Source organism: Seriola aureovittata, chromosome 20 (assembly GCF_021018895.1).
Source record: "Seriola aureovittata isolate HTS-2021-v1 ecotype China chromosome 20, ASM2101889v1, whole genome shotgun sequence".
In the NCBI taxonomy this organism is placed as follows: Eukaryota; Metazoa; Chordata; class Actinopteri; order Carangiformes; family Carangidae; genus Seriola; species Seriola aureovittata.
In genome coordinates this window covers 2767033-2832851 of record NC_079383.1, presented here as the reverse complement: position 1 = coordinate 2832851, position 65819 = coordinate 2767033, and the positions used below count along the sequence as shown (strand labels likewise).

At 39.0% G+C, this 65819-nt stretch overlaps 1 protein-coding gene across 1 annotated transcript; it reads left to right on the top strand.

Moving 5' to 3' along the window:
- The first annotated feature begins 8580 nt into the window (after positions 1-8580).
- On the top strand, positions 8581-65050 carry si:dkey-225n22.4 (collagen alpha-1(XXI) chain). Its single transcript, XM_056365052.1, has 31 exons — positions 8581-8680; positions 8836-8972; positions 9143-9262; positions 10003-10119; positions 10272-10458; positions 12590-12755; positions 12857-13079; positions 14223-14396; positions 15195-15272; positions 15396-15407; positions 15622-15714; positions 17170-17223; positions 17345-17398; positions 17583-17636; positions 17726-17779; positions 18468-18521; positions 18739-18792; positions 30953-30997; positions 37556-37600; positions 37694-37738; positions 41553-41606; positions 44532-44585; positions 46949-47020; positions 47537-47572; positions 49890-49934; positions 54637-54669; positions 55643-55789; positions 56071-56125; positions 56631-56825; positions 58624-58701; positions 59171-65050. Exons 1-31 carry the CDS (start codon positions 8602-8604, stop codon positions 59356-59358), a joined length of 2802 nt encoding a protein of 933 aa, XP_056221027.1. The 5' UTR covers positions 8581-8601; the 3' UTR covers positions 59359-65050.
- Positions 65051-65819: the final 769 nt, after the last annotated feature.

The following is a 65819-nucleotide window of genomic DNA, read 5'->3' as shown; positions in this document are numbered from 1 at the left end:
CCCAATAGCAGTTGATAAAAGAGATGTACTGGAGGCGGACCTTTAAACACTATACGTTTTAACCTTTCCTTCCAGTGTTTCTATTTTCAGTGTTTTTCATAATCACCACATTCTGTTTCCTGTTTTCATAAAGTATAGTCCGGTATTCTTGAGACTTTTCAGACTCACCTTTTGGCCTTCAGTGACATTTATTTATTTTTAGTATTTAATATGTTGACCCAATTTAATCCCAGAAGTTCCTCCCTTCCCTGCTCTCTTAAAATAGATACATACATCAAGTGTATTCAGTAGAACAGTGAAAGTATTTCAGATGCATGTAAAGGGGAAAACAAAAGTGTCATGCATCATAGACTGAATTGTATTGATGCTTCCCTCCTCTGCAGTAAACAGAGACTTGGAGCTTGTCATAGTCCTCTGTGTTGTCCAGCCTCTTGTGGTCTGGTTGGAGAACATGTAAAGGCACATATTAATTTTTCTAGTGCTATGTTTTTCCTGTTTTTTTTGTTTTTTTCTGTCAGTTGTTTACTTCCTGTGCTCAGAAAGCTCTGGCAACAGCAAAGCTTTTAACTTGCACTGAGGGAGTAGCAACCCTGATCAAAAGGGTCTCTGAGAACAACCTCACTGTGCAGCTCCAACAGGGGGCAACACAGTTCAGAGTTCCTTGTCCTTGAATGAACAGCAGCTGCAGGGTCTCAGTGTGCCAAGATGCCATATCAATGTAACATGTCTTTTAAAGCGTTGTTATACAAGCAGGTTGTTTTAGTTTTATGCTCTTGCCCAGAAACACATTGCTTCATAGTCACACGTTTTCACATATTCACAGTTGGAGAATCCCAGTACAACATGTTCAGTCACTTACAGCTGCTACACAATAGTTATTAAGAGAGTGTTGGTTTTTGTTTATCTCCATCCTTTGTTTATGTGGTGTTGACACAAGCCTGTTACAAACCATGAGACATTTTGTGACAGGATTATTTAAAGGATAAAGCTGATATTCTATAGTTTCCCTCTTGTCACAGAATTGATCCTTGAAGGAACAATAACCAAAGAAGGCCCTTTGAATCTAGCAAGACTACACATCAAAATAACATGTTCACTTCCAACCCGGAAGAAAACACTGGTGTCACAGAGGAATTAAAGTTCACTCAAAGCCAAAATGTGCAGAAAAGACAAAAGACACACAAGATACCTTAAACTTTGTCTTTTGTGTGTAAAACCTCTGGCAGTGTGGGTAAACTTCTACTTAGATTACTTTACTTTACATGATAGAAACTTGAAACATGCATTAATAAAATGCAGTTCAACTCTACACATGCTGTTTTAGCAAACAAACAAAGGAAAACTGTGTTTTTTGGAGACCATTCACAGCTCTTTATTAATCCTAATTTGGTGCCCTAGTATTAAATATACTTGAACAGGACAGTGTGGCATTGACCAAAAATTCATTACAATTCACCTGAAAGATCAGGCTGTAATTGAAAAATCTCCTGCTTTGTATTTTCACAATAAAATGTTAAAGTAAAAGAAATAGTAATACAGTAAATTTTAATCACCTGTGAGTCAGCAACGGCTAAATCATCCCTTCATTACACCTGCTGTTTCATCTCTTGCATCTCACAGAGCTGCAGTTTAATGAAACTCCTGTATAGCTGCAGTAAGAACGTGCTGAACACAGCGCTGCTATGGTTTATGGTATGACTACAGATCGTGGTTACAACTTTTCACAAGAGGCCCTAATTTCAAAATAAGAGCATGTTATTGGATCGGTTGAACTGGATTCATTAGAAGTAAAAGTTGACAACCCTTAAGTCGTAATCCTAGTACTCTAACCTCGCCTGTTGCTGAGTGATTGAAAATCCTATCAAACTGTTGTCTGTATGTTTTCATTTCATGTTTAATACTGAATGAATGGCAGATTTTAGCAGTGATTTAATATACAGTATATAAATACACCCAAACACTAATGCAAGTTCACACTGTGGTCAGTCCACACATCCCATATGAGTGTTTGTGTGTGTAAATCCACGCTGGATCTACATCAGTCTCTGTAGTGTCATATTCTGTGGTGAAGCTATAACCATGATTTGTAAAAGGCTGCCCTGACACTCCCACCACTCCCTCTGCCAACCAGAGGGAGGACTGTCACCGCCAAGGCAGGACTTCACTCTCTTCACTTTCTCTCCAAGCAAAGTGGCAGCCACCACTGGCTTCTTGCAGCTGAAAGAGAAAGGTAAGACCCTGTTATCATCTTTACGGCACGTGTTGTCATGTGGAGGGTAGGCCTCTACTGCACTCAGTGTTTGATGTGTCTTTTCAGACTGAGATCATATTTTGTTCCGTATATATTATACAAATCAGTAGCAAAGTGATGTTAGATAAATGGAGACAATGTTAGAACATTTTTTAAGCGAATGTTCTCTTCGTGTTGGTGGTTGTTTGTTAGTCTGGTGGTTGTAGTTTCAGGTTGTAGGTTGTATATACGGTATCTAAGCATGCATCATCACTGTTTTTTAGTAGTGTTCTCCAAACTTGATGCTACCATGGCATGGGTTTGGTTTGGCCACAAGTGACCAGCCATCAGGACAATGAGAAGACGAAGCTAAATATACAGTATAACTGCATACATCAACCTCTGTGATTATGGGTCAGCGAGGTCCTCTGCTTTAGCGCAAAGGCACCAGCCTCTTTCTCTGTGTGTCTCTTGGCATTTCAGAGTTATGCTGTTAGTTGAGTCTGCAGCCTGAAATAACTTTGTCTTCCATTCTAATTACTGTATGTACGACTACAGAATGAACTGGAAATGATGGAGAAGGTGTGTGGGATGGTTTTCAAGATAGTCGAGGAAAAAAACACCAGTATAGTTTTGTCCTATAAAGATCATTTGTCAGAAAAGTATAGTCTTCAGAAGTAGTCACCAATTATCTGTCATCTACATGCTTTACATGACAGCAAAGATACTATGGTTACTGTAGTTATTTTTGCTTTGAGTTATTCATGCCATTGCTTAACTTAAAGCAAGACTATAGTTGAAAGAAGAAATAGTACAAGTACAATTCATAAGCAATAATACACACATTCCTCAGTTCAGCTACAGCCTTTCTTGGTCTGGTATGATCAGTCGCTAATACCATGCTTTAATACTTAAATTTAAGAACCACATCTGCGTATTTGTTTGCCCCATTTGTTACCTCGGCAAGATTTTTACCAGTGTGAAGCCACTGCAAATAGATTTTCATACCATCGTGTCATGAATGAAAAGTAATGACTTGAAAGTTGTAATATCACATTCAGAATCCAAAGAAAATACAAAACATGCTTTAGAAAGTGGGCAGTAGTTTTGTAGAGTATATGTAAATGACGGTAAACAGGCCTCAATGTGCAAAAGCACTGGTCCTTTAAAACAGTGGTTCTCAAAGGGGGGTCTGGAAAACCCCTTCTGGGGGTTCCTGGGGTTCCCCAGCAAAAAGTGGAATAATTTATTTGCACTATTATTCTATCCATAAGTAACACAATGACAGAATGTAGGACTATTTTTGGTCATAGGTTTCAAACACTCTCTGTAATAAAACATCTAAAAGCAAAGATCTTATCAGTTGGGGGACCCTGGGACAAAATCTTATCAAATGGGGGTCCATGGTGTAATTTGTGTCACTTTAGGTGTCATTGATGGGAAAACATGTGAGAACCATTTCTTTAAAAGGAGAAGGTATTTCATTAAAATTAACTCCAGTACCTAACCACACTGAAAAACTAATATCTAAACCCTACATCTCATCATTTATTGCAGTGACCAAATATTATTCTCAGCCATCAGTCAGAAATGCAGCAGACATGAGCACGTTAGGGATGTTATTTGTTTCACAAACCAAGTAACAGCGCTGAGCAATCCCAACATCTGTGCACAAGGAATGTTCTGTGATGCTGAGGCCAGTGGAGGCGGTTGATGTGGTCGGTATACAGCACTTCCAGTTTGCCAAATGTAGAGTGAGGTTTGGAGGAATTCAGGTTCAGAACCCACCTATCCACACTCTGTCTATAATGACCGATGTGCTTTAAAATGAAAGAATGAGGCAGTAGGGAAAGGATGTATAGATAGAAAAAAATGAAATGTCTGTGCAGTTTATTTGAGGATCCTAGTAGAGACAATTTTAGAAATAGTGAAACACATAAACCATCCTCCCGTGGCATGCTGTCTCTGGGTTATTCACTGTGGCCTCAGCCAGACCAGAACTCCCAGTCCGTCTTGTTTTGAAAATCCTCATGTTCTTCTGTGTTTTATCCTCTGATATGATTTGTCCTAAAACAAACACCTTTTTCTTCTGATTTTGACCATTTGATAATCAAAGTGTTTATTACAAAACATGTCTTTTGCATGGTCTCTTGCATCCTGTCAATGCTGCACAGGCTTAGCTGCAGCTGTTGGAGCTGTTGTGAAGCTGAACACTGGACACATAGATTTTGTCGTATCGTTATCGAAGCTCTGGTCTCCTCCATGAATAGAGCTACTGTAAACTAAAGAGGACCCTTAGAGCTGTGCTTGTTCTCTTTTGTTCTCTAAAGAATTAAACACATCATTTCCTTTGAAAACAGCTGTTTATCTGATCCGTCAGGACAGCAGGGACAGCGTTTCCAAAACCTTTACAAATCACAATCACATCAATGTTTCCTGATCTGTCACCACTCAGGTTAATGTTTGGTGAGCTCAATGCACAGAAACTACCCGGTTAGGTTTAGGGAAACATCGTGGTCATGGTTAAAAGAAACCAAAGCTGAATGTTGGGAAGAAACAGGAAGTGAACAGCAGTTTCCCTTGTCAAAGTGACACTTTGTTGAGCTGTCTATCCTTCTCCTGATGGGGTTTTGTTCACAGAGTACATTGAGTTCTTGCCCTTTAAAGATAAATGCAGCTCATAGTTAGGGATTTATCCAATGACTAACACAAATGTTTTTCTTAGGACAGCATATTTTATTATACAAATCTTTAGCAACAGCAGGTCTAAACTGATGAAATGGATCTTTTTTCCAACAACCTAAAATGAATGGGAGGAGGTGCAACCTTTCTTTGCATTGTGAATTTCTGTGTGTGTGTGTGTGTGACTTCAGTTGTTTTCAGTGACCTGCCACCTCTATGAGATTCCAATACACCTTTTTCACAGCATTTCGTAGCACAGACATTTTGATGTGCTGTAGCAAGAAAAGCACAGGTGTTAGTCTACTACTAATAATAATGATAGCTCTGGTCCATGTAGGCATGCTGTTAAACCATGGCAGTGATCCAGCGTACACAGTGCCAGGTTTTGGCAATAAATGTTGTGCACACTGTAGTACTGACAATAAGCTCTACCTCGAACCTTGAAGCCATCGAAGATGTTATTAGTTGTTGTTTGTCGGTTTGAAATGTCTGCTGAAAGTAAGGTCGATTGAAATGTTTATTTCTTGCAGCTATGTAATTTTCACAGTTATATACTTTTAGGTTAAAAAGCAAACTATATGTATTTGGTGTGCTATATTATTTTGTTTACCCTGGCTAAGCCAAAGCTTCACATTGAGTCTACCTTAAACGTGACAGCATTTCTAATGTTAGTTCAGCAGCCTATTTGTGGATTAAATAGCATTTCTCTGTTAGAATTAGTACTTTGTCAGGGCCAATTTGTGAATATCGGACAACACAAGAAGAGGTTTAAAACCATTCAAGGTTGTTCAGTTAGGGTGGCCAAACTAAAGGTGTAGGTCTATCACCCTAACAGTTCAACAAAATGACTGGGACGATCAGAAAGATGTCAGTCTGATCGGCACACATCCACACAGTCCTCAGGTATGATCATTGAAAACACCTGTTTGGGTGAACCCAGGGTCTATAACAAGAAAGAGAGAGAGAGAAAAAAAGGTAAAACAGAGGAAGAGAGAGCAATTCAAGACAACAACAATAAAGGAAATACACATTAACGGCTGTATCAGCCAAACTAGAAGGTAACAGCAGAAGACATTGACAAATGGGTTTGTAGAAAGTTTTGGATAAATTTAAAGGGCAAGTTAAAGGCCAGTCAATTCAATAATCACACTCCATTGCTTCAAGCTGTTAGCTACTGCAGAGGGTCCAGCCAGTGAAGAGAAGTTAATACAGGAGTGATGTGATCTTCAAACCTTTTGGTTTTTGTTAACACTGCAGCATTCTGAGTGAGCTGGAAGTTATTTAACACCTGCTTTGTCAGTCCAGCAAAAACAGTGCATTAAGGTAATCCAGTCTACTATGAAATGAATGCATGAACCGGCTTTTCAGAATCCAGCTGAGACAGGAAGCATCTAACTTTGGATATATTGCTGAGATAATAAAAGGCAGCCGTGGAGATATTAGATATGTACTTCTGGAAGTTAAATCACACCAAAAGCACACCCAAGGCTTTGGCATGCCTTAAAGACGTGGGACGTCCTAAAAGAATCTCTGTTTTGTCTTTTGTCATGTGGCTTGGTGGAACTGGACTAAATTATCAACCTGAATAAATTTAACAGTGATTAAATAAAGTTTCCAGTTCACTGTGTTTCCACTTTAAAGCAACCAGTATAAAAAGGGACCATATTGAAAGATTTTACTTTCCCCACATGTACCCAGCAGATACCCATACAAGTCAGCCCACATGGGCCCATGTTACTGAGCACATATGGGTCTTTTCCACATTTAGCCCTTGTGGGACCACCTGTTACCCATGTCGCCCACATTTAATCCATATGGGGTGCACATGTGTGGGTTGACTGCGCACTGAGACATGCAATGTCCTTATTCAGTTGTTTGTAGATTAATTCCTCAAATGTAGCGATATCGGATCTTTTTTTGATGTACTTTATATAAGCAGGAAGCTGTACTGAACATATGATGTTTTTCCAGTTTAATTTATTAATTTTAATTAACTTTTGGCATTTCGTACCGTTAAATAATTGTTTTGAGGTGAAAAAACATTAGGGTCACAAGTGGAAGTACATTGTTAGAATATGATTCCATAATAGCGAGCTAGCTTTGTAAAAGAAAGGTTGTGGTAGCTGTGCTCTCTTCAGCTCACTGATCCTCCCCTGTCTTTAAAGCCTGTGCCAGCACACTGCAGCCCTCTCTGCCATGTTTATATTTCTGTTTTCCCATCCCGGCATAGTGCTCACGTTGTTATTTTCTCCGGCCCAGCCTTGTGGTTGGTGGAACCATGTTTGCGCTGCGAAGGGGAGAGCTTCACAGAAAACACACTACTAGACCATATGTTGCATGGCACAACATGAAAACTCACAAAAGCGTTTTACAGGAATGAGGATGGGGAAAGAAGAACGGAGGGAACAGTGGAGAGGAAGACAGAGAGATGAGGTTCAGTCAAATCTCATTCTCAAATTGTTTGTTTGGATAACATTAGATTAGATTAGACTACTGTACATACTGTTAGTAGGATTTAAGTAGACAACAAAACTGTAACAAAAGTTAAAGACTAACTTAACACCAGTAGAAACTAATGTTTATGCTGACCCATGGTTGTTGTAGTTCTCACCTTGTTGCGCTTATGTAGAACTGCACTGTCTTAACTATACATTGACATGACTGTTTAAGCTGCATGGTTTGGATAGAGGCAGTGAAACTATATTTCTCAGCTTACTTTTTAAATGTGCTTTAAAAGTTAAACTCCAGAAACAAAGGGCAACAGAAACTTAACCAAAAATTCAGTAACTATTTGAACAAAAAAGTCCTTTTTAGAGATTCAATTTTCACACACAAAGACCCAACAACAGGAAGTCAAACAACTACGTACATCTTCGTTTTTAATTTATAAGCACTGCTTGCTTATTATGTTAATGCATAATGCTCTACACAATTTGTAGCAGCTGCGAGGGTTGTGTTTGACTAATCAGCAATGCTCTGCACTGCAATTTCCTCCCCACGAGTTCTTGGGTCACAGGAAAGTTTGGCCCCCACAGTAACTATGAGGACATAAGAAGAGGAAATAAGGAGAAGTATTTTATCATATATAATTAGAATTGAGTCTCTTGTTCCTTTGCTTGAAAAGTAGAAAGGCTCCTGCTGTGGAAACTGCACACATGAATATGCTGATGATGGTGTTACTCAGCAAAAGGTCAAGAACATTAAGAAGCATCATTTGCTTATAATGAATATCCAGAGCAAATTTCTGTTGAATGTGACCAAGTGTTAGTTATAGGGAAATGTTAGCTTGATGCTGACTGGAGAAAAGCAGGAATCAACAGGCAATCTGGCGATAACCTGTCATGATACAGTCCAGACTGCCTGAAGAACAAAAAGTGTGTAATATTACCATCCCCAGGTAATGAATGGGGCTTTTCTTTTTATACTGTAATGTTTTACAATAAACCTAAACATATACAGTATAATACACACTCATACCTCTGACTGTACAATGTTTTATGCATAAATCTCCCTGCACTGCTACTTCATGAGTTATCAAAGTGTTTAAAAATGGCAAACACATCGGCAGCAGCACCGCACTGAGCATGGGAACAAAATTTGGATTGCTTTTTATTTTCAACTAAATTAGTTTTTGTTTTTGTTTTAGTCGGGTTTGACTGGACAGAGGTGGACAGCTCTCCTACAAAGCCATGTTACTTTGGTCAGTATGGAGTGTGATATTGTTCCTGACCCCGCTGGAGGCTGCAGAGGAGGCTGACGTCCGGGCAGGTGGGGATGATATTTACATAAATGAGATTACAGCAGCATTTTAATACTTTGCAGTCTGAAGTGTAATAGGAAATATAGATTTGTATCGGTGTTAATTTTTAAGACAGTTCTCTTTGTTCACTGTGAGTCTTTTTTGTGCATCCACGTGTGTATAGGCTGCAGCACAGCTGTAAATGACCTGGTGTATATTGTTGATGGCTCATGGAGTGTTGGGTTCTCTGACTTTGACACGGCCAAGCAGTGGCTAATCAACATCACAAGCCAGTTTGACATCAGTTCCACCTACACACAGGTACTCTAAACTGTGTTATACTGCTGAGCATGAATTTCAGTGCATGTTGTGCACAACTTTTTCTCAGTTTACCTTCCAAGTGAGATTGTAATTTCCATTTCAAATCACAACTAGCTGCAATTTTTAAACCGAAGAGCATTTACCTGTTCTTACATTTTGTCCTGCTGTAGGTGGCTGTGATCCAGTACAGTGACACACCTCGTCTGGAGATTTCTCTGGGGAGACATCAGGGTGGAGCAGATCTCATCCAGGCCATACAGAGTATCACCTACCTGGGAGGAAACACACAGGTAGGACAGCATGTTTTCTCTGTACACCTCTATCTGAAACATGCAGTCTCTATGCAATGTAAATAATTTTGTACAAATATGAATATAGAAAATGTTCATTAAAACACAGCTCTGCAGTTTTCATGGATGAGAATGGATAATGATTCATGACCTGGCTGCTGTTCTTGTGAATCCAACTGGTTGATTGGGACACCCGCATGCAGAGGGGTGGTGCAAGAATAAAACACACTTTATGCCTAAAATGTCCTATAAAATGTCCTGTAAAAATCTTCACTACTTCCAGTACTCTATTCAAACACAAGGAACTAATAAAGTGGAGCAGGCTGAGGCTAGTTATGGAGTGGCAGATTACACTTAACCATAGTCCACGAGCGCCAGAAGTTGCTCACCACAGGTGCAACACGACCACACAGCAACACCACAGGCACAGAAATGGTCAATAAACATACAGGCGTGCTAAGTTTGCTTTATATCACATGCTGTTTGAAAATAACATCCTTCCCTTTGAATTATACATCTTATTTTTTGGTAAAAAATTTGTCTGCTGTATCTTGTTATAATCTGCTAGTCAATTTTCACAAGGAGATTTAAAAAAGCTTTTTTATGTGTTTATATAATTTAATTTGCACCCTGTGATGCAGTGGTCAGTAGCTGAGAACTGGTGAACAGACCAGTTCACACATGCGATCCTTTACAGCATCACAGTGTTTTTTATTCACTGTTTTCCTACTGTTTTGCAGACTGGAAGGGCCATCAAGTTTGCTGTTGACCACGTCTTCCCTTCATCGCAGCGGGTCAGCCGGGTCAAGAACCGCATTGCTGTGGTGGTAACTGATGGCAAATCACAGGATGATGTGGTAAATGTCGCATTTCCAAGTGTAACACTTTTATTCATCCCACTGAATATGAAAGCTGTTTTTGTGATGCTGTTCTTTCAGCATAAACCCCCTGTCAATCTACCTGTTTGTCCTAAATGGAAAGCCTCTTTTCTTTTCCTATGTTTCTTTAGGTGGACGCCAGTATGGAGGCACGAGCTCAGGGCATTACAGTGTTTGCAGTTGGAGTTGGCAATGAGATCACCACTTCAGAGCTGGTATCCATTGCCAATAAACCTTCATCCACCTATGTCCTGTATGCTGAAGATTACACTACTATTGACCGTATCCGCGACTCCATGGAGCAGAAACTATGTGAAGGTCAGAATAATGAGTTTACCTATGTGCATGTCTGGTTTATCAGATGTTTTTTCCAGTTCTCCTGGAGGGAAGCTGCTCTCCTACTCTTGCTGTAGCTACTGGCTATGACCATAGCGTATGGGCTTAGGTTAGGCATGGCAGAGAGAAGTGGTTAGGGTATGGTTATGTATTTCATAAGACTACTGCTGGGGTAAATGATAAGACTTGGGCCAAATGGAGGTAGGAGGAAATCAAAACAGCCAAAAGCTAGTTACAGCCATAGCCATGACTACAGCACTGCCCAAAGCTATAAGTAGGTCCATAGTCTAATCACAGCCAGAGCCAGAACCTGTCACAATCAGCAGCAATCAACTAAAACTAAAACATACCTTTTCATGACAGTAGCAGTTGCAAATCTCTCTTAAATTCAGGGCCTGGCCTGTATCATGTTTTTGTGCTGCCTGTCTTTCCTGTGCTGAAAATCTCCCTCCTGCATCTAACCACTCTGCCTGGACATTTTCACCTTTATCCTTCCTGTTTGAGTTTTAAAGTTTTAGGATTATTTTTCTGTACTGACACTATAAACATATGAAATGGACATTATGGAGGAAATCAAATAATCAGTTATTTACCAGGCATTAAGTGACAATGAAACTCCAGTGACAAGGCAGAATCCTGCATTTTCCAGCCTCAGTGTTGTTAACCTTTCCTGACTCATAGTCCCGACTGTGCTTGGGAAGTACAGGGGAGACATTGAGGGAGGTGAACTTGCATTTTGAGGAGTTGTAGCATTTTTTTTTTTTACTGACAAACAGCCAAAAGTTAATATACATCGTACTATATTTTTACAGCTACACTGCTAACTCCGAACTAACTACCTAACCCTCTGCTCCTGTTGCCTCTCAACAACCTACATACTGAGCTATTCCTGACAGGAGCTGTGCTTTTTGTGTAACAATATTATTTCCTTAACTTACTGCAGATCTTGCAGAGAGATGATAAATCAGTGTTATTTGCTGCTTCTTAACCTTTAATGCACAATTTTACATTCCACACAAGACTGCGCATGCGTATAAAGGATGCAATATCATAACTGATCTCAGAACGGTAGATTAGACTAGTCACCTGCTAAAAGACAACAGGTCCCACGGTAATCCTCAATGCACATGTGCACACCTAGAAAAAACTACTGGCCACTCGGCTGGACAAGCTTGTCTGTCAATTAAACACGGTCACACTCACTAAAATAACAGAAACGATAGATACAACGGCTGGAGGTCAAGCAAGCTAGCTTTCAGAGACAATACCCGACCTTTCCCGGCATGCCACTGCTTTAAGCCTAACTGACTACAGGTAATCACTGCTAGCAACAAGCCTACCGGAAACAACGATAGCATCTTTTAGCTATGTTTTTTTTCATGGCGCAGCAAAAAATCTCTTTAAGCGCTACAAAAAAAGAATTAGCACCTAGCTGTTGAAGAAAGTTGAAGGGTTAGAGGGCAAGAGAAACATATTTGGTGGAGACCACAACAGAGCCAAAAGGTGAGTGAATATTGGACTTAAATTTGAATGGTTACCAGAAACTCCAATTGAATGCTAATGTTGCTTTGCTTGGACATAATTTTTAGACTTAACAATATCACGAAGTAATAAACTATTGCAGCTTTTGTCTGTTACATTGTTGAAGGGCAAAAAGTTAAGTTAACCTTTTAGTTTTTGTCATGTTGTCAATTAGCATGTTACCATGTAGCTTGTTGGCTAATGTTAGATGAACCTCACTGAGAATGGCCTCACAGACTTAAAGTGTAACAGCACACATTTTGATACAAGATAGCAGAAAAACAGGTGTGATTAATTAATAATGGCTGCATCTATTTAGTTTTGCCTGTGCATTATGGCTGACTGTGACACTTCAACTGGACAGAGACATTGTTAAAGTTAGTAGCTGCACCTGTGCTTTTGTGATACATTGGATATATTGTATTGTTGTACAAGAACTAGATTTCCCCTTTTAAATTCACTACCGAAAAAAAAAAATATTCACCCATATCTACAAGAACACAAATGCACCACTAAATAATAAAGCTGAGCCAGAAATGAAATGATTCTTTTAACAGTTTAATTAGTGTTTAGCTAACCTTTTTCTTTCTAGAGTCTGTATGTCCGACACGAATCCCGGTGGCATCTCGTGATGAGAAAGGCTTTGAGCTGATGGTGGGCATGAACATTCAGATGAAGACTAAGAAGATCCCTGGCTCTCTGGTTTCTGAGGCAGCATACGCCCTCACAGCCTCGACAGACATTACTGAGAATACCAGGTAGCTTAAAAATCATTCATGTTTACAACTTTGTTGTTTTGTGCCTTTCCTTTTACCAATTATTGTTCATAAGTAGTTATTTTCCTCCATTCTTCTACTAGGGAGATTTTCCCAGAAGGCCTCCCTCCATCCTATGTGTTTGTAGCCACCCTGCGTCTAAAGGGGCCTTCAAGCATGCTGACCTTTGACCTTTGGAGGGTGTTGTCAAAGGATACGGAGATCCAGGCCGCAGTGACACTAAGTGGGAAGGACAAAACTGTCACCTTCACCACCACTAGTTTAACAGAAAAGGAGCAAAGAGTCATCTTTACAGCCGGCTTCCAGGTTTGTGTTAGGATTGAGTTTCACATGTACACCAGATCAATATGGGGAGAATTTCTCATTTGACTACTACTGAAAAATGCTTAAGAAATATGACTGTACCCAGTTTCACGCATACAGTTATAAGAGATAAATGAACAACTAACAATGGGACACTGGAGCAGAACTTGGAAAATGTTTATGAACATGAAGAAAACATAAATATCACAGTTTAGGTGTATTGGTTGATATAGAGAGCGTACTGTGCTCTGCTGCTACTGAATGAATGTATTGAGCTGTAAGTGTGTCTCTTCCAGTCTTGGGTTTCCCTTCATGTTGGTTGCTGTGAATGAACCTGACTGGGATGACTTGCAGGGAGCCAAGAGAGCAGTTGTTTAAACATCATCCCATGTTCAGTTCAATACACAGCCGAACCCGTGAAAATGTAATGTGATGGTAGCCAGGAAGAGGCTCAAAGAAAATGTTTCCTGCTCTAAACCACTGTATTTCCCCTGTGGAAACTAGCTTGTGGATGTGTAGTTCTTGGAGAGCATGCCTCTGTTTCCATGGCAGCACAAGGTAATAATACATCCTGTTGGACACACCAGGTTGTTTTTTTTTTCCAAAAAGCACTCACCACCTTCCATCCTAACACACACCTAGACTGTAGAGAGGAGAAGGTTGTAATTATGTTCAATTTATGTTAGCCTATGTTTGATTTGATTTGGCTTTGATGTGGCATGAGTTAGAAACCTGTGATTTGTCATTTGGAAATGACAGCTGTGGCACAGTCACAGTGAAACAATCACTGCTCTGTTTCTTCCTGTTGCTGCATGGTTTGAGCATTAAGAAAAAAATTTGTGATGGAAAAAGGAAGGAGTGCTTGGTCGTAATTCCTCGCTGGTCATAACTATTTGTGGAGCATTTAGGGAACACACATTTTTGGTCCTATGAAATTAGATTAGATGATACACACGCACACATACAACTGCCAACAAGTGGAAGGCTGAGTGAAAGAGGATTTGACAAGTTAATAATCGTTTTCACATCCAACTTTGCTCATGAATGGAAGCTTGAACAAAGATGCGTTTCAGTCTCATGAATGAACAAACTCTCAGTTAAAGCATCTTTATATTTGAGACAACCATATTTTTGCCGTCTTTTTAGACTCTTTATGATGGAAACTGGCATCAGCTCAAACTTCTAGTGAGACCAAGCCAAGTCACCGGTTTCCTCGACGATCAAGTGATCCAGGAAATCATGTTGGAGCCAGTGGAGCCCATATTCATCAATGGGGAGACACAGGTGGCAAAGAGGAGAGGAACAGACATCAGTGTGCCTGTGAGTACAGATCACACACACTAAATAACATTACAACTGAAAGGTCAGAGTGCACTGAATTTATTTAGACACCATGTGCAGGTGATCGCCTGATTTAAATAATGGATCATTCAGGAGGACTGAAGTTTATTTAAATGGGTTGTAATAGTAGCTACAAGCTGTGATTGTCAGCTAAAAGCTGGCAGAGAAAACTGAAGCAAAACTCAAAATATTATTGTCATATGTTGTTGATAGTAAAAATACAAAATACAAGCAAATACAAAACATTAAAAGAACAATAAAATGTTTTCAATTTTTTTGCTGACAATATCCACTTGTAGAAACTACAGTTTGATTGTTGTGTTCTTGTTTTATGATTATGTTTCGCTACTCGAAGCACTTGGTTAAGATTAGGGAAACATTGTGATGATCTATAATATAGAAAAAGTCAACAGTACTTGAGGCACAAAACACAAACTTCAACTGGAGTTGATGTGGATTCAATGACTGGATGCTTCAGTACCAATTACATGCTGCTGTTGTCTTGCATGTAGTGTGAATTATGGTTTAGTGTTGTGTACACATTGTCAACATTAAGCTACAGGACAGTTACAGATGATGGAAAGGATTTTATGATAGTGTAATCTATGATGGAAACATTCTTAATAAGGAAGGTTTCTAGTCATTAAAAAAGTCTAAACCAACTATTGGTTGGCTAAAAATATAGATAGTTTTTTTGTTTTTTAAGTACCAGTTACGTTTTTTATTTTTTTTACCTTACTTTCAATATTTAACGGCAATGACCTACATCTGATACAGGTGGAGCTTCAGAAGCTGCGTCTGTACTGTGATCCTCATCAGAGTGAGAGAGAAACAGCTTGTGAGATCTACACTGTGGTAAGATTTCCGCTGTGATCAACCTGAACCTACAAAGGTCACATTGTGAAGTTAAAATTCTGTTTGTTACTGCATGTATGATGCTAACTATTACTATTGTCTTGTCTTTCTTATGGTTTACAGGATGATGAGAGGGTGAGTGCAATTTCTGCCCTGTTTCTCACACATTTTTATTCTGATTTTGCTTAAAGGTCTTTTTTTATTTAAATCGCAACAAAACCTTAATGTAAAAGTTTTTATATGCCTTGGTTGCTGCCACCATGATGTGTTTTCTAATGCTTTTCCACCTAATGAAGAAAGTGTGAGTGTGTTTTGTGTTACAGACATCACTTTGTCTGTGTTTCCTCAGTGTCCTCTGAATCGAACAGCCACGGAGGAAGAGGAGGAAGACTGCAACTGTGTAGCTGGACCACAAGGGCAGCGTGGCCCGCCAGGACGCATGGTAACACACACACACACACACACACACACACACACCACACACACACACACACACACACACACACACACACACACACGCTACTTTGCCCTATAAGTCTCACAGGACAAGATATATGACTCATCTCTTGCCCTGCTGTATGTACATGATCCAATTATATTGGATTATTACAGACACCAGTAGTTATTTATGCACTGTCCATACTATTAATCACCGTGGAATATGCTATATGGAAAGGGAGGAGAGACCACAACATGCAAATTGGAAACTAGAAAACTGCTAATTTAGGGTATTTGATGTGGAATTGGTGCAATTTACCAAAAATATACATTTATCCTGTCCTCTACTAATGACCTCAGTTATCTCAGATTTGTTTGGCATTTTCTCTGAAGGTCCCACTGACCAAAGGCAAAAAAAAAAAAAAAAAACTATACAGAGAAAAATAATTTATGGTTCATCAGAAACCACAGAACATAAGTTCTATGCATGTTATTTTGCAGGTTGTGTAAAATGATTTAAAAAGAATAGAGATTAAAAATGATTAAATTTAGAATTGAATACACGCTAAAGTTTCGTTGAAACAGCCTTACTTGGACTGGTATGACCGGGAACTTATGTTACCTAATGTTTTGTTGTGTAACTGAAACACTGTCCTGAGACAGTTCACTGACTCTTTGCACCTGTTAGACTATGTTTTTGTATTTACAATGATCCCTTCATTGCCCCTTATGGTCACAGTTACAAAGTCACGCTTGTAACAAATTAGATGATTTATTGATAATCCTCCTCATTTTAAGAATATGTTATATTGAGTGATATTCTATAAATAAGAGAGCCATGGTAGTGGCTCTCTGAAGCTGTACAGCACCATGGTGCTTTGAGCTAAATCCAAACATCACCATGCTAACGTGCTCACAAAGACAATAATAATAATGTTTACCATATTCACCATTTTATTTAATGTGTTAGCATTCTAACATTGTTACTTAGCACAAAACACAAAGTCCATCTGAGGCTGATGTGAATGTCGTTAGCTTAAACCAAAGTATTTGACACATTTGATGTGCAAGTGGAAAAGTCAGAGCATCAACAGAGATATTACGGTTCACAGTGAGGGGAACAAATTTCATGGCAATTCACCCAATTGCTCTCAAGACATTTCACTCTACTACAAATGTCAACCTCATCATTGTGGCACTGAATGAAAAGTCAGGTGATAACAAAAGTCATTATGATCATCTGGAAGTGATGGAAACGTCAGTCCGTGGCAGTGTATTCAATAGTTGTTGAGATTTTTAGTCTTGGTCAAAGTAGAGGACAAACTGGCGACAACATTGCTATCCATGGAGAAATACCACGAGCGGTGCAAACAAATGTTTTCATTTAAGTCAATGTATTTCAAAAACAGTCAAAAGAATATGTTTGTGCGTGTTGTAATGAATTGTTTTAATTCTGCAGGGTTTCCGAGGAGAGAAAGGAAGGGAAGGACCACCAGGACCTGATGGTAAGCCTGTAAGTGCTGATCAGTTCCTTCTACTGTACCTTTTTCACCTCTTCATACTGTTGCCACCAGTTTTTAGGATACATGTTGTTTGCACATGACGGAATCAGTGTAAATTGTCTCTGTCACCAGGGTAAAGACGGGAATCCTGGGGAACCGGGCCCTCATGGATTACCAGGGTTGAAGGTAAAAAATCTTTACATTATAATTTGAAGAGGCACAATGCAAGTCTCAATTTTTACTTGGATTTACTGCATTACTACTACAATAATTATAAGGGATTAGTGCAAGCAATGCTCGTTCAGTTTAATGAATGCATTTCTGGTTTTGATTACGAGCTCTTACCTACTGCCTTCCCTTGGCTGGGCAGGGTGAAGACGGTCCTGCAGGACTGAGAGGGGAGCCTGGTCTACAAGGTAACAAGGTGAGTCTTTAAAGGAGCAGTTGTATCAGTAATGTTTTGTAATCCGCTTCCATGACTGAGAGTTACTTTTTTCTACTGATGTCGCTCAGGGAGACATAGGGGAGCCAGGCTTACCGGGAAAACCAGGACCCCCAGGACCCAAGGTGAGACTACTTTTGTTCATCTCATCAGAAATATGTTTATCAGGAAAAGATCTAACAACTTCAGTCTAAAGTTATTATTTGTTAGGGGCGACCTGTCAGCCTGATAGTAAAGGTGCATACCACATAAATGCAACATCTATGTTTTACCTTTCTTATGTGTCGTACCCTTCTCACGCCTTGTTTTCTGTCACTCTCTGTACCGTCAGATATTGCTAAATATATATAAGTAGAGAAAGACTTTTTGCCTTAATTACATAAAAAGGAAAACAGGCTACTGTATGTAGTACTAGTTGACTACCTGTACTATGTATACATCTATTTGAACAAATCCAAGAACTGTTTGTAAAAGACGGATAAGAAAATAATGCCAAATATTATACATTTTTAATTTAAATATAGATGCAGAATTCATGTATGTATGCATTCTACTGGTGAAATGCAACCAGAAGTAGCTACCCCACTTGTGCAAATATGTAGTTCCCTGGCCTGTCCCTACCATGACTACTGGTGAACATGTTTGAAAAATACCATAGTGGTGTTTGGTGATTGTGCATACACACTTGTTTTAGTGCCACTTCTAATGGCTCGAACAAGTGTCCTAATACACAGAATAATTTTACCACCAGCATACAAAGCATTTAAGGATCCATTGATCAAGAAATTATTTTATTTTTATGTTTTTGTGCAGGGTTTTCCAGGTCAGAGAGGTGAACCAGGACCTCAGGGAGAAGTCGGTTCAGTGGTAGGATCTAGTTCTGCTTAACAGCCATGTGTCTGTAACATCCATTAAACTTCGTTAACTGTTTCATTAAAATGAAACACCATGCACTGTCAGATGTAAATAATTCTACTATGAGTGGAAGTCAAGAGAACAGAACAGAACCCTAATTCTGGTGAGACAGATAAATATTGTGATAGTGTAGGATTTGTCTCTAAGAGTGCGTTTGTTGTCCAACCAGGGGGAGCCAGGAGTACCAGGCACCGGTGGAGTGGTGGGTCCACCAGGACCTCAGGTCAGTGTGGACTGTAGATCCTGGGAGGTCAGGTGGGAGACAAACATTAAGCTGTATATTGCTGTATATCGCTGTAACAGCATCCACTGTTCTGGGAAAGCTTTCCTTGATATCCTTGAAAGTTTGTGAATTTGATATAAAAAATTTCAAGGCCTTGAAAGTAAAAAAAAAAAGGAAAATTTGAAGTAGACAAAGGGTCTTTGAAAGTGCCCTCATTGATATATTTTGTGTGAAAAATAGAAATGAAAGTTTTTTGATAGTTTTTTTTTTTTTTTTTTTTTTTACTTATCATTAGTAAATAGGCAAAGTGGTGCTATCTGCATGTGTGCAAGAGACCACACACTCTATCATTATTGTGACACAGCACAGTTAAGAAGTGTTCACACACTCAAGCCTCTCTCTTTTTAATTGTTGTGTGTATCTGTGAAGCCTGATAGTTCTCATTATAAAAATTCTTAGAGGTGAAAGAGTAATTAATCTTCGTCCATTACTTAAAATATAGGCTACCAGGTTGGGTCCTTGAATTTGAGGAAATTGGGCCTGGAAGGTTCTTGAATTCATTCAACTTGATGTTTTAAAAAGGTGTGGGATCCCTGCAGTGAGGTCCAGCTCTGGCCTTAACAACTAAAACAGCCACTGACCAAAAGTTCACAAAAGTACTGTATATGTGCACATACTTTTGGCCATTTTCTTGTTTTCCCTCCTCCCAGACAACCATTGTTTTTTATTCATTTTAGTGTAGTATGAAAATGTACTTTCAGAGAGGTGAAATGTACCTTAGATTATTTCACTAAAATAACATAATTTAGATAAAATTCAAAGTAAGTTTGACCCTTACTTACATCTTACTACTTCATTAAAGTTTGGGCTGCTAGAAATTTATTTTCATTCTGTGCAAAAAAATACACCAGTGGCTGTTTGGAATCTTGGCCAAAAACAAGGGAAAGCATATTGATTTGCACTAAATGCACAACATGCTAAAACCTCACTGTTTGTCCTTAAAACTGAAATGTATTTGTACGTATACATACCTATATATGTATATGACCTATCTGCAAGAATCTAAAGTTGTGCACACAGGACAATGAGGAAGTTATAGTCTTAAAGCACCAACATATAATATCCTGACTGTACTGTATAATGTAGCCTTAAAAATGTCTTCTGTGGCCACACTAAGGGATTTTAAAGCTGTGAGGGTGTCAAACACAAACTGAGGCACATTGAAATATCCACTGTATTTAACACATGTAGTGTTAGGGTTAAGTCGTACAGTAAATCTGAAAACACTCTCCACTTCTGTCATTTAAAGAAATTAACACCACTGCAGGAGCATAGGTCATATACTGTACGTACAGTATGTGGGATGTCCCCCTGTGGTAACTTGAAAAGAACAAGTGGCTAAATGAAAGAGCACATGCACACATCTGCAAGCATGCGAGCACGCCCACCAGCTACGAGTGTGTGATGCTATTTTAAGTCTTCTCTGAACTCCTTTGAGCGTTCTACCAGTTTGACTTGCAGCCACACTGCTCAGTAATTTAGGACTCTTCCTGTTATCATAATAAACTACTTTCCCCGAGAATCTGTTTTACGCCAACTGGAGGGTGGTGGTACACAGGAGCTGAAACGGCACACAGTTGGTGCCCATGTGTGGATATGTGGTGGTGGAGGTGGTGCTAGGGAGGGGTGGCTTGACACTAAGCAGTTAACTGCTGAGTTACTTTTGAATGACACAAACAACAACTCAAAGAATTGTTTTCATTATTTTGCATTTGTTTTGTATTTTTGAGAGGATTGATACCATTTTCATATCTGTACATTAAATATAATGCTACCGTCAGTAGCCAGTTAGGCATGACACAAATAACCACTTTTCCCAAAATGTTGAACTATTGTTTTAAATACATTTAAGTAAAGACTGGCTCCCAGATTATTTCTTGAATCAATATATCTACTATGCTGTATATAGTACGTGTGCTGTTTACATTTATACAGTATGTGCATGCAGAATATTCACTTTGTAAGTTTTACTTTAGTACTTTTACAATACTAAAACTACAACCTTAAGCCTTTTGACTAAGGTCAGAGAAAGATATTTATCATATGTCAAAGATGATCGGTGCTGATATCGAGGAAAAGATGAGCTCAACCCTCCAGTACTGAAGTGTGTTGTATGCCCATCCTCTGCCTTAACCTCCACACCCAGACCTCCCTCTGCTTTATAAATGTCACACTACTTCCTGCATTACTGTGTAGGTAATGTTAGCACTGGAAGAACATAAACTGCTGTTGGGAATTAGTTGTGTATAAACACTGGGGACAGAGTTTTTAGATAGTAATTAAATGGCTTTATGGCGGTTACTAATTGCCATGGTTGCAGTTGTTTACCTTGGCCTTTCCTCTGCTCTCCTTACACTAACTGCTTATGGGGCCAGTCAGTGGTGGAAATGTATAATGTAGATAAAATTGGCTCCATCCATTTCAGCTGTTAAAATGCAGATTATATGGTAATGCATCAGCAGTAATGATTCAATAGTAATACATATTACATCTAAACAATAACTGTATCTCTATAGCTATTTAGAGCCTTCCACACTCATGGACTCATCATTTCATAATCTGTCCATGTTAATAACTTGTTAAAGTTTCCAGCCACTGTCTTGCTACCTGCTACATCTTCATTACCTTGCATTTCAGCACATAGATAAACACAAGTGCTTGTCAGACTGGCATGACTACCAGATGGTTAACTTATCACAGATCCAGATTCCCAAGCTATTGTTGACCAGATGTGAGTTACATCACAGATGCCGCAACACCAACAAACAGGCAGAGTTTCTCCCAACAACAATGTCAGGGTACATTGAACGTCTTAATGATTAACTGGAAATAGTCGGTGAAAAGAACACAGCAGTGTGTGCTGTAAGGACTAATTGCTCGTTGAGTATAATGTTGAGGTTGAAAGAGCACAGTTTAGATACACAGTTTTGCCTAGACTGTCTTCAGACTGAAGGCTGTTAGATGAAGTGGCTTTAGTGTATTATTAGCGACAAGAGATTTTTTGACACTTATGTTGGATGTGACATTTCTTGTCACACAGATCTCTCTGTCTCATTTTCTTCCTGTGATGACATTGAAATTCATAAAGGTATCAGATGCGATATGTTTGCTATGAATCATAAAAAGTCTTTTGGCTGCACTTATTTGAAGTGTTATTGCTTCACCTGTTAGCTTTTCTCTAATATTTGTTTAAGCCGGACAAGGACATTTACCTTGGAGCAGTCTGAACAAAATACACCACAGGTGAGCTGAAAGCGTCACTGGTCGAACAGGGTGTCGGTTCATCTCTAGCACAAGAAGTCAACTGAGCGAAGCCAATACACCACAGTGAGATTAATCTGGAACACTTATGGCTGATTTAACTGAGCTTGTAATCACATACAGCTTCATCTGAGAAAACTGTTGGACAATTAGCTGTGTTAAAGACTTTCAGCTGTGTTTGTGAATGTGAGTTTTTGTCAGCCTCTTCTATTCTCTGGTCCTGATCAGGCTCTTAGCTCTTTGACTGATCTCAATATTGACTGAACTAGTGTGTTTGTTTGTTTGTTTTTAAATACACAGCACTGCAAAAGTAGCTTCAAATGTATTTTGCCTTCTGTTAATCGCCCAGTAGAATGACTTCAGCTGATAATAGTCCCATATAAAATCAATTCTTGGGTCAGTAGGCTGGGGCGATATCCAAAATTTAATATCTTGATACAGTCCGGCCCAAATCCTGCGATTATATGATATCGCATCGGTTTATAATCTAATTACATTGTAGTATTTTATCTTGCATTTTTTTTTTTTAAGAATATATAATGATATTATTATATTATGTTTCAGGTATAAGTGATTCTGCCACCAAACGGCAGTCCAAAGTTTTGTTACATGCCAACTAATGTGCCTCCATAGTCACCTTGATTATTCACCTCGTAAAATAGCTTAATGCGTGATGTACAACCATTAGATGTCTTTAGTAGAATTAACAGTAAAGATGAGAAAGAAATGAGGGAATTAAATGAGTGGAAATGATGGTAAAAATTCAGCAGCAGGACAGACTGCAAAACAACAAAACTCCATATGGTGGGACATATTGCAATATTTGATATCATCAAATATCAATAATATTGGCCTGTGCCTTATGATCAGTGTTTTGTTGTTTTGTGTTTTGCAATGAATGAGAAGTTTAGACGCAAACTGTTGTGAAAATGGTCTCATCAGAAAAGGGCCTGTAAATAAAGTAAAGTGCCTGAAATGATATCAGTTCCCATGAACCCAACAAGGAGTGAACACCCAGTGATAGTAAAGTAGTAGTGAAAAAAAACAAAAGAAGAAACAGATGTGATCTGTGCAGAACCAAATTAGCTCCCAGTGTGGTCACCGCCTGAGGAAACATCTCCCATCGACTGTAAAGAATGCCTGTCTACTCATCCATGACAGCTACACTGAATGTTAATGAGGCCTACAGTTAGATATACTGTTTAAGGCCTCTGGCTGTCAGAATGGTCTTTAATCTCAAAGACACACACACACACACACACACACACAAACACACACACACACACACACACACACATACAGTTAACTGCTGTCTTTCAGCAACATACATAAACTTTTAAGCACTTTTGGATTTGATGTTTCACACTCAACTGAACCAAGTTAAAAATGATCAGCTTTATGGTTATGGTAGCTGTAGGTCTCTTATTATCAGGCATTGAGATTTCTACACCCAACATTAAGGATTTTCAGATGCAGCTGTGTGAGGTTTTCATGTCACAGAGAGATAAAGATAGTGTATATCACACACTCCTGTAATTACTAATGGTATAACTGTTACCTGTAAGAAGACATTTGGAAACATGGGTGTTCTTCTTAAAACACAAGTGTGTTTTCAAGTGTAAAGGAAGAGTTGGATGCTTTAAATTATGTTGCTTAAATAAGCAAACACATGACAATAGTCTTTGTAAGCAAACTATAAAGAAGCCAATGTGGGTTAAAGTTTATTTTTAACCCGTCTGCTTGTAATTTGGTAGCAAGTTCAGAGACTTCCTAACTACATGTGTAAGTTGCAGCTTCTGCGTCCCTCAGGCTGTTAGACCTCACCACAAGTACAGATGTACAGAGCCCCCCCCCCCCCCCCCCCCCCCCCCCCCCAGGGCCACGCGGTTGAGAAGGAAAAGATACTGATGTGGTACATGCACATAGATTAATGAACTGAATGCTCGAACTGAACACAACAGATTAAGAAAACATTGATTAGGAAGAAGTTTTCAAAAAAAATCCCAGATAGTAAAATAAATCCAGCCCATACTTGCGCCACACGTTTTCTTCTGGCCCAGTATACAGCCAGTGAATACATACACCAAAGAAATTTTCTTGAAAGAACTATGTAACCTGTTATACTATGATGTTTCCCCTACTATATGTAGGGAAATATAAAGTTTGTTCATTTTTATAAGATTTCAGAGGGAAATATGAAGAGAATAAATATAAAAAATCCAAATAATTTTAAAAAAAGAAATTTTGGGGGTGTTACAAGGACTTTGACTTGACCTCGATCTCCTTCGACTTTCATTACTTCTGTTTTCAACTTCTTGCTATGGCCCTGGTCGCCATGGTTGCTGAATTCATCCAGTATTGACACAGAATATAAAAGGTAACTGATTTAAAATGCTGAGTATATGCCCAGGTTTCCACTCTGTTGTAATGATGCACACAACAGACTTTAATGCACCTTGAGAGTTATAATTTAAAACTTGAACTGCACAGCCTTGTAGTGTTGACTTTTCATCAAAGGACAGATATTAACATCTTTAGGCAGATTAATCCAGGGGAGTTTCACGTCCATATAAACCGCCCAACTGTTAATCACCTAACATTGTTTAAGCAGAAAACGAAAGGGACTTTTACTTCCAGAACCCTGTATACTCAAAAGAACCCTTCCCACTTTTTCTCATTAAAATATCTCCAGAACGATAAATTAGACTAAAGAAGTCCAATGGCTGTACATCACGCATTAAGCTATTTAATGAGGTGATTAATCGGGATGATTGTGGAGGCAAATTAGTGTGCAGTTTTACTCAAGAGTGAGGCAAATGAGGTGCTTCCCTCAACACATACTGACCCCCCACCCCTGAACACACACACACAGGTTATACTATTTATAATGGCTGAGTGCACAGACATGTTTCCTGGAGTAAAGTGACATCATTTGAGGTTAGAATTAATCAGCCAACCCTGCTCTTGCTGACAGACTGTTTTTTCTCATCTATTTCTGTCATGGAGGGTGGACAGATGGTCCTGGGGCTGTTGGAAGGTTTTCTAAAGAGTCCATAAAGCAGGAAAGGAACATGGTATAACAAGTAGGAGGTAGGGAAATATATGGTCTATATCTGCTTTTTATATTATTACAATATTAGTCAGAAACACACTGTCAAGAAATTTCCCATTTATTGCAAATGCTTCAACAGTTACATTTGGTGTAAACCTTTCTGCTCTTAGAGCAGTTGATATAAAAATGAACATTACCAAAAGATTAGCACCAAACAGACCAGGTGATTATAATCAGTAAAAACATTAAATAAATGGTAAGTGGACTTGAACTTATATAGTGCTTTTCTAGTCTTACTGACCAATCAAAGTGCTTTACAGTACTTGCTACATTCACCCATTCACTCACATTCATACATCACACTCATATGTACAGTCATACACTGATGGAACAGCCATCAGGGGCAATGTGGGGTTCAGTATCTTGCCCAAGGATACTTTGATATACAGCCTGGAGGAGCGGGGGATCAAACCGCCGGACTTCTAATTAGTTAGAGTTACAGCCGCCCCGAATACTAACTGAATAAAACAGTTTCACATTTAAAGTCAGTGTTTCACCGAAGCTATATGGTGGACACGGGACATCAGGATAGAGTTGGGACCTGAGACTGCTATTAACCTTTGACTTGTGAACCAGACGATAAGGAAGTTTTTTACCAACAGCTGAAATTATTCGCAGAGTTGTCCTTTTGTCCATAACAAAAGGACCAGGGGATTAAAGAGGGTAGAAACGCAGAATAAAGCAGTTTCATGTTAAAAACCAGTGATTCACAGATGCAGTTCAGGGGACACAGGACATCTCTGAGTGGCTGGGAGCTGAGCTCAGCTTTTTTCTCTGATAACTTAAGATCCAGGCGCATGATGAGTAAAATCCTTCATCCAACCAATTTTGAGCTTCTGGCAGGCAACCACAACACTGACACGTGTGCATAGGGGATATGTTGTCATTGACAGTTCACCAATGAAACGCAGCATTGCCATGTTTAAAATTTCTCTGGTTTGATAATAGCTGGAAAACTTTGGGATAGTCTAAGGACACAACTCAACAGCATGTATAACTTAGGTCTAGCTGTTTTTAGACATTTTATTGTGGACAACTTTAAGAGTCAGGTTACCCAAACTGCCCCTGATGGCAGCATTTCTTTTCAGAAACCATGTCCCTGTAACTCTGGATTGTTATTGGGACTTTCTTAGGTAGTCAGCAGCAAATTGAGACACTTGTGCAAAGCAACCATTTAACTGTCCAGGACATGTCGACCTTTCTGTGTTGCGTTGAGTGATTGTCCATTAAGGAGCCTGTATGATAAAACAGCAGCTGTTTTCCTGAGTTTGATTGGCTGGATAGTGTATTGTGGCAAATAATGTTTGAGATTTTATATACGTCAATGCGCCAACGTCTTATACAACAAAAAGCATCCCTGTGTATGAACAGGGAGACATTTGATACAGCATCAAAGACCTCACAGAAACATCTCCCAAGCCACGTCTTCCACTTCCCTCCCAGAGGATCGCAAGATGTTCCTGCGTCAGATGGGATGTATAATGTAATCCAGCATGTTCTGAGAAGTCTTCTCTGGGGTCTCCTCCCACTTGCTTGTGCCCACAAAAAACACTAACAGGAGGCCAGGAGCCATCTTTATCAGGTGCCCAAACCACCTCAACTAGATCCTTTCCACACAGAGGAGCAGCCGGTCTGCGCCGAGCACACCCTCATTTTCCTCCTCCACAGCCATCCTGCAAAGCAGACTCATTTCATCTTCTTGTATCTGCTGTTCCATTCTTTCGATCACACTCCAAAACCCGTGACCAACGGACACAATCAAGCTCTTCAGCTTCACGCAGCAGTCCGGTACATTACCTGAATACCTGCCGAAGCTGCACCGGCCAGCCTGTCAATCTCATGTTCTCCTATGAGCCGGCCCCAGAGATATTGAACTCCAACACTTGTGGTAGCTGGAGTGGGAAACCCACTCTTGAGTGTGATCCTCTGTTATAAAAGGATCTGGTCATGGATTGACTCTATTGTGTGCTCTTGTTTTTCCTCTGCTTTATCTTTTATTTACTTTTCTTTCAAATCTTCAACTTTAATTCATCCAAGTGTTGTTCAGCTTAAAGACGTCGAGCAGTCACAGTCTTGTCAGCCTTTAACAATATGTGGCAGGGTAGAGTGGCAGATTAGTCTGCTTACATGAAAAGACAGTGTCAGAGCACTTGTGTATTTTCTCTTGTTCTAGACATCCAGAGATTTATGTCATCTTGTCATTTATTGGGCCGAGGTGGGCGTCTCGGCTGTGTAATTATGAGGTCTGCTGCTCTTATGGGTTTATGTGCGTAGTGTGGTGAGACACTTCAAAAGAAAACAGATGCAGTGGAGAGCTAATTCAGTTTCCTCACTGCCAACATGCAGAGCTGCACTTAAAATATAGGTTTGTGAGACCTGGTAACCTCTGTGTCTGCAGAGAATTCAAACAGAGAAAGAAATTTATCTAAGAAAGTGCTGCACTGAACCCGGACTAATGTTAGACCATAGATGAGTCCAGGTTCAGAGGAAGACCAGGTTCAAGCTCGGAGCAGATGAAAGGGATGAAAACCAAGTGAAGGACCAGTGAATAGGGATCGGCCGATTATCGGTGGTAATATTCAGCATTTTCCTATTATTGGCATCGTTATGTTTTTTTAACCGAAAACTGATCAAATTAAATATCTCTGAGTAAATGTGTTACTGCATTAAATTTTAAAAGGGGAGGGGTAAAACATCTTATTTGGTGATAATAATACTAATAATATTAGATAAAACTATTAAATTAAAGAGCATCTTTAGGCTGCGACCTGTATCGGTTCACAGTGGAGAATGGCACCGAAATCGATCAATTCCCGTCACGCTCTTGGAAGCCTGTGCATACAACTGATGATTACATATATACACTCAGTTGTCAGTTTATTCTGGCTAAAATTAATGTAGTCTAATACAACAGTCCTGTAGTAAATCCTCCTGTATGGAGGTTGTAATTCCGTTTTTATTAAAATTATTTTAGACACTTGCTGATTATCATTATGGAGGATATAGTGTTTGGAGCTGTATTACGTTATACAGAGGTGATTCTGTTATTTAGCCTACTTTCACTGGTATAATTAGGGTGGACAAAATAATAGAAACACCTGGATGCCATGGTAAGTGTCCTTTTACAGCAGTAGTTTTTTGTTGGCATATTGGTTCCAAATATCGGTTATCAGTCTCCTTTATTACTGATATGGTTTACCTGAAAAAGCCATCGATCTATCCCAACCTGTGAACTTAAATTACCTCATAGGTTTTTTTTGTTGTAGTTTAACTAAATATAAGATATTTAGGTCCAAACACACAGAAACAGACGGGTCTTAATTATGCTGAATCCCTGTCTCGTAATTTTGGACCATAATCAGGTTTTCCTCCATCTTGAGAGTTGTTTTTATTTGACCATGTGAAGCTTTATACATTTGTACAACTATCCTCAGAATCATTTAAATCTTAACAAGACTAAAAGTCTCCTGCCATGCTACTGGCTCTGTGAGGCTGCGTTTGAAGTTGACATGAATGTAGACGCTTTATATAATAAGACTTTGGCATTAACCCTGTCAGAGATCTCCCAAGGGAGCCTTAGATGGGCGAAGCAGCATAAACTATAATAACAGCAGAGACAAAATAGGTAAGGTGGTTTAAATGCTCTTTATCTACATTGATCATTGTACGACAGGAAACCCAGTGAAATCATTGGATAAGAGTTGATAGGTGGAGCCTCAGTGTGAAGATGAAATATGTTGACAGTTATCCTCCTGCTTCACTTAGACACAACAAAGCTTTGAGCTAAATGAGAAATGTGTCTGTCATCATGTAAGTAAGATAACACCTGTAGTGGTTAAAACTGAAAAGTCTCTGACACCAGCCTTAAGACCTTTAAGGCATGCTATGAACCATACTAGGGAACATATAGTGGTTGGCATGTTGACAAGAAGGAGTTTTTTTAAATGAAACACGCATGGAACATATTCAGCATACCCCTCACTTAGCATTCAGTTAAGAGGACAGGTCACATCTGAACACATTTATACAGTAAGCTGAGCCTTTACAACCATGAATGAAACCTGACAGTTGAGGCTGCTGTGTGAGGATGACTCCTACAGTTAGCATCATTAACTAATGTGTCTTCAGTCAAGTCTGTCATTTACTATTAAGTGTCAGACCTGAAGTTTAGCTGTAATGTTCATTTTCCATCTTTCTTTGTTATCATGTCTGCTGCAGCTGAGCCAGATTGCTGAATTAAGTTCTTTTTTATAATTTGAGGGTCTTGAAAAAAGCCTTTCAGGGCTTCTGTATATTTGTGACCTCACTTATTTCTAACATGATCCCAAGACGTTAAAAAGCAAGACCGACACAAAACATGTAACATAATAAATGCAGTGCACTTAAAATTGGTGCGTATGATGATTTCATGCTGCAAAAGGTAGAGATAATATGAAGTGTTGTTGGGGCAATAACAAAAAGTTTGATATCTGTAATCTGGAAACAAAGAGATTCTTTTTTCAAACATAGGGCTCTGGAAAGAATACCATGCATCCTGACAAATGAATTGTCTGCAGCACCAGATAACATATGTTTTATAGCTTGTTTCACAGTGTTATTGCTGGTACCAGTGTGTTACAGTGGTGCACAGTGGAACCAGGTCACATACCACTTACATTGTAATACATTCAACAAACACATTTAAACAGTATTTAGAGGTCTTGTGGATGGTTTAAACTTTATTTGCATGTTGTGTTGCAGCTTAAAATGTGTTTTTTTGTTGCTGTTCATTTTTATTTTAACAAGCTGCTGGCTTGCTGCAAGATCTCTGACCACATGACTCTCCCCACCACAAGCTGCCCATGCGTCAGTGATGTACTACCACCAGAGATTGAGTCACCACTTGCCAAATCCAAATTTAGACTTTACATTCAAAATTGCAGAGAGTTAAACAAAAATAGCAAACTTCCCTATATAATGCAATGCATAAATCTAGACTGCAGCTATTTCCTGGAGTTATAAATAACAGGTCAGAGATTCAACAGTTGTGCGGTCAAACATTATTAGGTTTATGTCTTAACATTTGAATTTTGGAAGTGGAATAGTACCTCAGTTAAATATGGAAGTTCATTCTTGACCTTTGGATCAATATGTAAGACAAACTATTCTCAGTCAAAAGTCAACTTACTAGCTTTTTCTGAGCTTTGAAACACCCTTTTATTAATTCAATCAGCACTTAGGTCATATGATGACCCAAGCCATTTTCATTCAGTGACTCATTTTATAGCATATATCAGGTTTATCAAGAGTGTACTGCCATACTTGTGACTCAAAGGGCTAAGGCTACCCAGTGGTGGTTTAAGCTAAGTGCTAACATCAGCATGCTAAAATGCTCACAGTAATAATGCTAATATTCTGGTAATTCAGATGTTCACCACCTCGGTTTAGTGTGTTGGCAATATTTGATAATTATCACTGAACACAAAGTATAGCTGAGGCTGATGGGAATGTTGTTAGTTCTGCAGGTATTGTTCACAAAGCCAGAAGCACTGTTTTACTTTACAGTACTGAATTACTACATATTGTAAGTAGGTTGTGTGTGTGTTTGATATATGTATTCATCTAATCTTATCCTCTATCCAGTGGCTTTGTCTTTAACAGATATATGTGGCTAAAAGATACAACTAATACTTCCCTGTGGAACACATGGAACTTATTCTTAACATCACTTGTCTTTTGTGTCTTCAGGGAGAGAAGGGAGATCCTGGGTCGGCTGGAGCTCAAGGTGCACCGGTGAGTTGATACTGATTATTTCTACTTAGTTTATGTATTGCAGGCTTGATGAAGTGGTTTTACAGTCTAAGCTTGTCATTTGTTAAAGGCCGGGGTTATTGAAATTAAAACTATAACACTGCCCTCTAAAGAATACATGGCACTACAGTGAAAAAGATAAATGTATTGATATAAATTATTAGAGCATAATTGAATGTTACAGCTGTGGATGAATGCAGACACTTCTCAGAAAACACAATTCCTGTTAACTCAGCATTCTGTGGATATAACAGGCAACTACTTTTTAAGTGGTTCCATTAAGATTTGAAGGGAAGAATAATCAGGACACAAAAATGAGAGCTCAGATTCATTGCTGCTTTTAAACACTGCTGTGGTTAGTAAACCCACAGCAGACACATAAACACGTGCACACAAAAAAATATAGTTGCTAATTTCTATTAGGTGATATCTACTATGTTTCTCTGTGCAGAATGTTGTTTTGCAAAAAAGTCATTTAAACCGCAGAGAAAAATCTTATTTTCCGTAAGAGATATATTTCATTATCCTTTGATGTTTGTTTTAAAAACCACATTTATCCTGACTGTTGAAGGCCATGATGATAGTATTAGAGGGTCAGTCCACCAATTTTACCCAATTTTACCCCAGTTAATTTACTGGTCAGTAGGAGCACTACTCAGGTCTGTAGTGTCCTCTGTGGCTCTGAATGAACTTTATCGAACCTGAAAACATAACCTAGATGATGTCATCAAGGTTATCTCCGCTTGTCCTGAGAGACAACATATTTATAATAGAAAATCATGTGCTGCAAACAGCAGCTATGTAGTTTGAAGTATGCGGGCACTTACCACTCATGCAGAATCTAATGAAAGGCAGGTTTGAGTTGTATTATGGAAAGGCACTGATAGGATCTAATGGTTTTTGAACTAAAAGTCAGGATGTCTCGGCCTCTGCTGCTTTGATTTTGACCATTTTAAAAATCTATCTCTTCAAATTCCTCCAACTTCATGGAAGCGCAATTGCAAATTGGATGTGCAAACCTAAATTTTATTTACTTTCTAGACAGGGTACATTCAGAAGGGAGCAGCAAACGCAAGTAACGCTGTGAATTATGTTCCCGCACAACTATATTGAATTGGCAATTTACTACTGAAGTATAGGTACTTTGCTACAGAGCAGTGAAACTAACATCAGGGTCCCTGGTTTACAGCCATTCTCATGCTAATAGTTGTACATATCTGCTCTGATGAAGAAAATGTTAAACCAGACGCTCTGCATACTGTGGCTACAGAAATGTACAAGAAGAGTCAAATAGTCTTTTACATCAGGCAGTGAATAGACTAGAATAAAACACAGGTTTATTCATAAACACCATTTATTACTCTGAGTCCTTCAGCTGAAAGGAACTGTCTAATGTTGTGCTATGTTTTTCTTTAAATGCTCACACTTTTACATCCTATTTTACGTCTGCAAGAGTCAGACTGGTAAACTCATCACTGTCACACCCCACAACCACACAGCCACACTTTATGGAGGGTAGCATACAACATACATCTCGCTGTGTCGCGGATATCTGTCTCTGTCACTTCACAGCAGCCGACAGTGTTGCGTGCAGAGCAGCTCCCCACTGCATCCTAAAACAAAACCCTCCCTTCTTAATCAAGCTGAAGTTTACATGGATTGCTGAGAGACAAAAAACTATGAATGCAGGTTTTATTATGGTAAATGGTAAATAGTTTTACTATGCTACATTGTCCCAGTTGTAATTGCCTTGTAACTGAGGCTGCATAAAACTCTCTTCATGAGGGTGCTTGATTATCACACAAAGTGAGACACAAACAAGCAAACAATGCTCGCATGTAATGAATCTAGCATCAAGCTAGCGTCGATGCCACTGAAAGTATCTGCAGAATAGTTTGTGCCAAGTCGTTTCATTCCTTGATCCTACAAGCTTGGCACATTTTTCTTTTGAAGATTTCTCCCATATTTCATGCCAGAATCATTCAAGCTCAACGAGGTTGGCTGGGGAGCGTCTCTCCAGAGATGCTCTATTGGGTCCAGGTCTGGACTCAGGCTGGGACGCTCCAGGTTTTTCAATTGAGTTTTCCCAAAGCCACTGATTTGTTTCTTCTATGTTTTCTGCAGCCATCTGTCCCTCTATCCTGACTAGTGTCCTAGTCCCTGTAGCAGAAAAACATCCCCACAGCATGATGATGCTCAGTGTGTGATTTCCTCCATACATGCCATTGGGAATAGTTACCAAACAGTTCAATCTTTGAACTGGTCTGAATGTTGTTCAGGCAGCTGTCATGTGCCTATTAGGCCTATTAGCCTATTATTACGAATGGCTTTCATTTGGCCTCTCTACCATAAAGGCCCAATTTAACTTATGTCTTAAATGGATTATCAATTATTGAACTTCCCATATAACTGTAGCTAATATGGTTGTATACATATTTCCCAAAATGTTGGAGAAAAACTATTCATAATTCCAGTTCATTTCAGCGTGGTGTATTTCCCTTAACAGTGCCTATTGTGACTTAATGGTTCTTGCTAAATTTGCAGTGGCCACTTCCATTGTCGAGATTCGGGGAAACAAGGAGTCATGCACAATAACATATCAGGACAAGATGTGTGAGCTTGTCTCTGAGTCTGACCGAAAGTAAACAGAGAAAGTCGTCACCTGGAACAGCTACAAACAGGATTTTTCCTTTAAACCCCACTGCCTCTTGTACACCAAAGATGCAACTTTGTGCAATGGAAAAACTTCCAGAGCTCTGTTGTTTCTTCCAAATATTTCTCAGTCAGAAATTCACGTCTGACCAATAAAATCAGTGTCCGTTTAATGATGTTATAACATCCAATCACAAGTGAAGCAGTTCTATAAACAAATGAAAAATTAATCAGTTGTAGTCCTCTTCAAAAACACTGCCTGTCAATAACCCTCATCATCCTCATGTTGCCTTACCAAGATTGGGTCAACCCAGTACTTTTGTTAAGAGACATGAACAGCAAAACATCAGTTCTTGCAGTCAGTGTGTTCTGATAGTCCCAAACTTGGCCCAAAATATCCAGTTAGTTAAAGCATCCGGTCTCCTATCTGTCATCCCACCCTTCTCCGTTCTGCCCTCTGCTCACCTCAGGCTTGAAGGTATGATGATGTGTCGATAACGAGGATCTGCTAAAGACAGATCATGTATCCTCATCCATCCAGAGACTTGCGGGTATGCTGCTGAGGGATGGATGACTAAGACCAATGTTACAATGCAGGGCCCGCTTCTTTTCGAATGTGTTTGTGAATTTTTCCTAGGTAAAATATTTGTTATCACATCATCAATGCTCATGTTTTTACCTGGAAAAACTGACGCAGCTCATATTTCTAATATATCTAATAACATATTTCCTTCATCACCATCTGATGAATCATTTTAATTAGATTATAATCTATTTGTTTTATCTGACACTGAAATATGACATTGACAAAATCATTTAAAGATAAAAAGATTGGGAGAGGATGACAGAGAGCACACAGGATGTCTTTTTGATGCTAAACAGCCCCGGTGTTGTTACCAAAGTAAAGCCACCATGTCCGACACCTGCTGATATCCGGATCTATCAGGTTTATTTTAATCTCCAGGGATTACACTTTACAAGTTTACTTTATCACACACACACACACACACACAGCAAACTTATCTGTAGTGGAATCATCAGCACAGGTTCACGTAGTCTGAATTTAAAGCACTTTGATCCTCCACTATGATGTGTTTGCATAACAGGTGAAGAGTCAATGCTTCAATAGAGCTGCCTTCCCAGAGCCTTTAACCACTCATAAATCACAAGCTTACCTCTGACAGATAATGCATGACATGACAAGACACTGCATAATGTAACCCCTATTCATATTTACTTGATAGTGTTGTATAAGCAGAGGCGGACAGTAACGAAGTACATTTGCTTCAGTACGGTACCTACGTATATTTTTCGAGTATCTTCACTTTATATATACATGTGTATATATATATATAAGTACCATTTGTCAGGTTTACACAACTTCCAAATTGTAAGGTTCTATTGTCCAACACACAAAAACACATAATGGACTAAGACTCCATCCACCTTTTCTTTATGCAGATTTTAAATTTGTGCATAAAAAAATGCAAAGACCAGGAAAAATCTAAATTAAAACATAAATCTAAAATTTAATCTTGAATTTAATTAAAGTTCAAATAAATGATTGTGTTGTAAAAGCTGTTTGGCTTCTGTATTTCCTGCAGCAGCTTGTGTTGGAATGGAGGAGGCACATACCAATTATCCATTGGTTGGATGGTGGTAACTGTAGGGCAATGTACCTTAAACCTGTACCAGTCGATTTTTGGCCACACCAGGGCAGCGCATTAATGTATAAGCACAGTCATAATTGTTAATATGGCTGACATATTAGCAAACAATTTAATATTTACACATCGAGACAGACACAGAGCAACATTAACATTCATTTTGGGTTGTGTTTCTAGCCAGTAAGTGCTTTGATCTCTGCCAACCCCTGAGAAAAAATATTTGGCCCTTTAGCTGCTAGGTGCTCAACCATGTTCGCAAGCTAGTTGCTAACTTTGTCTGTCTGTTGTTTGGCGCTGATCAGGCAGTGAACAGAGGCTTTATTAGAACTGAAAACAGCTGCCTGCTACGACTGGAAACAAGTGTGATGAAGTGAGACGGAACCATAACAGTAAAGTTGCGGGCTATAAAACCAGAACAATTAGCTAGATGTCTTTAAGACTCTCTGTAGAGCTGAGAGGAACGGCAGAGACTTCTCTGTTAATGTAACATTATTGATTAGGGCAGCTTTAACCAATCAGAGAGTCTAGTGGAGGATGAGTATCAAGTACCATGACAGAAAAACATTTCTACACGCCACCACAAAAAAAAAATCTTTTGTGAAACAGCATTAAACCAGACCACAATCTTTCCCAAACTGTGCTGAGTGCTTAAACACAACCATAAAAACGTGCAATAAAGCTGTAGTCACTTCACATGAAGATTGCACTGAAAGACATTTGACATTTTGCCAGAAACAAAGATGTTGTCTTTGAATGTTTTAATGATAAGTTCAGTATAAAATATGTGGGACTTGCCAAATATGTAAATTAACAACATATTGTTAAATTGATAACAAACATAATGTGGTTTCCTACAAAATGTATTTGCTCCTGCAGTTTAGCGGTATAGAAATGTAATTTCCAGGAGCCAGGGTTGCAGGGATGGATCTCTTCTACACCATATTTGCAAGGATGAACATGAAAGAAAGGAGCGATTAACTGAGTGTGATTCTTTGTACAGAGGTTTTAAATTAAGCCTTTGGCCCACGTGTGAAAGAATGCTGAAGCCTGAGCAGTTGCAGCTACTGTAGACACCTGTATTAGTTAAAATTGAACCATATCTGAGGTTGACTGCTCATTCTTGACCTAGGAAACAGCAGTTTATAAAACAGTTGCCATTCAAGGTCCACTCACTTGCTTGTTCTGGAGCTTTCAATCTTATTAACCAGACTTCATTCATAAAATAAAGTGAGTAAGTGGACCTTGATGTGAGGGTCTTTCGCCAACTGCTTCTTCTAAGGTCAATAATGAGCTGTCCCGTTGAACGCTCAGGTCAACATTGATGAGAAGGCGTGGAGGTCTTGATCATGAAGACTGTGTGATGTGGTCAAAAGTCCCAGAACAAACAATTAACCTTGAGTGGAGACTGGAATCATATCTGTTCCATTACACAGTTGAAAAATCATGACTACATGTGTGACAGGAACAAGTAAATAATGTTTAGACTGTATATGCAGTCGGCGCCTAAATCTGATGATGTAATACAATAATTATAGTAATCAAATCCCTTCAAGCATGAAACAGAGGTTTAGGGGTTGTTCAGTTTGTCAGTCTGTGTTTCATGTCCTAATGCTCCTGATTAAAAGGTAAGAATGAAAAAGGCAGTGATGTTAATGGGCAGAGAGACAGACTGGGGACACGATGGCACTGGGTAACAGACAGTGGGTTTTGAGAAGTTGCTGTGTCAGAGGCAGCAGCCTGGCCTGCTCTGTTCTGCTGCATCTCATTGTCTGAACAGTGCAGCTCATTTCCTTATGAGAAGATCCCACTTCCTCCTGAAGGAAATCCAGAGTGGAAAAGCTCCAACACACTCACACGGGAACCTGCTGTAGTAAGACGTTACATTTACTCATTATACATCTGGTACAGCAACTTTTTTGAGAAACTTGTGACTTGTTTCTTGGCCTCATCTGTGGCAGCACAATATGAAATCAGCTTGACCGGTCCCCATACTTTCAAATGTGTGTCCTGTTGCTGTCCTGGGAGACACTGTTAATACTGAGTGGATTATTCTTGTGGAATAAAGTAAATTGAATTTAAAAAGAAAAAAAGAAAGAAATTTTAGAAAAACAAAACTGCAGTGTGCCAGGGTTACATAAAAATAGAGACCTAAATCTTGTCACTTTTTTGTGTATGAATGACAAATATGTAATCTTGTCTTTCTGTCTCTGTGTCTCCAAAGGGTGTCCAGGGACCTCCTGGTGATGTCGGCCCAAAGGGACCTCTGGTAAAATCTGACCTGAAAATAACTTGTGATGTTGGAGACCCAAAGTCAAACCTGCATCACTTTATTTTTTGTGTTCTTGAATGTCTTTCTTAGGGAGAGACAGGGATGCCTGGGCCACAGGGACTACCTGGAACAAAGGTAACACTGACTTTTTTACATCAACAGTCTATCACCTTGCCTCAAGATGGTGAAATGAATCCAGTACTCCAGTAAATGTTTCCAAAAATCAGGAAGGTTAATAGAAAGTTTACATGGGAGAGGATGCATCCTCATATGGGACCTTTTAACTACAGCATGAAGGCATGTGGTGTATTTTTCTTTAGTTGTCTCTCAGTGACCCTCATGGCTGCACATATGGAGCCTGAACATAACTAGTGTAGCTCTGTTGGATACATGTTTTTAGTTTTTTGTGTGTGCCATCTTCCCAAAGAAATATCATTTTGGTGGGGATTGTAAAGAAACCACCACTGCCGAGACCTGTGGTTTGATTCCCAGTATTGGTACCTCATTTTGTGCAGGACGAAAGCGTGCAGGGGTTGGTGTTTTTTGTTGCTGCACTTGTGAATCCTGTTGGTTGGTCAGGACACCTGCACAGCAGTGGGTTAGAAGTTTGGAATTTTAGTATGCTTCAAAATTGGATTTACAGATAGTCTCAAAGTCATTAATCCCCTGTCTGAATGAGGAATCGATTGTTTTTTTAACTTTATGCTGCAACTGGCCAGGTGTGCAAAGGTGTGGGAATCAGGCAGTGTAGGAACTTCTCTTTCAGCCCTTTCTCTCATGAATGAACACTGTGAATTCCTACTGAGAGAGCCAGTACTCCATTTGCAGAATTCAGTGTGTTCCAAATAAAATTCCTGGAGGGAGTTTGTGGATGCAGTCGGAAGAAGGCTCTAACAATACGCATTTTGCTTCACCTTCAAGTGTGACTATTGGGAACAGCTGCAAACACCTTTGCCCTCTGACATGCTCAGATGCCCTACAACCTAGTTTGCTTAGAACATGCTGGGGCATTTACTCCGTGACCCAGAAGCTCTGCTGGCAGGTGAAAAGAAGCGGCTGGTAGCTGGCAACATGGCGATAACGTATCTCTCTTTAGCCTCCCCAGGCCTTCAGTAGAGTTAGCAATGACAAGGACTGCAGTGCATAGGAAATGTGGCATTCAAAATCTGGATGAAAAAAAGTTACCTATGTACTGTAACAAATGGGTGACAGTGTCTGTCTGTTTTCACATTTGTCTTTGAGCAATGCAATGGTCTAATGTCCTAGACTAGAAGTCCACACATAAAACTGCTCACATTACTGTCTCTGCAGTGGGCTCATAATGACATCATTAATTTGGCACTGTATGAGCCCATTTGATTTATTTAGTAATGCTATTAAGGTGGTGATTGGTTGTTAGCTTAGAGCCAAAGTCAGATGAGTGTGTGAGGGGGCTGTACACACAGAGAGGCCCCCCCCCCCCCCCCCCCTAAACAAGATGGAATTACAGTAGAGAACTATGTATACACAGTCCTTTACGGTGATGAGTGCACACTGTGTTCACAGCTCTGCTGCCCTCTTGTGGTCAACAAGAGGCAGTACAGATATACAAAGTGAAGGGTAAGTTCAATGAATCGTGAAGGGAGATTTAAAAGTGTATCACACATTAAATAATGATACATTTGCATTGTGTAAAGCTGTTTAGATCAAATAGTGGATGGTCATGAATCAACATATAAAACAGACAGTTTCAGTGTCTTTTCTGTATTTTCATCCAATGTATGAATAGATGAATAAAATTGAACTATTTCAATTCAAATTTGGTCTCTGTTGGACTGCATTTGGTTTATACTCTCTCCAAAGCCTGACAGCTAAAAACTGGTGTAGCCCACAGCTCCACATCAAGTGCACAGAAGTCACATTTCCACAACCACAAGCTTTTTGTTTTAGTCTTCATCTTCCTCTTTCTGTTCTTGGCAATAGAAAGGAGAAATGCTAGGACGTTATGCCTGCAGTGGGCCTCTGACTTATGTGACACACACACACACACACACACACACACACACACACACTCAGGAGGAGGAGGAGATGGTATGAGCCACCCTTTGTATCTAGGCAACCACATACAATCGTGTGATAATAAATATAGATAGCAGTAAAACTGTCACTTGACCCAACCAACACCAATCACATGTGGCATTTTATCCTTCTCCTGGTTTGGCTCCTTGTTAATCCTTGGATTCTGTTAACATTAGATACTTGAATGAATGAAATGAAATTTTCAAATGTCACAAATGTAGATTTGAATTATGAAAACCTCAAGATTTGATCAACTTTAACTTCTGAATTGTGAAACTGTCATAGCTGGTGTCATGGGTTCTTTTTTTTTTTTAAACAGCTACAGCATTTGACATTAGTGTCTTCAACATATAACACACAACATGTGACCAAGAAGGTTCATCAGTAGTTTTTGCTTGATTCAACCCAGATATGATTGTCAGGAGATTCGCCATCATTTACTGTATGTCAACATGTACACATCAAACTGTTTACAACATAAAACTAGATATTACTTGTCCGTCAGTCAATAGGCTGCAATCAAATGCCTCAAAAAGCAAGATTCTGAACAAAATAAATATAATAAATCCACCTTACTAAGACAATTTGGAAACATGTATAATACAAATATAATTCATTGTCAAAAACTGCTCCCCCAAACAGTGATTGTCCCATCCTAGCTTAGCAGCTGTAATGAGGCACAGCTGGTTTGCCAAGCTTTGGATTTCTCCACATGTTGAAATAAGTTACCTAGGTCTGTAGAAAGAGAGATACTCAGAATACACAAAAAGTGTAGAGGGTAATGCCCTTTTTACCCTTAGAAAACCAAAAATAAAGCAACAAGAGTGTAAGGAATGTGTTTATCTGCTTGAATGCAGTTATGAGTTACTTCCAAGGCCAAGGAGCAGAACTAACTACATATGTTTTTGAGGTCTATGTTTGAAAAAAAAAAAAAAATGAGAAGCCTGCTTTTTCTGCACCTCTGTCAGAAAACCAAGGAAATTAGTATGAATTTAAAGTGATTTTCCACTGTTGACAAGCCTGACTGGCTCAGCTAACAGTCAACTGAAGGTAGGGCTTCACCTGGCCTTCACACCGAGGTTGAATCAGGTGAAGTCTATATAAGTACCTCCCTCGTCACATGCTGTTATGTGATGAAGACATAATGTCAAAACATTGTAGCTGAGCTATCTAAATCTTTTTTTATCTATTCAGTGTCTGGGCGCCTTTTTTCCTGATATTGTTTTTTGCTTTTTTGCAGAATAAAATATTGGGATGTGTATAATGTACTCCATGGCATTATAGTAACAAATATTTACAATATTAGATATTTAAAATTGAGATTTATTGGTATTCTTATTAGGAGCCTTCAAGGAATCTGAGCCAACAAAGACACCTATTTGAAGAATAATATCCAATTTAGCTTTTATGCTTTTGGCTTTTTATTGATAAAGGGCTCATTTTAGCTGTTTCTCCCGTACAGTCAGTCAGATTACTTGATGGTAGATTTATTTGTGTGTTTTCTTTCTGTGGCGAAAGCATGTGGGAAGATAGAGTGGCCCACACACAGCTTCAAGCTGGGCTCTTGATATAGCAGAATGCTTTGTTGAATATGCAAACGCACTGTGTGTTTGCAAGTGTGCAAATGTGGACATGCATGAGATTGTGTGTGTGTGTGCGTGTGTGCGTGTGTGTGTATATGTGTGCGTGTGTGGACCTGAGCCATCTCATTTCTCCCTCAGTGCCTCCTGACCAAGCCGTCATGCACTCTGTCACATTCAGCCCAAAGCACTGTGTCTGTCTCTTTCATCTCATTCTCTCTCTCCCTCTCTTTCCCTTCCTCTCTCATCCACTTCCCTCTCCGCCCTCTCTCCTTTTCCTTCTCTCCCCTCCAATATCTCTCTCTGTCCAGGGAATCCAGGGACCCCGGGGGCCGCCCGGAGAGATCGGCCAAGATGGTCCCAAGGTCTGTGCGTTGAACGTTATAATTAGTTATTATGCTAATGGCCTGCTTCTCCCCAACCACTCGGCTATTTTCAGCCTGTTATAATGTTGTACCCTCCCTCCCTGTTCTCTTGATGTTCCCATGGAGAAAACTGCATTCTGGGAGGGAGTCAACATGTTTGGAGTCAAATTATAGGTGTTTCTGAATATGCGATAAATGCCATCCTGCCAAGGATGGCTCACATTTGGACTGTTGGTGTGTGTGTGTGCATGTATTTCTCTCCTTCAAAGATTTAGTTTAGGTTTCACTCTTTTTAGACATTTATTGAAACTGATGTTTTACAGTATTTACAAATTAGGGGACTTGTTAAAGATTGAAGGTGCGCTGCACTGATTTGTTTTGTAAAGAGACACTTTAAAGCAACACTGGTGATAATCAAAGCACCAGAGACTGTGATATTCTGACTTTAACCCCAAAAAGCTGCAGAAATTAGAAATGAAAATGACCTTTATGTGAAAAATCAGTGGAGTGCCCCTTAAAGAGTTCTGCTTTTCTCTTCCCAAAGACTAGCACAACGGGGCACCAGGACAGATTCATATTACCCTGACCTTGAAATGCACATTTCCTGTCCCTTTGGAATTTGTATACTCAGAGCAGCATGCACTGCACAAAGATGGAAGGAGAGGCAGGAGTGGAAGATGAGAGTTTCATGCTTATGAAGGTGAAAATGGGCTCTCTGATGTTGTGCTTAGAATGAGGACCAGGCCTGTTTTTCAGCAGTATGGTTAGTGCATGTTAGTCAATTAATTTATTGAATTTAGAATTAATTTAATTGAATTTTTAATGTAAAATTGCTCACTTTAAATGTGACTTAAATGCCAGTGAAGCATTTTGTACTGAGCTAAGGACTCTTGGCCGATTTTCACCAATCTGTTGTATCCACACCTGCTTTTAAACCTGCAGGGAAACTTCCCTGTTGGCTGATAAATTCCCCACCGAAGTCTGAAGTCTGTGTGTTCCATCTGTATCTAACTGCACATGGAACACACAACAAACACAACACTGTTACACACTATGGTCCACCGGTGTTTCCTTGATTACATTCTGCAATTATCAACAAATATCTGCTGCAAAATAACCACACACACCTCTGTGCCTTTGTGTACATAAGACCAGTGAAAACTTGGATCCCTGTTTACACAAGACATCCTTAAACATTTAGGACACAAGTCACACAGTTTTCATTCAATCTCTTTATTCATCCACAAACACTGGAGTAAAGGGGATAACATCAACATCCATCATCCCTTTTTTTAATTTTCAGTTCAATCAATACTTCAAATTCAGAAGGCACGATTGTAATAGTAATTACAGTTATGTCAACAATAGTTGTTGATAGTTATTTTTCTCTTTCAGCTGCTCCCCATCAGGGGTCGCAGCGGGTCATGCTGCTGTGTGATCTGCATATTTGATTTGGCATAGTTTTTACCCTGGATGCCCTTCCTGGCACAAACCTCCCATTTATCTGGCCTTGAGGTTGTAATTGTTGATATAATCAGCTTAAAACGATGTAACCTCTGTTGAAAAGCAGCCACTGTGGCCACAAGTAGCAGTTACATAGAATGGCACTATGTGTGTACTCCTTTACCTCAGTGATAAACACATCGTTATCTAATGTTAGCTTATATTTGTTGTAACATTAACCACCATTAGCTACTGGTAACTAAGTTAATTACTCAAATACTGTGCTTCCCATTGTAGGTCCCATATGGTATATAGGTAGATGTCCATGTGTAGTGTGATTATAGATCAGCTCTAGCTTCTACATTAATACTGTGAAAGTAACAAAGCCTCAGTCCACAGAGAAATGCACACAGCCTGTATTCAGAAACTGAGCCTTAAAACAACTTCTGGAACTTTATGATGTCACAGCAAAGCAGTCACCAAGCTCCACCCACCTGGACCCAACATCCACACCTTGCAGGATTTGGTTTCTCTGAGTGTTTTACCCGAAATCTGTTGTATTTTTCATCATATCAATTATAATACAGTCAGTCAGAGAGTACCCTCTGCTCTGATTGGCTCACTGGCCTGTTGTTACTAAAGCTCCAGAAACCACAAATATATCTTGTTATGGATATCAGAACTTCAAATAAAACACAGGAAAAGTGTCAATTATGGGACCTTTAATTTCTATTTATGCCATTTTATCCAGTTCAGTGGGAAATATTATACAATATTATAAACATGACACCTTATTATATGTACAACTACCCAACAGTATATAAATAGATATAATCACATCCTTTTTCCACCACAATATTGAAATACTGCTTACATGTTGATGTATCAGCAATGATAATCCAAAAATCCAAATTATACAATTATGTGATTTAGAAAAGCTCCGCTTAACTAGAGCATTTACTTTTGATTTTAAGTATATCTTGCTGATACTTAGTGACATATGCTACATTTATTTTATTATTTTAAGTTAAAGATTTTAGTAGGTTAAGATCTTAGTAGTACTTAGTAGTAGATCTTAGTACTTAGTGTGTTTTATCAACTTAGAAAATAAAAATGAGGATCAGGCTCTGAAAATATGGCACAACTGGCCATTTGTGTGATGTGCTACTGTGATTAGCATGGCTGTTTAATATAGGGGGGGGGCCAATAATGTGACTGGCTGAGAGGATAATGATTAATCATTACATACTGTGATTTATATTCCTCTTCACTCCACTGTGCATTGTGTGCTGCAACTACATGAATGCAAATAGAAGCTGTACTCTGATATGGCCTCAATGACCGATGTGCTCGTCTCTGTGATTGTTAAATATAACCCTGAGACTTAGAGACTAGATTCAGGAATGCATGGTGTCAACAGAAGACCTTCACAAGTACTAATATACTAAATAAAGACTAATATGGTGTGTGTGTTTTATTTAGGGAAAGTGTGGAGATCCTGGGGTTTCTGGTTCTCTTGGTCCACCAGGTCAGAAGGTGAGTGGAGCAGGCGATGATCGAGCAGATTACACTTCGGCTTCCTTTCTTTTGTCTGTGTTTTCTGCTTCGCCTCTGTCTATTCTTTCTGCCTTGTCTTTTATTTATTCAGACATATTTACAGAGATTTACATCACACCTAGTGAAGTTAGTGTCTGATTTTCCGGTGTGTTGATCTGGCAGACACCCTATGTAATGTCAAAGTAAGACAACAATAAAATAAAATTAATCAAAACTAACTGAGGGAAAGGCAGCTAATGAAAATAGTAACACGTGTGTAATAATTAAGAAGTAAAAATTATGATCAGAGAAAAAAAAAACAAGTTGCCAACACTGGCAGAGCCTAGTATTTATTCATATACAGATTACAATGAATCAGTTGTTGCTCAGTTTAAGCCAGTGGATGTGATCCCATTTAACATTCATCTGCTATTTATTTAACCACTATGTTTCGCCACAGGGCGTCTTCATGGTGTGTTACAGAACGGGTAAGAGAACAGCCCATGTATGGCTTCATGTCAGTTATCCAGTGGGAACAAGACAAAAAAAGGGCCTTTTAATGGAGGCTGCACCGCCCGACACAGACACTTTAAGTACACAACTAAATGTGACATGAACCGTTAAAATCGTTATACAAAATACTCCACCATTACAAAAAAGAACACAATTTAAGACAAATTAATATTTAAGAACTGCTAATGTATCACACAAACAAGTGCCCTTCAATGCTTAAAAAGTCATTTATAACTTATTTTTAATGTAGTTCTATGATTCTTTCTTTTAATGTGTTTCACAAACACTGTTTCAGGGGCAGATTAGATATATATGAGATATAAGTTTTGCTATTGCTACATAGCCAACATTAGCACTAACAGCTGTTTAATTTTCAGTCTAGTTCAGCATTAAACTTTATTCCTTTACTGAAGTAACAAAGCAACAATTCTGTTTACTTGTCTTGGCACTCTCTGATACCGAGTCACTGTAGCATCCAGCCTGCTCTGAAGAAATAGCACTGCTCAGATAACATTATTACCTCTTGCATTGTAAATGCAACAATAGTTGAAGCTCTTGGCAAGACTGTTCAGTAAACAGCTGTTAATGCTAACATTGGCTATGTAGCGATAGCAAAACTTACAAATATCTCCTTCAAACCACCAACTAAACACAACTGAATGTAATTCAATACAATTATTAAAAAATAAAAAAAAACCCAATGGAGGTCTTTGAAATCAGAGACACTTGTCCCAGAGTTGATTCTGAGATGCTGGAATAAACTTCAATCTGGTGAAATGAGTCTGAGTTGCACCAAAGGATGGACCATTTTACATAAAGCCAAACTCCAGCAGAGCAAATACTGCAATGTGAGAAAGCTGGTGGAATTAGTATTGTCTCCTGTATTTGACATTTAGTCCCCCTTGTGTCTCACTTAGTCTCAAAATCAAGTCCAAGAGGAGGGTTAACGGTTTGTGTGGTCATGTGACTCTGCCATGATTGAGTGTCTCCCCCAGCATTGTCTTGTCAATAGCATGTAAGCTATTAGCACTATTCCCCAGTCCTAGCAAGTCTGCACTGCCGCCCACATGAAAGTGTGAGTTTGAGAGAATTCAACATGGTGGTGGGATTAGTAGGGGCACTGCTAATTCCCCCCGAGGGATCAGGGTGAGATCAGGGTGACAGCTTTTGCCTTTTCTCTTTTCTAAACCAACCTCGTTCTCTGTTTCTTTTCACAGCCAGCTTCTTCTTTTTTTCACCATCCTGCAGTTTGAATCCTCCTGATGAGTGACAGCTACACTTTTAATGCCACTTGATTGTTTAGCGAAATTTTTTTTTGAGCAGTTACACCCATAAATGTCAACCATTGAGATGTTAAAAACGACTCAGAGTTATCTCTGTCGTGCTACTTAATTACAGGTAACCTTGGTTATTTGCATGTGCCATCCTTCAAAGCAGATTTTTTGGAAGTGATGGTTTGGTGGAGTGCTTGAAAAGTTTTTCACTCAAGCATCTTTATAATCCATATTTATTCAGCCTTGATTACTGGCTAAGAACATTTTCTTTTTCACTGCGGCAGCAGGGAAATTATTGCAGGGGATTGCAGTGCTGGTCACACACATACACACCTGAAACTGCTCAAGTTCATATTTTTGACCACTTTTTAAATATTTCATCTCAGTTCTCTGTTTTATCTGCTAGATGAAGATGCCTCCCCTGTTGGATTCCAGACAAAGACATGATGGATACCACCTTTTTTAAATCCAGTGTAAAATAATTGGGGGATACTACTAATCCTACTAAGCTTTTCTTTAAACCCTTTTCTTTCTATCCATCGATTCCCAAAGATCAATAACCTTTTACCTTTCCAGGGCTCAACAGGGGAGCCAGGTTTTCCAGGGCTGCCAGGCGGCATGGGATTGCCGGGGTTCAAGGGTCATAAGGTGAGGAAGCCTATAAGGAATAAATGCTGATAACAGTGTACAAGAAAAGTTAAATAAATGACTTGCATCATTTTGTTTTCACTAAATGAAGTCTATATTTGGCTGCAAAGGCACCACTTTATGAATGATTTATAGCCTCACTTGTCAGGAGCTTACATGATTTACATGTTGTACTGTGGAAATGTTGACAGCTTAACTTTATACATACTTGTTAATGCATTATTCATTTTTAGCTTAGATGACATGATTAATTTTAATGACGCTGAAGGTTGTCCTTCACACTTCAAAAGCAGCACGCCCAGGCACACAAATACAGTACAAACAATCCTAATCCGGATCAGTCTGTTTAACACGCTGTGTTTTGTTTTCCATACAGTATATTGTCAACAGGACATTGATGCTATTTTTTCTTGTATTAATTCCTCAAACAGCGTTATTTTATTTAGATGTCTCACTGTCAGCATGAAAACAAGTTGTAAGATGGACAAGTTTTAATGTTCAGTGTTGTATTTTTAGGGGGAGCGAGGAGAGGCTGGCTCTAAAGGAAACCAGGTATTCTACTTTTTCTTCACATTTCTACTGGGAAAGGTCACGTGCACTTGCTCATGAGAATCTGATGCCTTGACTTCGATACCGGTTCTCAGTGATACTTTTTTAGATACCAATTTCATCAAATTAATTTGATGAGTTTTACTCCTGAGGTACTGAAATTTGGAATCGAATGGCATTTTTTGATCCTCGATTGTATCAAACCAATTCGGTCAGTCCATAAAAGTATCAAAGTTCGATACCCAGCCCAATGACAATCTGTGTTTGAGTCACAACTTTATTGGGTATTAATAAACCTGACTTATTTTGATGGTAACGAGCAGCGAGCAGTTGATCCCGGAGAACAGTCCACAGGTGGATTCTGTGTCCCACTAGAAATAAAGGATTAATTATTAATTACTAATTAAAAAACTAATTACCCAAAGAAGTAGTATGTGATTAATTCAATGAATCCCCTCATTCATTTGTTTCCTCTGTTATACTGTTTACAGTTTCCTTTTCATCTAGTGCTATATGATAATTACCAGCATGCATTGCTGTCAGACCCACTCTTATTTGATGCTGCCAGAAAATTATAGCTTAAGCCAGAAATGGTGAAATATTAGGTTGTAAATTAAGAATAGCTAATTTGTGTTTGCCTTAATTTACTCTCTGATTGGACAGAGCTACAAATGACAATAAGCTAAAACATTACTTGGCTGAGTGGCGCAAACCAGTCTGACAAATAACTACCACTGCAAAAAACATTGTGAGCTGAGTAGGTGATTAATTCAAAGATGTCTAATACAGTCAAGAACTGTTCAGTTACACTGACAAGAGCTATATGCTTGATATCCTCTATCATTTCACTTGTAATAAAGTCTCAAGTGTGATCCGTCATGCATGTAAGCCAGGACATTACAGTTATTGCTGTACTATATGTCTAGTTGCTGCATTCACACCAGGCTCAATGATGATCCGTTGCATCCGTTGTGTCGTGGAAGTTAAGATAAAGATAAAAATAGAATGAGTCACATGTGTGAGAACACACAATAACTGTCCATCATGACACTGTCCTTAAATCAGAAACAGTTGACTGGATTTGAAACTGACAAACACACAGAGTTAAGGTTCAGTTGATTCGGGGTGCCTCGGTAAATCACCTGGTAGAGTGCATACCACATGGACTTACTAACTGCAGTTACTATTTGCTGCATGTCCTCCCCTCTATCTCTCCCTGACTTTCCTGTCTGTCTCCAACTGTACTGTCAAAAATAAAGGCAAAAATGCCTTAAAAATATAACTTTAAAAGGATGAGTTGATTTCATTAAATCAATTATGGGATTTTACTTCTAAAGATCTCAGTAGGGACTCCCTCATGGATTTATGAATAGCTGGAGCAACAAAAATCTGCTATAGGATTGTACACTTTCTTGACCACTGACCAGAGTCAGAAACGTCTTTTATCTAAACTTATGTCAACTAAAGATCTATTCAGCAACTGTTCAATTGATTTAGTAATATTTTGTGTTCCTTGACTGGCAAATTTAAATTTGTTATGTTACACTGATTTACATCAGCCGCTCTACTTCTACCAATGTGAACACAGCATCAGTAACAAAGTGAACAATCAAAGCATGTGATGAATGCTCTGAATCAGTCGCTCCCTGGTACATGCACTAATGGAAAACAGTGTGAAGGCCCAGAGGAGGCAGAGAAAGAAGAGCAGTGTCTCACAGTGCTGCAGGATGTAGTTGGAAAGCCACACACAAGATAAAACGTCAGGTTTGTTAAAGGTCACTGTTAGCCAATTCCTATTCCCTCTCTCCCTGGGTTTCTCTTATTGGCTGCTAGTGGTAATCATGACCTTTTCTCGGCTCACACACACACTGAATGAAGCCATGGATCAGCACACACTAGCACACACACATAACCACATTGACACAGTGATGTTGCACATATTCAGTTTCACTTATCCACACTTGCATACGCGCGCACACACGCACACACACACACTCTCATCCTTTTCTTACTATATTTGTGGGGACCCACAACAAACATAATGCATTGCTCTGCTCCTAACCATAAACTTAACCCTCACAACTCATGCCTAACCCTGACCCTAAAACCAAGTCTTGACCCTTAACAGCCATTTAAATTTGTGGGGCCCAAACAAAGCTGTACCCCACAAGAATCGTGGGCTCCTGGTTTTCAGACCCCACAAATATAGTAAAACAAAAAAAAAAGGTCCACACACAACACATGATGCCACACCAGCACATATGTAAACTCACACAAACCTTCAGCTAATCATGATGTATTATGTCTTTGGTCTTTGCAGGGGGAAATGGGTAGAGATGGAGACCCTGGGACGCCCGGTATATCTGTGAGTGCAGAGTCATTCTGTTTCCATTGGATGGCAGCAAAGCTTACGTTTCCAAATGTACAGCAGAGACAAAATGTGTGTTTATGTGTCTGTGTGGTGTTACAAGGAACAAATGTCCCTAGAAGGGCATGAAAATGAGGAACTGTGTCTTGGCCAGTTCTCATTTATGAGGAGCTAATTTGGGATTGGAACTCCTTAGTTAGGTTAGCTGTGACAGGGACAGGGTTGGGATTATAAATAGGATATAGGCGAGGCTACAGGTTTTGAATTAAATTAAAAACTAGTATCAAGGCAGACTTTATGCATACATATAATTGTTATAACTCATGTGAAATGATTTATAATTTTTGTCTGTTTGTAGTTAATCAAATAAATCCCCTAATGCAAGTCACCATAAAAACTTTATCGCAAAATAAATATAATAATTAACTCTACTAATATAACACCACTCTGAAAGTGACTTTACAAGGTGCTTTACAAGATTAAATTCAGGCAGCATATAAAAACACATAAAAGTGCAATAAAAGACTAAATAGAAAGCAGCGCAAGCGAACAGCAGTGCAGCGCAGGATAAAATAAAAGAGGAAACGGATTAAATGAGAAGAGACAAAATAAAAATGAGAGAATAAATCACATGGAAGCTTCAGACAGTAATATAAAATCATAAAATCAAATAAAATGTCATCTGAAAAAGTCAACTTTCAGCAGGGATTCAGAACGAGGTAAGTGACTTAGCTGAGCTAATCTGTTTAGGGGAGTTGTTCCAGAGGCTCAGGCCCCCTCATGGTGAAACCACCACCCGCTCTGGCGTTCAGGCTCAACCTCAGAACCATATGAGGATCGTAATGTCATGGTTTAGATTCTTGGCAACAGCAAAGAGGACACAATGAAGACACTCAGCCTGAATTACAGACATTTAACTAAAAATCAATGGTCACTTTACAGGCTCACGGATTGGCAACTTCAAGGCAGTCTGAGCAGGAACACAAATCTGATACATTGAAGAGACAGGCAGCAGGTCTAACAGTGGAGTCACAACACCAAATAAAACGGCATCATTTCACAGTAAAATTGATTAATTTCAGTGGAATCACCATGATCAGTGGATTTTCTCACAGAGGCAAAGTATGCAAACTATCATTACAAAGCTGATCTTTAATCATTTTTCACCAGTGTTTGACAGAGTGTAAACTGCTCCACAAAAGAGGCATGGTTGCTAGACAGTTATTTTATAGACATGTAGAAATGTATGTCCTTCCTCTCATTTTCCCATTGGCATCTGAGCTAACAAGCTTGCTAGCTGACAGTTAATGATGGCTGAATTTAACTGATAGTTAGCAAGCTAGCTAGCTCAGAGAGCTCTTGTGACTACGATAGACCTTTTTCACAGATCACATTTTGGCTGGTCATCGTAGCAGCTGTTTCTAATCACATTAACGATGGCTAAACCAGCATGAGCAATACCAGAACCCTGAAAGTGTCAAAAGGTGTGCTGTGAAAAAGACTAGGGCTGGCTAACATGTTAGCTATTAGCTCACCAGATAAAGGAGGTCAACACTACGGTCAATACTATATCAATTACAATAAAAGGATTTTTTTTTTTTTTTCCAAAATTCTTGGCAGTGAGGAATGATTTGATCTTGGCAACAAGATGAAATAAGATTTCACAAGGTGAAAGAAGCAGAACAGCATAAGTGATTTAACACGTTTATCCATACTGGGATTATCATCATCATCATCATCAAAAATTGGTAAAGAATAATCTTGAATTGCTAATTGATCCACAATTTGCAGCTTTCAAGCTTGCAAGCTTTTTCATTGACACTTTTTAATAGGAACAATAGCAAATGAGCGTTTAAGAATCAATCAGTAAGTGTCAGTTACTGAGGCATCGATCGTCACATCCCTAGACATGGATCTTACAATAAATCCAGTCAGAGGTGTGTGTGTGTGTGTGTGTGTGTGTGGTGTGTGTGGTGTGTGTGAGAGAGAGTGTGTGTGTGTGTGTAAGATCTATATTGCATCATGTGAAAACGGAATTGTGTAGTCTTGTCTGTTGACACTTGAGACAGATAAAGTGATTGTATTTCTCAGTATGCAGTTTAATGTTCACATGCTGTAATTCTACTGCATTGAGAGTGGCCCAACTTCCATGTGACACACCCTCAAGGCTAAAAGCATCAGCAGTGAATCACAAATGTGTCACCGCTGAAATGAATATGACATATTCTTGTCTTCAGACAGACTTCCTAATTCCCACTGTGTAAAATAAATAGGACTCTGCGCTGCAGTTCAGTGGGAGAGAGGGGTGGGTTCTGTTTAAACTATTTCCTTCCTCAGCACCACTTGTCGTCTCACTAATGTGAGATGGAGAGCAAAAAGGATGAAATGATTGGCAAATCTCAGGTTGCACAAATTTGATGCATTGGTACAGATTAGCCAGAAATAATACAATGCCAAATACACAGTAATAAGGGAGGTACAACAGCTGTTTTCTTGTGATAATGTGGAGGAAGCAAGGAAAGAAAGGGAGGAAATAAATACAGTGGTGTGCAGGCTGTTGCGTGGTCAGTGTAGATGTACAGATTAAAATCAATGTGCGCATGTTCTGTCCAACAAATCCTCCAAATCAAACAACAACGGATGTAGGTCCTAGTGTGTTTCAGAAACAGTTCAGTTACAAATAACCGTTGAGAAATAAATCTTCTTGATGACATGACAGTGATGTGGTAAAGGTGTGGTTAGTTTTAGTCAGGATCTCGATGCATGATGCATAGAAACGGTTGTGGTCATGTTTTAAAAAGATCAGGCTGTCAAAGGGGAAATAAACAGGCATTTCCTGTCTTTCCGCTTTCCTCAAGTGCTTCTTGAGAATAACAAGTGCTTCTGTATCTATGTTTAGATATAATGTAGTATGAAAGATCATTAACAGGCAAAACATCTGTGAGAACATGGCTAACAAAAACAAACCTTTGGTGCTGTAATTAATCAATTTGGACATTCAGCTTTGGACATTATTTTGTTATGTTGCCACAACTAATGCATGACAGTTACATTTATTTCTGGTGTGAGATTGTTTCATGCTTTGATTCTCTTATTCAAGTCCTAATACAGTGCTGCAGGGATGATTGTGTTTTTGTACGCCAAGTTGAGGTTAGCATCACCCTGGTTCCCTTGGAAAAAAGCTGATGAGACTTTTACATTGGCTTTTGGATTATTGCAGAAAAGAAACTCTGACAAACAACATTTTACAATAATTACATGTTGTTCAGCTTTTATGATTTTTGAAGCCAAAATACAATCACCAGAGGTAACAGGTTAATTTCCCCTTGCAAAGTTAGTGATAGTTTTTAAGAGCGTGAGTATAAACACAACAAGGCTGTAAAGGTTTAGCAAACGTTTAAAGATGTAAAAGCTTAAAGAAATCACGACTGGGTATATACTGACATATTTTATGTGGTAGAATAAAATATGAAAATGTAAAAGGATAGTTCAGGTTCTTTGACATGGGGTTGTGTGAGGTATCCATGCATAGTCTGTACATTACCTGCATTAGATCCTGAGCAGCGCGCTCCCAGTTAGGAAAGCCAACCAGGAGCACCAGGCAGACTAGCAGAGCTACGTGTTGCTGTGCACGGGGCAACCAGAAAAAGTGTGTTTTAGACATTTTTGAAAACACCCACCGAAACGATCCAATATCCGTTTAAATGTACACTTCATGTAGAATATTTTCAGCGGTTTATCTTCCGGTGAAAACAGCACTTTCCTTTCGTGCATCACATTTTTCAGAACTATCCCTTTAAGCTTGTGTTAATCACAGACCTTTTAGGCATCTAACCAAAAATCCCTTAAACTTTGGCACAAGGGAACTGGATGTGCTAAAATGCTAACTAATTGGTTCTGGGTTATTTGGGTTATAGGACTCTTTTCTGCAGCACTCTATAGCTCTATAAAGTTCTATTGTGGAGAATTTGGTCTCCAGCATGCCATCTGCACAAAGTTGGACTTTCCCAAATTGCTCTACTTGATGCCCTTTAAGTTTCTGAGTAGTGGTAGGTGTTGCCTGCATGTTTTCTGAAGTTCAATTCACAATGAATAGCAACCTGTCGCACATATCCAGTGTTGGAGTACGTATGCGTGAATGCTAGCTTGGAGGAGAGCAGTGTTTATGTGGTCTGATATGATATTCTGGTGCTTCCTCTGATAAAGCAGATCAAGTTACTTGTTTCTTAAAGCACATAAACCAGTCACCCGCTCATGGAGGGAAGAGAGACATATGTAGAGAAAAGAGGAAGGATTTTAAGGGAAACAGAACACACCAAGAGCCTCAGATATACTGTATGTCCTAGGACTTAATTCTACATTAAAAGCCTCACAGAATTGGTGCTACCACTGGATGGTGTTTTTTAAGGAGTAAGCGATCTGCAGATGCATTTTTCATCCCATTATAACAACTAGCCAAAAGGAAAAAAAAGCCTTAGAGAATGCATTACAATAACCAATCTAAAATGTTTTGTAAGCCACCGGTTCAGACAGAAAAGAGAGCAGTTCTGCATCAGCAATGCAGAGCAGCGAGCACAGCTCCTCTGACATACTGTCTCAGCCTTTGATATGTAAGCAGAAGTTTCTAACTGTCTCTCTCTATTTCTCCCTCTTCTCTTTCCACCCCACCCTTCTTGCTCTCTTTTCTTTCTTCCATCAGGGCGAAGTGGGACCCAGGGGAAGGAAAGGAGAGGTTTGTCGAATTAGACTTTGCGGTATTAGATATAATCCATTCTGTCTTATTCTGCACCGCAGTGAGAAGCCCTGTCAAGCCTGCGTGGCTGCTATAGAAGACTTACAGAGCCAATACCTCCAGGCTTGGGGAAATCTGCCCCCCTGGGCAAAAATATACATCACAAAAGCACTCCCTTCTAAAGGCGCACACGTCTTAAATATCAAACACTTACTGTACTGTCTGCAGAATCACAATTTATAGAGATGTATCCCCCCTCAGTTGTGCTAGTGCTGTACCATTTGAAGGATAGCATTTAACACAAGTCTACACTCTAGCTAATGGTTAGCATCCTCACCAGCTGAGCCATGTATTTTGTTGTGACATTACCCTGTTTGGCTGCTTGTGGTATCTTGTATTGTTGCTCATATTTTCATCCAGTTTATTTTCACTTTTAACATTACAAGAGGAAAGGGTTTTAGGATTAGGGCTAACTCATGTGTTTGATCTGATCTTGGCTGCGGTCGTTGGGGTGTAAATTTCCCCAAACCCATAAAGAGCAGGACAGATCTACTATAGGTGAGGCTTAAACTCGGTGAGCGTCCAGGACCGGCTTCCAGTTAATGAGATGCTCCTTAGCGTTGGTAGTAACACAGAAATAGTTAACTACTTTAGGTAGTAAGCTAGTTAACCAGATATGCTAATGATTGCAGCTTATGTTAGAGCAGACAAACGCTGTTTAATCCAGTCCTTACTTCTTCTTACTTCCCATACTTCTGCTCTTGTATTTTTGGCTTTGGAAAAGGATAAAAAAAAAAGACAACAATAAAGAAAACCTTGACAGGACAGCTGTGGGACAGCCCTTAGCAAACAATCAATTGATGTTTATGTATGAGACAACATCATTTGGTCAATTACTGCAGAACAGTAGCCAGTTTCACCAGTTTTTTCTCCTGTAATGTGAGATTTTCTGCCCTTCCTCCTGCTTTTTCAGAAAGGTGTGACAGGTGACGAGGGCCTCAGGGGACCTGAAGGAAAGAAAGGTGATATGGGTCACATGGGTGCTGTTGGTCCTAGGGGATTTCCTGGCCAGGATGGGTTGCCAGGCCAACCAGGCCAGCCAGGATATCCAGGGAAACCGGTGAGTGAACCTCCTCCTGACCATGTCCTCACAGATTAACAAAAAAAAAAAAAAGAAATAAATGGGCTAGAAGATATAGCCAGTGATTTCCTGTCTGGACTGGGGGAGTGATGTTTGGGAGTAATGGGGGTGCTACTGTCAGTGTGTGTGGGCTATGTGAAGACAAAGAGTGCAGCATTGAGATCCTATAAATCTGCAGGCATACTCAATCACAGTTGGAGCCTGTTTTTTGAGTCCCTCCGAGGATTCAACTAAATAAAAAGGGTAATTGTGTGTTGCAGGGCAAGCCTCCCTCAGACGAACATCTTCTAAAGCTCTGCACTGATGTTCTGCGTAGTAAGTATCTGTTTGTTTTTATGTCACTTTGCTCAGAGCCAGAGAGGGAAAGCCAGGGTCTTTAAATTCAGTCTGAAACAGTTGTCTAAGATGTAGAGTCGCACATTTCACATAATTCCTTTGATCGATTCACATTGATTATAACAAACTGGGATTAAAAAGCTTAATCTGCTCGACAATTTAAATCATTACTCCTTTTTGTAAAAGAGTGACACAGCATTAAATAACCCAAAATATAATAAAGCTCCTCCCAAACAAAGTTGGAAGAGATGCAAGAATGGAGAAATCACATCAACCAAATTTGTAATTCTTGCTCACTTCAGCTCTTTTTTTGAAGTAACAGCATTTACTCATGGTGCACAACATCTTTTTTTTCCAACCTAAGTATGAATAAAGACTAGGACTGAGGATCATGTGGTCAAACTGTTAATAAAGAGGTGTTGTGAGGATAAGTAATTCCACTTGTGGAATAGATTACTCAGCACATTGTGGCTATGACCTGCAGACCAACTCCCAGCGCTGCTCCAGACTCTGGCCCCCCCAGCTAGGTGTGAACCCTGCCAGAGCGTGAAGGGACCCCCGGGCGAGCCAGGAGCACCGGGACCCAAAGGCTCCATGGGAACTCCAGGTTACCCTGGCAGGAGTGGTGCTCCAGGTTATCCAGGACCTCCTGGAATGCAGGGTTCTGCAGGCCTCAAAGGTGATATGACCAAAAATGTATGAATTTGTTCAGCAATACCTTAGGATAGATTTATATCATCTGTTGGCAACGCTCCCTTTTAAGATGGCGTCTGATCTGCTGCCTGAAACTGTGACAAAAATCGGTCTCTTTACCCTGATGAAAACAAGACAATAAATAACAAGACGACGTCATGAACAAGAGCGAGGACAAAATTTACTGTTGCTTTCATCAGCGATTAAAATCAAAACAGTGTCAACGACTAACAAATTGGATGTGTTGATGTTCACTGTACCCCATAAAACAAGATCATTAAACAAGTGAACATCAGTGAAAATCAGCAGAGCAAAAGACAACAAATACTGAATGCATCTCAATGAGCTGTCTTTGATTTATCACCACTTCAAGACAAGGAATGGCTAATCAGCTGTGAAAGATGCCAAACTGTACCACTCCACTCCTGTGTACTATCTCAACTTGTTTGGTCAGGAGAACAGCAACTTTAGAGGTGTCAAGCCCGTTTAGAAGCACTGAGGGAAGAAACCGAGAGCTGACTGCAGGGAGAAAAAGAATTATGTTGGATGCTTTGTGTGTGTCCTTGATGACATGTTTTGTTCACACACCATCCTGGAATTCATGTAAAGGTAATTGTATTCATCTATAGTTGCCTAGTTGGATGATATTTTCTCTATTGTTCAGTGATGCACAATTAAAGGGCCAGTCTGCAGGTTTTACATATCAAAAACAGTAGTATAATGTGTTCTATATTACTATGATGTCATCAGGACATCGAGACTTGGAGACAGCTCTTCTATCAGTAAGTCTGCAGTTCCAATGGGTGGCATGGAGTTTGAAACCAGTGAATATTTACCAGGCAGGAAGGGTTACTACAAGCCAGGACATCTACTTCTCTCCTCCACTGATTCCATCCATTCTGTAATTGATGAGAACTGTGTGGCGTTAGTCCTTTTCTGCTGTATTGATGGCTTAAAGTTTTCCAACACTTTAGATTCAAAAACCATCTATGAAAAATATTATTGCATATTTTTTTAACTGTCATGCAGCAAGAATATGGAGTTAATGTGAGGATTCACATTTCCAAATGATTAGATTTGGCGTCCTTGTCTTTCTGAAATAGGTTGCGATAAGCACTGCGTCCATCATCCATCTGGCTTGTTGCCTACAGCTTGCTAGGCTATGTGTTTAGCATCTTATACCACCAAACTATATCTAATTTCATGCAAAGACATCTTCCTGTATATTACTTCAGCTCGGCCACCTGCACGTACAGATTTTACCTGAGAGAATCCACCAAAGGCTTTTAAGCCTCACTTTTACACTTTTATACACTGAACTAAGATGGTGACTATATCTGCTAAACATCACCATATTACCATTGTTGCTGTGAGCATGTTGGCATTAGCATTTAGCTCAGAGCACTGTTGTGTTTGAGTGCAGCCTGCCTGAGTCATTATTATTATTATTTGACCTGCAGAGAATTGTGTTTGTTGTTTCGTACTTAAATCAAGACGCCCAAAATTAAACTTCCACATAAATTGTTTAGATAATAATGTTGATCTAAACTTTTTTAAAACCCTGTCTGAATGTTCTTTAGATAATTTGGTTATATAAGATCGTAAAAAAGAAAAGTTCAAAATTAGTTAAATAATCGCTGTTGTGTTAGTTTTTAGTGAAAGCCTTCAGACGGGTCTGGACACAGTTGGTTCAGAGGGAACGTTCCTGCAGCTCTGAACCTGACAGCTCATTTATAGACACTCTAATTGCAGTTTTTTTAAAAGCAGACATATTATGTCCCCAGGTGACATGGGACCACGAGGTCTGAAAGGCAGCAAAGGAGAAGGGTACCTTGGACCTCCGGGACCACCTGGACAGCCAGGTATGTAAAAAGCTCTCCTATCAGCATGTTTTCTGAAATGTCTCCATCCATTATGCCACTTTGTGGAGTTGCAGCTATTTTAGAAACCTTGGCATTCTGACATCTGAGCTTTCAGATCTGTGCATGAGTACACTTTTAACAAACAGGCATCTGGGCTGTTTGTAATCTTAAATTTTTAATACGTGTGTGTGTGGATCCTGTTTGTACTTAATTTTCAGTGAGTACTTTTAGTTACAGCTTGGTCGGTGGGGTGAGGGAGACAGTTGGGTTACAGAGAGTTAGTGCAGTGTTTCACTGTAGAAGCCATAGTAGCCTATAAACTCATCACATATAGATTGAGTAGATGTCATTTATGACCCAGCAGAATGACAACTATGAATCAAATGTAATAGAAACTTTGACTTTATTTACATAAATGCAACAGCTAAATATAATTCCTTCCGGGTTTTGTTTTTCCTTATCACTGCAGGAATGCAGGGTCCTCGTGGCTTTGATGGAATCGGCCACCCGGGCAACCAGGGAATTCCTGGAAAACCAGGACCACCGGGAGATCCTGGTAAACGGGGGAACCCAGGACTTCCAGGGGTGTGTGATGTTTCGATGTGCTATCAGACCTACAACCTCAGGGAACATTACAGCAAAGGACCTAACGTTTGATGACACAGCAGCGTGGGCAGAGGCTGCTTTTGATTCAAACACTCAAGGTGTTTCGAGGGGAGTTTTGAGGAGGAGATTTACTGTATTACTGATTTACAGAGATGTGTGTGACTCATTTGTGGCAGGGTATGTGGGGAAACAGCTGCACTGGAGGCAGATATAACCTCATTATTTGAGTTAAACTGAAATGGGCAGGGTATTGAGTCATGATTATGGAATTCATGATCAAAGACGGTCAGCAGGTTAGCAGTAGCTTTACTGTGATACCTGGCTAAAATGGCTACTTCATACTTTAAACCTGCAAAGTTTGACAGCAGATTTAAATGGTGGTTTCTAGTTTGATGAGCAGCAAAATGGTTGTAACTGAGACGTGTTGTTTTTTTTTTTGTGTGTGTAACCAGCAGGAGAATTAGGATTTGGATTCACATAACAAAATGGCTACCTCCTCTTTTACCTGAGTTACTCTTTAAGTTAAGGATACAGGAGGTTTCTCTAACAAGACAAGATGCTAACAGGCTAGCATTACCGTTAGCTTCAACATTACATGCATGCACAAAAAAACAGATAAATCTATTCAACATTATGTGGAAAATATAAATACAATTAGTAAAAGGTTGTCATGCATTAAAATAAAATCAAATAAGACTTATAAGGCAAAACCAAGTAGAGCAAGTCTTCCTTAATTAACTTCTAATTTCTCATTTATTCCAAAGTATGAGTCCATACATCTTTAACTGCATAAGTGGGAATTAGCTCACTCACTGTGCTTGAAAGCTGTTTGGCTTCACCAGTTGAGATTTACATCAACCAGTGAGATTAGGTCTACCTTCAGTGCAGCCGTGCGTCAGAGAAATTGATTGTATCTTCGAATTATGGGAAAGTACAGAACATGCTTTCATGGTAAACTGAGATACGTGACAATAATTTTGTGAAAGGTTAACAAATGTTTAGGTTGGTCAAAGATAAGAAGCTTAAAGTTCATGATGAAATCACTCCAACTACAACATTCTTAGTTAGCAGTGCATCATTTCCCCCTCAGCTTCTTCTACATGTAGTAAGCCCTTCTGGTGAAAAAACATATTTCTACTGTGCTAATCCATCACTGTGACGGAAAGGGTTGTAAGAATCCATTCACTGTCTTTCTTTACCCATCATCTTTTTTTCTTGTTTATTAATATTATATAGACTTATCTTGCATTGTTCTTCTCTGCCCGTGGATTACCATAAAGTCTCAAAAAGTGGCCTTTATTTACCTCAGCTGCAGATGTATACAAGTTTATATTACTGACAGGCCTTTATTTCTATTCCCCGTTTTTTCTTTAAGTATATCTCATCCTATTTTAGAATGACGCCTTCTTGTTTCTTGATTTGCTCCCAATCTAATTTGCTCTCGATACAGTTTGCTGTCAACTCAAAACTTCCTCCATGTTTAGTTAAATACTTACTTTAATTAAATTTTTAATATTATGCATTTCCACAGCACTAATTCGATCAGTTCCATGACAAGGTTTTGTTCTACTCACCTCTGAGTTTAAGAAAACTGAAATATTGATCATCTCCAGTTGCTTTCATTTTACATTTGTTGTGCTAGATTAAGTTACCATCAATGAAAAATAGTACTTCCTGCACCACAATAAAAGCCTCCCATTGGCTCATCATAGTCCTGGTAGGCTTTTGATTTGAAACAGGAAGTACAGAGTTTTACTGAGAGTAACTTAACCATGCTCTGAAAAACATTAAGTTAAATGATTGGAAATAATTAAATGAATAAGTGATGTAATTTATAAATAATTAATTAAAACAGTAGTTCTTTTATAAAGAGAAACTCAGAGTAGTAGAGTGGTGACTATGATGTTGGTTGTTATTTGTGACTCTTCCATTATTGAAATACTGGCTTTTATTTGAGCTTTTATTTGAGATTTTATGGTGTAACATCCGTAATGACAATGCCAAGAAAGGCTGTTTCATACACTCTGTGGCATTTACAATAGTTAAATTATTTGACAGAGCTGACCTTTGGAAAAAAAAGGTTTGAGAGTCCAGAAATGGAGAAACTGTGTTGACTTATTCGTCTGGTCTGTCGCACAATTGCCTTATTTAACCTGCTCTGATGGGATATCAACTCCCACATAACAGAGGGACATGCTTTTTTTTTTTTTAATTACTTTTTTGGGGCCTTTTATTTATAGTACAGTACAGAGACAGGAAATGGGGAGGCAGAGAGGGGGAATGACATGCAGCAAAGGGCCGTCCGATGCAGGACTTGAACCGGGGCCGACTGCAGCGAGGACTGTAGCCTCCACACACGGGGCGGATGCTCAACCAACTGAGCTACTCGACGCCCCAAGAGCATTTCTTTAATAAACTGTCTTACTTAACTTTTTTTCCCAACGGCTAGCTGGTTGACTTTCTGTAGGACAGTGCTTTCCTTCTTTGATTTTATTGAATGAAGTTATGTAGAATTCCTGAGAATACAGCCATACCCATAAACCTCATAGAAATGCATTTCTCATCATTTCTCCCTAAAAGTGCCTCAGAAAATCTTTTTTCATAATTATTTCTAACTTCCAGAGACTATCTGGTCATTAGGTGCATATTTTTTGAACATGTTGAACATGATTATAGAAACATTTTAGTGTTTTTGTGAAAACCTGTAAAATGAGTAACCCCTTGGGCTAACAACTAAAAAAAGGATGTTAAGAATACCATGCAAAACTTGAAAACCTGTTGATTTGAAATATTTCATTGGATTTGTGCTTAGATCAGGTAGTACTTTAAGAGCTGTAAAGTAAATGACAAATTTCCACTGCGGACATTAATGTGTTAAAATATATTTGTTGACCCCCTCATTGAGTTTAGCAGCTGCTTTCCTGTGTTGTTAAAGAGAGAGTCAAAGAGGGGAAATATCAGATCAACAAAAAGCAATAAGCATTCACTAGAGGAATAAGCAGGGAAACTGTGTTTCTTGGAGCACCCCCACACACACACACACACAGACACACACACACACACACACACACACACACACACACAGACAAATTTATGCTCTTGCCTTTTACAGAAATCGGTTGTTTTTTATGAAATGGATGTTGTTACAGATTCCTGAGAAGAGAGAATTAAAATTCCATGTATGGTTAAGACTGACTAGAAAAATATTTCATCACCAAACTCTGTGAAAGACATTTGGAGCCGTTCCAGATGCCTTGCAGCAAACTTTCACCATGCCGGTTTCCAAACTGTTGTTTTGTTGCTCTCAAAGTGAATTTTTTTTTATCTCAGCTGTAAGAGAAGCAAGCTGTGGTGTACCGAGTCATTCAAGTCTTAAAATTTGGTAAGAATGTACATGTTCGCATTAGGGCAACAGGAGGAGTAGCGATTTTTAGATTGACTCTCCAACTATTTATTGCTATTATTATTTTTACAGTGCGTTTTCTTTCTAATTATTAATGAAAATATGATTTTACTGTGTGAAGATATCAGACTACTTTGCTGAATGTTGGCAAATTATGTTTTAAACCTCTAACCTTTCAGTTTTTCATTTTGCAGCCATTATGTTATTTAAATTTTAAGTGTTTTATCAACACAAATAAAATTCTATAGCCAGGCCTGCAGCCCTCAAAGAGGCGAGATCGCACAGCACTAAATAGCTTTTATTATTTTCAGAGTCTTTCCAGTAGTGCCCTAATATTCCCTACATATTAGTGTGAATGTATGGGGTCATTGAAATCATAAGGGCTTGTCCTCTGGGGACCATGAATGTGTTTAAGAAATTAAATAAATTGCAGTGCATATATTAAATTGTAGCTTATCTTGTGTACAAGGTTGATATTTTGCCTTGAGGCTGGTGCTAGAGGAAATTTGACATGTAATGGGTTCATCCTCTGAGGAGCGTGAATGTGCTCAATAGATTTAATGACAATCTGCCTGTTTTTTTAATGCACGAATGGAAATATTGGCCTGATGGAAATGTGAAGAGACCCTGCCCCCTAATATATAATATTCATATGCAACTCATTTTCATTGGCCTTGGGATTTTTTTGTATCAACTTTTTGGTGAAAGGTTTATATTGAACATATCTGTCTATGCAATTCATTTGTTTTCCCTACAATAGCTAAAGCATGGTTCAAGTTTTTACGGTTTTGTCCTGGCAAACTTAAATCATTTGGTTAAGGAAAGGGAGATGGCATTGGTTAATAAGTGACACTGAAAAAGTTTTTATTCTTTTTATTTTAATATATATTATAATTATCTTAAATACACATGTCAGTGATTTTAAAACATGCACTTCAGTTTACGCATCACTACAGGTACAATTCAGTCAGTGAAACAGCTGTATAATGCTGTTTGTTGCTCTGGAAGATGCTTTCGAAAGTTTCTGAGCTTTAGGCTTTAGAGGTATGGAAAGAAGTGAGTGGTCTAATGAGTGCTCTTAATAGATGCTATGATCAGTTGCATTATGGGAAATGTAGATCCAGAATTTTTTGAGTACCATATCTTGACTTAGGGTAGGAGACTGCAAATTTATGACAGAACACCTGTCTTACATACTGGGGCTGAGGTGTGATAGACTTACCATGTACTGCAGGTCTAATTAAAGATGCTATTTGTTGCATTGTGGGAAATGTAGGATTCTATGTTTTTACAGCTTAACCCATCTTGGAGCCTAAAAGTTGGGGCATCCTGACCTATGCTTCAATTTTAATCATTCTGTTTTCTAATCAACCTCTTGTGAGCTCCCATACTTTATGAAACTGGAATACTTAATTGTTGGAGTGTCCCTTTAACCAAGTGTTTTAGTAGTCCAAACCTAACATTATGGGACACACGGATGTGAACCATGGTCCCAGGGGTTCAGAGTGCTTTGTACACCAAATGATCCACCTGCATTTACGTATGTGCTTTTCGATTTCACTGTGGCATAGAAAAATACACAATCTTGGCAAAACGTAACCTCCAAAACACATTTGGCAAAGCAAACTGAGACTGTATAGGGTGATTATATTGTGAGGACGAAGACGCTCTACAATACTAAGGTTAAGCGTCACTGTCACATGTTTTGTGCACCCAACCACCCACTCCAGCTTCCCACCTAAAGCTTTTTGCAGCAGTACATCAATGTCACGCTACTTCCACTTTTGCTACTGACTAAGCTCCTGTTTTTCTGCTGAGCAGTCTCACATTTAAGCTTTGAAAGGTGCAGCTGTAGTTGGTTTTAACACAGTACCATCTGAATCATGAAAAGCTTTTTTTTCTTTTTTTTTTAAAATTAGATATTCAATGTACAAGTCTCTGTATGATCTCTCATTCCTGAGTACTGAGTACTGGTGTCAAACTATCAGTAACAATCTCCACAGCAAAAACAGTCCATGCAGTGTGGAAGTTAATTTTCCAGTGCCATTGGTGACATGATATGTTGCATTTGCCTTTTTGGGTTGAGTTTTTCTGTGTAATAATTGTTCTTACTTCAGGGTACAGGAAACAAACTGTAACTAGGTTCTTCTGCATTTTTATTTCCTGTAACTGAAATATTTCCAAGAAGCATCCATTTGTATCATTCTCAAAGTTAAAATTGTCCATAAATGCTGGACAATTTACAACATTTTTGTACATATGGTTACTTTTGAAAACACATGGCATTATTATGTTTATTGTAAAAATATTTTATATGGAAAATAAACTCTAATTATGTTATAGTGACTTTTTCATTTCATTTATTTCACACATTTAAAAACATCTGCCCCATACGTCCAAACACTAATTCAGTAGTCAAGAAACAAAAAATAATTCCTCAGTAGAGTAACCAGTTCTGAAGACCGCAGCCTTTCAGGATTCAAACATATTTTAGTAGCAAGTGCAGCTTTAAGCATTTACTGTGAACCATGATGTTACACGTATGACTTTCTCTCTGTAGGATGTGTATTTTCTCAAGGTACTATGACTAAGAAAAGTATTACACCGTACAATATTACATACATACATAATATACACACAATTTATATGAGGCTCAAATAAGGGCTAATATAAGGTTTGTACTTTAAGTGGTAGAAAATGCATCAACTTAGACAATAAACCAGCAAATTTGGACATTTTTTGTCAACTCATTGATATAGACTATATACAGGAACATGAACTTCCCTCTCAATTTTTCCATTTATTTTAATACAAACATGTTCAACGTTATTTTGATTTCTATTGGACTGAAAAACAATTAATTTTGTCTTGCTTTTTCTCACTTCATTGCAATTTTCATTTCAATTTTCACAAATAACAGTACAACTTTATTGAATATTATTATTAATTAATTTGTTATATTTACTGTATGTGGGTCTGCATACAGACCACATGTTGCTGATCATCCTTGATTAGATAGTAGATGATTTCAAAAGCTAAACTATTCAGTCCATCTGCTGACTCTTTACTGTACAGGAAGGCATAAGTGATCTGCATAAATAATGTACAT

Coding starts and splice junctions, on each gene's coding strand:
- si:dkey-225n22.4 (XM_056365052.1), top strand. CDS start 8,602: ATGTTACTTTGGTCAGTATGGAGTGTGATATTGTTCCTGACCCCGCTG. Junction 8,681..8,835: donor GGAGGCTGACGTCCGGGCAG/GTGGGGATGATA, acceptor ACGTGTGTATAG/GCTGCAGCACAGCTGTAAAT. Junction 14,397..15,194: donor GAACAGACATCAGTGTGCCT/GTGAGTACAGAT, acceptor CATCTGATACAG/GTGGAGCTTCAGAAGCTGCG.